Here is a 72,089-nt window from a genome sequence, read left to right on the forward strand (position 1 = left end):
AACCCTGACTGAAACAAACGGAAACCATAGGTTTCCGTTTGCATCACCATTGGTTTCAATGGTGACGGGTCCGGTGCAAATGGTTTCCACTTCTCCCTGTTGGTCAAGGTTTCCGTCGTTTTCATGGAAGCAATACTGTAGTCTACTGCGCTATTCATTCCGTCAAAATGACGGAACCCTTGCACAACGGAAACCATTGGCACCGGATCCGTCACCATTGAAATCAATGGTGATGAAAACGGAAACCTATGGTTTTCATTTGCTTCAGTCAGGGTTCTGTTCATGGGTTCCCCTGATGGAAAGGTCTGACTGAACGGAGCCCTGACGCAGATGTGAACGAAGACTTAGGGTGACTTCAGATGAGATCGCATTTGGGTGTTTTGTTTTGTCAAAATCGGTTCAGCCTTTCCAGAGATATAAGCCCCATTCGTTATATGCAGCCATGGGGGCGGTAACAATATTCCTTCTCCTGGGGCAGTGTTTCTATGTGAATATTGCTCCCACCCCATGGCTAGTATAGCCTGATGCCAAAATGATAGAATATCAGATATGTACCAAATATGAGATATGGCATTTGGTTACTTAAAGGAAGGGTGTCACGAAAAAAAAAAAATTTTATAACAATTTGCTTTTAGTGTTTTATTACAATTTTTTTTTTTTATTAATTTGTGTTTGTGTTTTACTAATTTTATTTTTTCTAACTTTTTCTTCACTATGGGGGCTGCCATTTTTTTTTCATCTCTGTAGGTGACGACCTACAGAAATGGAATACGGCACATACATCCCCATAGAGAATGCGAACGGGAGCCGTTCGCATTCGCTATGGTGTACGCCGTGTGTGTGGGAACGGCGCATGCGCCGCTCCCACACAGTCGAAATGGAAAGTCTTCGGCCGAGCGACATCCGGCGCCATTTTCTTGTGGACCGGACGCCGCGGCCGGACAGTAAGATGACTACTTCCGGTCGCGGCTTCAGGACATGTGTTCAGAAGCGGAGGGAGCGGCGGCGGCAGGAGCAGGTAAGTTATGTTTGTGTGTGATTAACACTGTATGTAAGCCTACTACACTGTGTATTCGCTCAAATAATGGCGACACAGTGTAGGAGGTTTGAACATTCAATCCCCTCCTTTCTCCTGGCACTAGCCAGGATAAAGGAGGGGGGATTGTTTGAGGACGCTAGAGCGAGTGTGTCTTCTCAAATTTTGCAGCATAAAGCAATGTGGTTGCTTTACCACATGCCAATGCTGCAATTTTGGGAATTGCTCCCTCTAGTGACCAGCACAGGGAAATGTTATAAATTTGAATTTCATTTATAATATTTTCTGACTCGTAAAAAAATTAGAACAATGACTAATCATGTATACACTGTTTAACTAAAAAAAAAAAAAAAAATTCTAGCGAAATGTTCCCTTTAAAACAAGCGACCGATCCTCTTTAAAAAGTCTGTCTACCATTTATGACAGAAATCTACAATAAAGCTCAACATGCCGCACTAAGAAAGCATGATCGACTTCATTATAGTAAATGTAATGCATCTGGCATAGGTTGTGTCCTTCATGTGACAAATTTGGAACCGCTGTCGTTTTAACTAATCTGTGCCTAATGGGGGGGGGGGGAGTAAATGAGAAGACAGACCAGACCCAGTCAAACGTATTCAAATCAACGAAAAGAGTCCATCTTCACAATTTTTTACCAGCCTTGATGCCCACAACATGTTCAGGCCAGTCTGAACGATACTGAATATGGTGAGGGGCATTCCCCTTTGTATATTGGCAGTGTCCGATCAGTGACCCAAAGTCATTTAACCCTTTAAAAATACCACTTATTGAAATCTAGAAAAATTGTCAATTTGCCCATTTTGATGCCAGTTTTCATTCCCAGAACCTGTTTGGGCCAGGCTGATCTCAACTGATTTTGATGTGGGGCAGTCCACTCTGTATGTTGGCAGTGTGAAATGTGTGGCCCAAAGTAATTTAACCCTTTAAAAATACCAGTTATTATTCAAATCTGGAAAAAGTGTCCGTCTACCCACCTTGATGCCAGCTTTCATGCCCAGTACCTGTTCGGGCCAGGCTGACCTCTACTGAATTTTATGCGGGGCTTTATTCCCTGTATGTTGGCAGTGTGAAATGAGTGACCCAAAGTCTCTTAAACCTATAAATCACACTTTGTAGTGCCCACTTTGATGCCCATTTTTGTGCCCGCTCTTTTTGTTTTATGCTGTTTTAAAGTGTTTTCACCTCTGGCAGCTCACTGCAACATATTGTATTATTAATATAAGTTTGCCCTTTAATATATTGTTAAAAAAAACAAATACAGAAACTGCTGAGTAAGAAATCAACTTCAGCATAGTCTTTCTCTAGCAGTCTAGCGGCATGTAAACACATTTTTATATCAAAAGCACAAAATATAAATCATTAAAAAAAACTTTATCACTGAGCTAAGCTTCTCTCCCTCTGTTCTGTGCTTCCCTAGAAAGCATACAAGACTTGACAGAGTTGCTTTTACAAATGCGTGTCTTTTTTTTTTTTTTTTTTTTTTTGTTACAGCAGATTTTTGCCATGTTCACACAGGGCAACATGTCCCTCTATTTTCCGTGCAGCCTGGTCTCCTGGGATGACTTTTCATCCCATGTGACCGCCGCAGCCTGTGATTGGCTGCAGCAGTCATATGGATTTTAAATATCATCCCAGCAGGCCGGCTTGGATGGTGAACAGTGGGATGCGTCGCCATGACTATGACGAACTGGGTAAGTGTAAGCCTTTTTTATTTTTTTTCCCCTCCGGAGTTGCAGCTTTTGCAGCGGAATCGCAGCTTCTCGCCGCAACATTTGCTACTTGTTGTGGAATTTACCTCCCCATTCAGAACCCGCAACAGAAAAGCAGCGATTCCGAAGCATGAATTGACATGCTGGGGATTAAAAAACAACTCATCACAGGTCAATTTATGAACTTTGTTTTCAGCTGATATATTTTTTTTTTTTCTCAATTTGTTTAAATCTCATCCTCTCTGCTGCTACTGTATTACTCTGAATTATTCTGCAGCACCGTAAAAGCATGGTGCTGCAGAATAGTGCAGCTGTAGGTGAGGTGCCCAGCTGACACAAATATTTGGGCGCTTGGTTTAGGAGGCAGAAACATTTATTTCGAAACTATTTCTGCCTCTTTGATCTGGAATTACACAGCGCTTACATGGGTCGCTAGAATTTTATTTTTATTTTTTTAGTTAAACAATTATTATTTTAAGTGATAACACATTGTTTTAATTTTTTTCACAAGTCCGGAAATATTATAAATTAGATTCTAATTTATAACATTTCCATGTGCTGGTCACTAGAGGGAGCAGTTCCCAAAATTGCAGCATGGTCAATGTGGTAAAGCAACCTCATTGCTTTATGCTGCAAATTTGGGGTAGACACACTCGCTCTAGTGTCCTCACACAATCTCCCCTCCCTTATTCTGGCTAGTGCCAGGAGAAGGTGGGGGTTGAATCTTCAAACCTCCTACACGGTGTGTCCCCATTTTCTGAGCGAATGCACAGTGTAGGAGGATTAGATACAGTGCTAAGCAGACCGTATAACACGAACATAAATTACCTGCTCCTGCCGCCTCCGCTCCTATGCCTTGCGCCTTAGTTTCCTTGAACATATGGCCGGAAGCCGCAAGTCGTCATCTTACTGTCCGGCAGTGGCTTCTGGTCCACATGAAAATGGCGCCGGATTTCGCTCTGCTAACGAGCTACATTTTGGTCTGTGTGGGAGCCGCGCATGAGCCGTTCCCACACAGACGGCGTACGCTGCAGTGAATGGGACGGCTCCCGTTCGCATTCTCTATGGGGATGTATGTGCCATATTCCATCTCTGTATGTGTCGTTAATCGACACTTACAGAGATTAAAAAAAAAAATGGCAGCCCCCATAGAGAAGTAAAAATAAGAAAAAAGTAGAACACACGAACACAAATAATTTATTTATTTATTTTATCATACTAAAAGCAATATGATAAAAAAAAAATGTCATGACACCTTCCCTTTAATGATCGACAATATATGAAGCTGTGCTACTGCCTCTATAGGTTCCAGGAATCCCATGATAGCCGGTGCAACTGTTATTTAGGGCCTCGTTTACACCTAATTTTTACAGAGTTGGTAGTATACGCCTAGAACTAAAAAAGGTATCTGGACCTATGCTGTACAGTGTCTGCGGCAGACCTATGCCAAACATCTCCTCATGCCCTTTTGGCGTACTTCTTGCAGGTTTCCATATAGGCAACTATACTACGGATCAGTAAAAAATGTAATCCCAAAGTAAAGCTTTATTAGCGAACGTATAACGGCTCAAAATATGTGGATGCGCCATAAATGTCTGAGATTGAAATACTACTTTAGACCTCCTTCACCCACACCCTTACATACGCTTGTTGAAAATGCTTTTTTGAAGTTCTATAGAGAAGCCTATGGGAACATGCCAGAAAAAAATGGCATGCTTGCTGCATTTAAAAAAAAAACTCTACTGAATCCAAAAACGCAACAAACCACAATGCTGCGTATGTAGACTTTTCAATATTTCACTATAGACTTTAAAGTTACGACTGGCCACATGGTTTTGGACCTTTAAAAAAAAAAAAAAAACTGCTGTGAAAACACACACAAAACGCAGCAAAGTGCTGTGTGTGAATCTATCCTCAAATGATTTTAGATTAAAAAAAAAAGTCTATTTTTATTTTTATTTTTTTCTATTTTCCTTCCCCAGAAACGGCCCTATTCTTGTCTTTGTGATATGTCTGGTATTCAAGCTCTGCCCCATTGAAGTCACCACTACTGTATATTCACAATTCTGTCAATTTTATTGCTGTTTATTATCAGGTGTTGCCACGTAACCCCTCCGACTGTTTCTTGATGCCTAATAAATCCTATTTGCAAGGTTCCTTGTAAACGTTGCTTAGAACTTGTCATAATTTACAGTATAGCATAAATAATTCCAGTAAAACATAACCAGTTTAGTAAGACATTCATTGTATATGCCAAAATGCTCTTGAAGGATATACTGGCCATAGGTGTGAGTTTGCATCTCTTAAAGGGGTTTTCCGGAAGCAAAAAATTGTTTCGTTTTAACTAAAAGTAATGTAAAACATATAACTTTATAATGTACTTACGTTTGATTAGATGAATGTAGCGTTGTATCCCCTCTTCCGTCACGTGACCGCTTGGTAATGTAAAATTTGCACTTTCTGTTCATACCCGTCCATTCGCTCCGCTACCTAACTTCCGGTTTCCGGCTTTCACAATGTATGGTTACGTCACAAATGACGTAACTGTACCACGTGTTTCTCCATCTGCTTAGAGCATGCGTGGTTGACACACTCCACCACGCATGCTCTGTTAAATGATATGATTGCGTCTTCAGCAGTCATGTATGTTCGATTGCGCATTCGCAAATTTTACCTATGTGGTGTCTGTGTGTAGTGTGACTGCCGTGTCTTCCGTCGCTCGCTCTCTCCTTCTCCACACCGTGCGAAGCGTATGTGAGGAGGAGGAGGGTGTTTTTTTGCTCCCTGTAGGAGCAGAATCCCTAATCCCCGGCCACAGCTGTGGCAACGCTGTGGCCGGGGATTGGGGATTTCGCTCTAGGAGAAGTCCCTGACTTCACTGTGTCCATATATGCACACAGTGACGTTAGGGACTTCTGAAGTGGAATCCCCAGCGATGTGGCCGGGGATTCCGCTCCAGGAGAACTCTCTGCCTTCACTGTCCATATATGGACACAGTGACGTCAGGGACTTCTGAAGCGGAATCACCGGGGATTCCGCTCCAGGAGAAGTCCCTCACTTCACTGTCCATTATTTTCTATGAGCTTGGACCGCAGAACACGGCCGTAATAAGACATGTTCTTTCTGCGGTCCGGGCTCCTGGGCCATGCACGGACCTTGGAAACCACGGTCGTGTGCAAGGGCCCATAGGAATGAATGGGGCCGCAATTCTCCCGTAGATTTTCGGGGGAATTGCGCCTACAAAAGCACGTTTGTGTGCTTGGGGTCTTACATACATTTTTATAGTAAATTATGTAAAAAAAGAAAAGTTTTACCGCTGTTTGGAGTAGTGTTTGGTGTTTACTGCCCTGTTCAGACAGTTTTTTGCAGGCAGAAAATTCTGCCTCAAAATTCTGCTTGAATTTTGAGGTAGATTTTGATCTGCCTGCACGCCGTTTGCCACGTTTTTCGTGGCGTATTTTGCCCGCGGCCATTGAGCGCCACGGGCAAAAACGCTGCAAAAAACGCTTTCTCTGCCTCCCATTGATGTCAGAGGAGTAAACGCCCGAAGATGGGGCATGTCGCTTTTTCCCCTCAATAGCCGCGGGCAAAAAACGTGGCAAACTGCGTGCAGGCAGGTCAAAATCTGCCTCCAAATTCAAGACAGAATTTTCTGCCAGCAAAAAAACTCAGTGTGAACAGGGCCTAATACAGGATCTCTTGGAACAGATCCAGCAGCTAGTGAGGTAAATGTGCTGACTGGATTGTGTGTACCAAGATGTCTGACTTAGGGTATGTTCACACGGCCAAATTTCAGACGTATACGAGGCGTATTTTGCCTCGTTTTACGTCTGAAAATAGGGCTACAATACGTCGGCAAACATCTGCCCATTCATTTGAATGGGTTTGCCGACGTACTGTGCAGACGACCTGTTATTCACGCGTCGTCGTTTGACAGCTGTCAAACGACTACGCGCAAAAATACAGCCTCGTCAAAAGAAGTGCAGGACACTTCTTTGGACGTTTTTGGAGCTGTTTTGTCATAGACTCCAATGAAAACAGCTCCAAAAACGGACGTAAAAAACGCCGCGAAAACGGCGTGAAAACGCCGCGAAAAATGCGAGTTGGTAAAAAAACGTCTGAAAAGCAGGGTCTGTTTTCCCTTGAAAACAGCTCTGGATTTTCAGATGTTTTTGTTGACTACGTGTGCACATACTCTTAGGTGGAGTGGGCAGACTTACATTTATCAGGCTGTGAAAGGGGCGGGGGAGGGAGATAAGTGCCTGTACTTAGATCAGTGATAGATGGAGGCACAAAGGATAATGATTATTAGTGTGTGTGACAGTGTGCAGGGAGGGAGCTGCCTGCCTGTAATCTGTAATTAGAGCAGGGAAGGACCTGTGAACATAGAGGGGCGTGGCAGTATGCAAATAGCTGAGATGCTTTGGAGGAATGGGGGATGTAAGCTGTCTCCTCAGATGCAGCAGGGGATCATGGGTATGGTGGGTCACAAGACCGGAAACTGACAGCAAGGGATGTAAACACACAGCAAGGGATGTAAACAAACAGAGCAGCCGTGACTATGGAGATCAAACAGAAACTGGTTAGAAGTTTAATAGGGGGTATTAGGGAAGGCAAATCAAGACTGGGGGATACTTTTTAGTCTTTTTTTTTTTTTTTTTTTTCCTGGACAAACCCCTTCAAGGCCTAATTCACACGAGCGTATTTCACGTCCATGTTACGCACGTGAAAGTAACGCACGTCACACGGACCTATGCAAGTCAATGGGGCCATTTAGACATTCAGTGTTTTTCACGCGTGTGTCCGCTGCGTGAAACTCACTGCATGTCCTATACTTGTGCGTTTTCTGCGCATCACGCACCCATTGATGTCAATGGGTGTGTGAAAATCACGAACAGCGCAAGAACGTACATCCGTGTGCTGTGCGTGATTCACGCTACAGTTGCTAAAGAAATTATGAGAAAAATAAAACCACCTCCTTCAGTTTATTTTGCTGACGTAAAAAACGTATGACATACGGATGACATTCGCGCGTAAAGCCACGCGCGCGCGCAAAACTGACACGTTCGTGTGAATAAGGCCTAATGCGTCTATGGTACTAAAACTATCTGTTCAAACGGGGAATTATGAGGAAGACTCACACCCCCCCCCCCTCTTGGCAGTAATTGGCGGGTCGCTGTATATGCAGATACACATCGGCAACAATCACTGTGAGAAGTGTGGGGGACAGAGCCATCATGAAATCAACAGACTCCTAACTGAATCTGTTGTAATATTTGATCACTCCTATTAGACACTATATATTTTTTTGCAGTTTTGGCTAAGAGCAGAATGACCTGCCCCTGTAATATATATGCTTTAACCACTTATTGGACCTTGATGTAATAGTATGTCAAAGGCCTCTGGTATTTCTGGAATGCTGAGATGAGAAAAATGTAAGAACTTTATATGGACCTAAGGGGATTAATAAACAACTGGACAAGATGGTCCTAGAAAATTGACCGCTCAAAATCAGATGCTGATACAAAATATGGAACTATCCATTTTGTATTTAGTCAGGGGACTCTCTTAAACCAGGAGACTAAGAAGAGAAAACTGATTGTTTTTAGGGTGAGTTCACACATAGCAGCAATGTGGCTGAAAAAACTTTCTGACACCCGATTTTTACCTCAAATCCGCGTGGATTTCAAATTTGATTAATTGCCCATGCAGTTTTGCAGAAAACAGTATGACATTGTGGTTTTCGGCTGCACTGTGACTGCTACGTATGAACTCATGCAGTTATGTGCTGGATTAATGGAATCCAGATTTAAGAAATGACACTATCTTCCTAGAATACACAGTTAAAAACCTTTACTAGAAAAAAAGTGAGTAACCACATTACGTGGAAAGGGGCACAGGCTGCAATTCTGACTAGCTACTAGTGTAAACAAGTCATTTATTCTGCTCCTACGTTCTGAGGAAAGGATACCGGAGGAAACCTTGAGATTTTCACGTTGCTGGGCCCCCAATTAGAGAGGTTTTGAAGGGTGAAGGTTTAGCTTAACTTTTCAGTATTTGCTTGCGTTTATTTTTAAAGGCCCTGTTTACATCACATTGTGTGATGTCCGTTTAACGTGTACGTTGGGAACGCTTCCGACATACATGCTAAATGTGTCCATAGGGCCCTATTAGCCTACGGAGGTCAAGAGTGTTTATTAACATGTGTGCATATGAGTGACAGATCCCGCTGTATGGCATCGGTCTCCGGCCACCATTAAACGTAAATGGACAGTTATCACTGACTCTACCCCTTCTTCCCCCCCCCCCCCCCTCGACAGGAGCCTGGATGGCCACCCTACAATCCTGTGCCAGAAAATCGTTAATGTGTTCGTATAAGACAGCACATACTGATCCTTTTTAGATCGCTATGTGCTGTCTTATACGGACACATTAACGATACTGAAGTGTTTAGACATTCCACGGGATGTCTATTCACAATCTCTGCACTTCGTTACTTTTTCTGTGGTAGTTACAGCAGAGCAAGCGTAATCTCGCTGTAACCTGTCACTTACAGCGTAATCTTGCGGGATTACGCTTGCTCTGCTGTAACTACCACAGAAACCGTAACGAAGTGCAGAGATCCCGTGGAATGTCTAAACACTTCAGTATCGTTAATGTGTTAGTATAAGACAGCACATGGTGATCTAAAAGGATCCCTATGCGCTGAGTAAATGAATGGAGAGGAGTGCATGACGCTGATTGGTCAGCGTCATACACTACTCTGTACAGCGCCCACTTGGTCAATAGTAAAACACGCCCAGCTGTCCATTGAGAAACTCATTGGCATAAATCTAAAATCGCTAATAAAGTGGTGAAAATCGTTTTGAAGGGGGTGGCTTTGGGCTAGGTTTTAGGCTGGAGAGCACTCCCAGGGCTTATGACTCAGCGTTCCAGGCAAACATGCCCCGTGTGCCAGCTGTGGCACACGTGTCATAGGTTGCTGACCCGTGGTCTATGGTAATGGTTGCCACTGTTTGGGCATCCATCCCACCCTCTACTTCGTTTACATTTTGGGCCTACATTTGAAGTATACCCTGTGGAAAAACTCCCAACGTAATGTGAACAGAATCAACTTTCTTTCCTTACATTTCTATCCAGTGTGGAACACCGGCTGTGTATATCTTTTCTACAAATGTTTTCATAATAATAATATTCTTAACCTGCTTGGTGACTTTATTATGTGAAAATTATTCTGATTTAAATCCTATTTTCTTGATATTGGATTTCTAATAATTATTTTTTTTTTTTTTAGATAGACTCTCCTGGTCATCAAAAAACACCCATTTCAGACAAACCTTGTGATGGATCGATATCGTTATTTTATATTCAATCAGCGGAGTATGGTGGTACTTGGAATCCTCCAAATCGCATGTGCCGGGGTGTCTGTAGTATGTGGCTTCATGGACGGAGCCTTTCGTATAGACTCCACATTGGGGAGAACGAGAGCCCCTCTGTGGGCTGGAATGGTAATGCACTTTATTTCCAAAAGGTTATCCAATCTTTGTCTACACCATACCCCTAGTAATCTGTAAAGGAGATGTCTGGTTTGCATAGCTCCTTTTTGTCTTAAAGGTCCCCTGATAATAAGCTGTTAATTGGGTGAGCGGGTCCCACTGCTAAGAATCCTTTACAACCAGCTGTTATCCTTGGGGGGAGGTGTTTTCTGCAATGAGGCAGGGAAAATAAAGCGGTACACAGCGGAAATCAACAGATTGGTTATTATGTTATTTGCTTCTAGAAATTTTTTATATTTTTCAGTACGGAAACCCAACCGTAAGTGTTCAATTTCCCTACGAGTAAATCTTTGAACACTGTTCTATTAAAAAAAAAATAAAAATGTATTCTGGAGTTTAATGCAACTTTTGAATTGGTTTTTATTTAAAAAAAAAAATAATTTTACTTTTTGAGATACAGCTTCGATGTGTCGTGGATGCATAGAAGCTTTATCTTGTGCTGAAACCCAAAGCAGCCAGGTCAGCGGGACTGACGACTTCGGTTATCAATCACATCTAAGTTAACTAAAGTTTTTACTTTGGGGCCGGTCACCGACTCCCGTGCGGCGAGATCACAGGAGCCGTTGTGTTCCTATGGCAGCCGGGAGCCTTGTGAACGCTCCAAAGCAGCAGGTCTCTGTGGCAGGTCTTAACAGCAATGCACTTATTTTGCCATAGACTGCAATACTTTGATATTGCAGTCTATGTCATAAGATATTTAATGATTGCAGGTTCAAACCCCCTACGGGGGCTAAAACATGAGATGTAACACTCCCAAGATAGACCTCCTACATGGGTTGTGGAGATGCCTTAAATTAACCCCATACTGGGAGGAGATAATGCTTATTACTGATACGTGGGGGTTGTCTCTCCCCTTAGACCCTTTTTATTTTATGTGGTACCGGATTCTTCACAATCTCCGCAAGCCTTACATGCATTATTGTTGGTAGCTAAACACTGCATTCTGGCCCATTGGCTTAAAGGGAATATGTTGCCAGCAAAACATGTTTGTTTTTTTTTTAGTTAAACAATTAGTGTGTAGGTGATTAAACATTGTTCTAATTTTTTTTTATTTTTTTCACGAGTCAGGAAATATTATAAATTGGATTCAATTTATAATATTTCCCAGCACTGGTCACTAGATGGAGCAATTCCCAAAATTGCAGCATTGCATGTGGTAAAGCAACCACATTGCTTTATGCTGCAAAATTGGGAGAAAATCCCTCGCTCTAGTGAGCTCTCAGAATCCCCCCCCCTCCTTTATCCTGGCTAGTGCCGGGAGAAACGAGGGGTTTGAACGGTCTAACCTCCTACACTGTGTGTCGCCATTTTTTGAGCTAACACACAGTGTAGAAGGTTTACATACACTAGTAAAACACACTGAAACACGAACATACATAGAAATCACTTACCTGCTCCAGTCGCCGCCGCTCCCTCCGGTCCGTCCGCTCTGTCTGCTGCCGCTGCTCCATGTGCACAAGTCCGGAAGCCGGGACAGGAAGTAGTAATCTTACTGCCCGGCCGCGACTTCCGGTCCACAGGAAAATGGCGCCGGACGGCGCGGATTTTCTAGTCGGACTGTGTGGGAGCGGCACATGCGCCGTTCCCACACACACGGCGTACACCATAGTGGATGGAACGGGCCCCGTTCGCAGTCCCTATGGGACTGGAGCTGCCGTATTCCATGTCTGTATGTGTCGTTAATCGACACATACAGAAATGGAAAAAAAAATGGCAGCCCCCATAGGGAAGAAAAAGTGTAAAAATAGAAAAAAGTAACACACAAACACACAAATATAAACGTTTTTAATAAAACCCTAACATAAAACTGATATAAAAAAAAAATGTTGGTGACACTGTTCCTTTAAAGAGGCTCTGTCACCACATTATAAGTATTTCCTACATAATCTGATCGGTGTTGTAATGTAGATAACAGTGGTTTTTATTTTGAAAAACTCATTTTTTTATCAATTTGTGAGCAATTTTAGATTTATTCTGATTAGTTTCTTATTAGACAACTGGGTGTGTTTTTATCTTTTTGACCAAGTGGGCGTTGTAAAGAGAAGTGTATGACGCTGACCAATCAGCGTCAAACACTTCTCTCCATGTCCATTTGTACACTGCACAGCGTGATCTCGTGAGATCAGGCTGTACTGTCACATACTCCCACATTAACTTTACTGAAGTGTCGAGAGTGAATAGACCTTGCCTCCAGCCAGGACGCAATGTCTATTCACACTCCCGACACTTCAGTAAAGTTTTTGTGGGACTTACACACACAGCACAGCATGCAGTCATTCACAGCAAGATCACACTGTGCTGTGATGAAGTCCCACACAAACATTACCGAAGTGTCGGGAGTGTGAATAGACATCGCGTTCTGGCTGGCGGCAATGTCTATTTACTCAAGACATTTCAGTAAAGTTAACGTGGGTGTATGTAAAATTGATCTCGCGAGATCACGCAGTGCTGAGTACAAATGGACATGAACGGAGAGAAGTTTTTGACGCTGATTGGTCAGCGTCATACACTTCTCTTTACAACGCCCACTTGGTCAAAAGGTAAAACACACCCAGTTGTCTATTAAGAAACTAATTAGCATAAATCTAAAATTGTTCATAATTTGTATATAGAAAACCACTGTTCTCTGCGTTACAGCACCGATCACATTATGTAGGAGATAGGGCACTTATAATGTGGTGACAGAGCCTCTTTAAGCCGCAGATCATATCAACTGCTGATTTTATATCACAAATGAAAAAGTTTATTCACATGGATAAACTGGATATTGAACGAATGGCTGAAGCAAAGGCTTCTAAGTTCTTCCAGAAATAGAAGTCTTTCATATGCAAACAATTCTGAACACATGAAATTTCAGAGTTGATGCCCCATTTTTATTCTACATCGTGGTACATGAGTAGCGACATTGCTAGTACGTAGGGTAATCTGAAAGTTTAGAGGCTGTTAGAATCTGAATCAGCACTGTTAATCAGGTGAATCTAATCTAATATACGCTACTTAAAAGTTTCACATCAGTCTGTCCTTGTAATGTCATTACAACGTGATAATTTTAGGGGAGTTCAGAGTTTTTTGACGCGGAAACCGCGCCGCAAAACGCGCCGAAAATGCCTCCCATTGATTTCAATGGGAGGCGGAGGGACATGCCCTATCTTTGGGCGTTTACGCCTCTGACCTCCCATTGACATCAATGGGAGGCAGAGACAGCGCATTTCTCTGCGTTTTATGCTCGTGGCGCTCAATGACTGCGGGTGAGAAACGCCACCAAAATCGGCGTGCAGGCAGAGTAAAATCTGCCTCAAAATTCCAAACAGAATTTTGAGGCAGATTTTCCTCCTGCAAAAAAATGTGTGAACCCAGCCTTACACGGAGTATTTTGACAAGTTTTTTGACGCGGAAACCGCGTCGCAAAACTCGTCAAAAACGGCCCGAAAATGCCTCCCATTGATTTCAATGGGAGGCGTCGCCGTCTTTTTCCCGCAAGCCGTAAAACTGCCTCGCGGGAAAAAGAAGCGACATGCCCTATCTTCGGGCGTTTCCGCCTCTGACCTCCCATTGACTTCAATGGGAGGCAGAGAAAGCGTATTTCGCAGTGTTTTATGCCCGCGGCGCTCAATGGCCGCAGGCGAAAACGCCGCGAAAATCGGCGTTCAGGGAGAGGAAAATCTGCCTCAAACTTCCAAACGGAATTTTGAGGCAGATATTCCTCCTGCAAAATACTCCGTGTGAACATAGCCTTATTTTAATGTCCTTGAGCATTGCGGGATGTGGGGTTTTGTTAGATTGTTTCACCGTTTATGTATCGACTGAAAGAAACCAGTCATTTTGATGATTCATTTTTATTGTAAAATTTACAGTCGATCATACATTCTTATCATTGCTTTGTTGTACAAATCTTTTAAAAATCAATAAAACGTTTAAAATAGTTTAATTTTTTTTTTTTTTTTTTTTTTAAAACCTTCACATCACCTCCCTTTTCATAGATCACATATAAAAAGAAGCAAACATGAACACATTAGGTATCCCCACATCTGATAATGCCGAACTATAAAAATATAAAAATGTTGTAGTGGGGAAAAAAGATCAAAATGGCTGATCGCCCTTTTATTGCCACTTCAACCCCCCCAAAAAAATTTAATAAAAGGTGATCGAAATGCTAGACATTCTCCAAAATGGTATCAATAAAAGTTATATCTCTCCCCGTACAAAAAGACGCCTTACACAGCTTTATAAAGTTACAGGGGTTACAATATGGCGATGCAAAATAATTTTTGTTTCTTTCAAAGGTTTAGAATTTTTTTTAAAGGTACTAAAACATAACAAAAACTATATAAATTTGATATCCCCATGATCGTAGTGACCCACAGAATAAAGGTTACGTGTCGTTTTCACCGTACAGTAAACACCGTAACAACAAAACCCATAAGAAAATAGCGGAACTGCGGTTTTTTCCAATTCCACCCAATTCTGAATTTTTTTTCCCCAGCTTCCCAGTATAACACACATAATATTAAATAGTGCCATTAGGAAGTACAATTTGTCCAGTAAAAATTAAACCCTCGTGGCTGTGTCAACGAAAAAATAAAGTTATAGGCGGGGAGGAAAAAAACAAAATCATAATAACAAAAATTAGTCTGGTCCTGAAAGGGTTAAACCCATTGTCTCTCTACCCCCGCAAAGCGCTTGTGTTGCGCCAATGGATTTCCTATTAAGGGCACGCAGGACCCGCTGTCACTGAATCGATCAGTGCCGCTGACCTGACTGGGCCCACTACACTTTGTGGGGCCCACTCGGCTGCCGGAATCCCCGGCCAGAGTGTTGCTGACAGGATTCTGCTTCTAGAGGGAGCCCCTGTCTAGGAGGCGGCGTAACTACCGCTGTAACGCCCATAGCAGCTGCTACGGGGCCCGCAAAATGAGGGGGCCTGTACTGCCGGCATGGGCCCTCCTATGCCCAGTGGCCCAGCTAGCAGCCGCTATGGCTGCTACAGCAGTAGCGACGCCACATGCAATAGTATTGCTCCCTACTCTGCCAGTGGGAATCTGGCTCTGGGGTTGCCCCTGACATCCCTGTCCATATATGGACAGTGATGACTGTCCATATATGGACCGTGACGTCAGGAGCAGAGCAGAGTTCTAGTAGCGCTCTGCCATGGACTTTGGCTCCGGTATTGCCCCTTACATTACTATCCATATATGCACAGTGATTTTGGACATCACTATCCACATATGAAGTGGAATCCCCGGCCAGAGCATCAACAATGCTCGATTAGTGATTCCACTCCTAGAGGGAGCCCCAAAGGCGCTACCTACATGGAGTGGGTGGGGGGCTGCTTGGCGCTACCTACAGGGAGTGGGGGGGGGGTGGTGCGTGGCGGAACCTACAGGGAGTGGGGGGGGGTCTGCATGGTGCTACCTACAGGGAGTGGGGGGGTCTGCATGGTGCTATCTACAGTGGGCACTAAGTTTATGGGGGGTACAAACTGGGAGCCTAACTTCTTTATGGGGGCACAAACTGAAGTTTTCTGCCGCAGTGCGTTCCCCCGCAATGGGGCCCACTAAGTCTGTGTTGCCCAGGGGGCGTGGCCTAGCAGCAGATGTAAGAGGACGTGTGTGGCTGGAGCTCCTGCTGTATTCATCCTGAAAGTACAGATTATCCCTGAATTACCCGGTAATATTCACCGAGCTGGAGGCTGGGAGGCTGGAGGAGTCGGTACCGCTTAATACAGCTACAATGACCCGTTCTAAGAAGCAAAAAACGCCGCCGGCGAGTCCGGGGCCGAGGAGGCAAGATGGCGTCGAGGAGACTGAATGCAGGAGCAGGCCCATGCGGTCTGAGGCGGCAGACAGGCTGGAGAGATTTGCAAGAACCCCTCGTGCGAGCGGATCTGCAGCAGGCAAGACGCCGGTGGCTGGCAGTGGGAAGGCAGACAACATGGCCTCCGGTTCCAGATACTCCGTGCTGGGAGAGGACACGGTGAGTGAGGAGGAGGAAGAGCTGGGGAGTCAGCGGCGGGACAGGCATGTGGAGGAAGATGGCGGCAGAACGCATAGCAGGAGAGACCAGGTGAAGGAGCCTTCCCTTGCGGATATATTCGCTGCGGTAAAGCAGAACTCCTCAATTTTATCTGTGCTGACCGGGCAGGTGGGAAGCCTGAAGGAAGATATTCTGCTGTTACGTAATGACTTACAGAAAGTGGCAGAAAGAACCACAGTTATTGAGGGGAGAGTGTCTGAAGTGGAAGATGTTCTGCCGGAGCTCAGGCGGGATGTGCAGTCTCAGTCCTTGGCGGTGGTGGCCCTGCAGGCTAAGGCGGATGATTTAGAGAATCGGCTACGCAGAAACAACGTGCGTTTGGTCGGAGTGCCGGAAAAAACGGAGGGCAATAACTCGGATGAGTTTTTTGAAAAATGGCTGCTGGAGCAGTTTGGCCGGGATGAATTGTCTCCTTTTTATATGCTGTTGAAAGAGCGCACAGAGTGCCTACCAGACCGGGACCACCGGGGAGGCCCCCGAGGTCGGTCTTAGTGAAGCTGTTGCACTACAAGGACAGAGATAAGATCCTGAGGAAGGCAAGGGAACGGCAGGATATCTCCATCAATGGCGCCAAAATATCCTTTTATCCGGATTTCTCCGCGGAGGTACAGAAGAAGCGGCTGCAATATTGGGATGTAAAGAAACGTCTGAGGAACTTGTCCATACCATATTCCATGATGTATCCGGCCAAATTGCGGGTGGTTGCTTTTGGGACTGCTTCATTCTTTGAGAACCCCAGAGAGGCTGCAAGATGGCTGGATAGCAATGAGGCACGGTTGCGGAGACCGGCGGGAGAAGAAGATGCGTGAAAGCCGCCTGGGCGGTGAAGTCTGGAGCCATGTTGGCGTTTATGGGACTGTAGCATATTATATGTTATTATGCAGTTCTCCGAAGTGTGTGAACACCCTTGTCTGAAACACCGCAGGGTGGTATCCTTTTAACAAGAATGGCCGCACCTGACGGCAATGTTATTGAGGGAATGTTATTGGGTACCTAATGTATCTGTAAAATCTGCTGATTGTGTGGGATTGTTTAATACATGCGAATAGCAGTGGGAGCCAGCGCTCACTGGAAGTGGTGAGAAAGTTAAACGGTTCAAAGGGAGATGCCAGTAGGGCATGTTAAAAGTTCGCACTATGGTGCGTTTCTGCTGGATAGGAGAGACAGTACATGTCGCTCTGACCCTTTTCGGAGGGGAGGTTTTGTTGGGGGGGAGGGGAGGAGGGAGGGAACGCACGGCCTAATATCTTGACTGGAGGAGTAACAGATTTCTTAAAGATATGACGCCTGATGGGATCGGTTAAATGTCTATCCTGGAACGTCCGGGGAATACGGGAAGCTAGGAAACGGCAGGCAATCTTTAACTGTGTTAAACAGCAAAATGCCCTGATAGTGGGGCTGCAAGAAACGCATCTGACTAGAGAGTCTGTATCCTTATTGCAGAGAGTGTGGATCGCACATGGGTTTCACTCCTTTCATACGACTTATTCCAGGGGGGTGAGTTTGCTGATACACAGGAGTCTTCCCTTTGTCTGTCATTCGTCCTTTTCTGATGAGGAGGGGAGGTATGTGGGAGTGCATTGTACTATATATCACTGGGAGTGTATTCTGGTAGTGCTGTATATCCCTCCGCCTTATTCTAGCACTGTACTGAAACGAGTTACGGAGAAACTCTCCAGGTGGCCTGAGGTACCGCTAATTGTGATGGGGGATTTTAATGCAGTGATGTCTGAAGGGTTGGACAGGTTTCATAGAGGAGGAGGAGGGCAAAGAGGAGATCTGACCGCCTTTGGAAGATTAATGGAGGAATTGGGTCTGCGGGATATTTGGAGAGATAAACATCCAGGGGTGAGGCAGTACTCGTGTGCATCATCCACATTTCAGTCACTTTCGCGAATAGACTTGGTAGCATGCTCAGCTTCAGCGGTGCCGTACATAGCGCAAATAGAGTACCTACAGAGGGCATTGTCAGACCACTCTCCGATGGCGGTGACGCTGGAAGTGGGTGTAAGGCATACCACGAACCCCGGGAATTGGAAGCTGAATGCGTTTTGGTTAAGATTGATGGATGGCGAGGAAATACGGAACCTGATAAAAGAATATTTTAATTTTAATACTGAGTCAGTGCCGCGGGGAGTGTTATGGGATGCCATGAAAGCATGGCTGAGAGGAGTATTCATTCAAAATATTAAACGAATTAAAACTAAATCCAGGCAGTTGGGAGAAAGTTTAGAGGAGCGGGTGACAGAAACAGAAGGGAGACATGTAGAAGAGGGATCCGAGGAGACACTTCGACATTGGGTGGAGGCACAGACGCTGTTAAAAAATCACCAACTAACAATGGCGGATAATAAACGACTATTCCTTAAACAGCAATATTATGAAGAAGGGGAAATGGCGGGGAGATTACTCGCTAGGATGGCAAAACCGCATGGGGGCAATAATTTCATTCATGGCCTTAGGGGGGAGGGGGGAGGGTGGAGACAGACACGGGGCAAATCCTGCAAATATTCCAGCGGTTTTACACTGACCTATATACATCCAAAGTGCATTACGACACACAGCAATTGGACGAGTACCTGGGAAACATTAATTTGCCTACCTTGGGCCGGGAGGACCGTGAAAGTTTGGAGACCCCTATTTCACTAGAGGAGTTGGAACAGGCGATAAGAGATATGGCAAGTGAGAAAGCTCCGGGTCCAGATGGGTTACCGGGGGAAATCTATAAGGAATATGGGACGGAACTAGCGCCAGAATATTTGAGTACTTTGCAGGATAGTTTTGACAGAGGTAAACTACCAGACTCCCTATATGAGGCTACGATAGTGGTTCTCCCAAAAGAGGGGAAAGACAGTCAATTACCGGAGTCCTACAGACCAATATCCTTGTTGACATCGGATGTCAAGATTTTGGCAAAGATATTGGCACTGCGGCTGAACAGGGTGGTACAGCATGTTGTGCATGAAGACCAATCGGGGTTCATGCCCTCCAAATCGACAGCGGTCAACCTCAGGCGGCTGTTTTTAAATCTTCAGGCGGCACCGGATGAGCAAGGAGGAAGGGCGGTGCTAACGTTAGATGCTGCAAAAGCGTTCGACTGCGTAGAATGGGGGTATTTATGGCGGGTAATAGAAAAGATGGGATTCGGCCCTAACTTCGTAAAGTGGGTACAGTTGCTGTATGTGGCCCCTACAGCCCGCATACGGGTGAATGGTGCAATGTCTGAGAAATTTTCACTGGCCCGGGGTACACGACAGGGGTGCCCACTGTCACCATTACTATTCACCTTGGCGGTGGAGCCACTGGCGTGCCTCATAAGACAGGAGGAGCGTATAAGAGGCTTGCAATATGGGGAAATGGAGGAAAAAATTTCATTATATGCAGACGACATTTTAATATATATGACGGACACGGAGAATACACTGCAGGTAGTAATGGATACGATCACAAGGTTTGGGGAGTTCTCGGGATTAAATATTAACTGGACCAAGTCTGCTTTGATGCCACTTGATACATTGAATATTGTAGATACTGGAGTGGGAATCCGGATTCCGATAGTCTCTGAATTTACGTATCTAGGGGTTAAGGTGACGGCTGGGGTCCAAGACTATATGTCTTTGAATGTCTCACCACTGCTGCTTAAGGTGAAACAAAAGGTGGATGCCTGGAACAGGCTCCCGCTCTCTGCTCTGGGGAGGACTAACCTAATCAAGATGATCCTTATGCCTCAAGTTTTATACTTTCTTCATAACTCCCCAGTATGGATACCTAAGCAATGGTTCAGACGATTGCACAATCTCTTTCGGGATCTGGTATGGAAAAAAGGGGTTCCAAGGATTAAATTGGAGAAATTGCAATTGCCCAAAGATGAAGGGGGGGTCGCGCTGCCAAATGCCTGGATATATTACCTGGCTGCCCAGAGCCAACAATTTAAGGGATGGGAGGACACAGAGACTTGGGGTGCCAGTGCACGTTTATTGTCATACATGGGGGGAGGACACAATCCACTAGAGAGTCTGGAAGCGCATACCTTTAAGAGATTGGCGAGTGCTAAACCAACGTTACTCCTGATACATAAAGTATGGTGGCAATGCAAACAAATCCTGGGAGTGGGAATGTGCACCAAATATACTCCCCTATGGCATAATCCGGTCCTGTGGGAATTATACCAATTAGAGGGCATGCAAAAATGGGAGTTGGCAGGGGTTAGACGAATACAACACTTATATGATGATAACGGGCTGAGATCATTTCAGCAGTTGAAGGACCTATTTCCACTAGAGTACAATATGTTTTATCAATATTTGCAGATCCGCCATGCCCTACAGGCGCAGGCGCAGGTAGTGGACCTGACGGTCTGTGCTCTTGGGGTCCTGGAGTATGTGGGAAGGGCTGACACGACCAAAGGCCTGATCTCAATGGCGTACAGGAGCTTACTGTCCAAACACCTGGGAAACCCAATGATGCTGGTAAAAGCGAAATGGGAACGGGATGTTGGTCCATTGACTGAGGAGGAGTGGGAGGAGATATTAGCATCCACATGTCACTTATCGCTCAGTCTGGCGCAGAGGAGATCACAACTCTTCCTGATACATAGAGTGTATCGCACCCCGTGGGTATTAAAACAGATGGGTATTAGAGCGGATGCTAAATGTCCTAGGTGCACGGAAGAGAAAGCGGATATACTGCATATGTTTTGGTCATGTGAGGCTCTGAGGACCCTATGGGGGGAAATATTGGATCTGATAAAACAGGTGTATGGTCGGGAATTGGCGGCAGACCCTAAAGTTATGTTGTTGGGAGCAGTGGGAGAATTGGAGTGTGACAGAATGGCAAACCTGGCAATTGCCAAGATATTATATCAAACAAGGAAATGCATTGCTAAACACTGGCTGGATGAGGAGCCACCAGGGATGAGGGAAATTGTAGGAATGGTGAACTATAATATCCTGATGGAGCATAAGATATTTTCTAAAAGGGGCACGGGGAAAAAAAAATTTGAGAAACAATGGAGCAGATGGATGGCCTGTCCTGAGGTGCTGACACCTGAACTGAGCAGAATAAGGGCGAGAGTCGTCTGAGGAACTGGAGGTGGTAGAGTCTGGAGCAAAAAGGGGTGGAGGAGAAACCTGATAAGAGAAATGTGCTCTGGCCAGGATTGGTACTAGAAACAAAGGGCAGAGATATAGTGGGGGGCCGTGCGGGGAGGGGGGAAAGGGGGGAAGTTGGGGATTTCCTGATATGCTGTCATTATTGTATACGATGTTGGAAAATTGAAATGTGAATGTTACGATGTTATTTCTTTTGTGTTCGTATCAATAAAATTGGTTTGATTTAAAAAAGTCTGTGTTGCCCAAGGGTCCACATAAACTTAGAGGCAGCCCTGGATACGAGTTCCAGCGTTAGATACATCTGCTCTGTATTATGTATACGTAATACAACGCAGGCTTGATAATGAAGATTGAGAAGGTGAAACGTCGCCTCTTGCACTAGGTGAATAAACACCTTTTATTTTATACTTATGCTGGTGTGCTGCCTCTTTTTTTTCTTCAGGATTAACTCCGGGGGAACTTTACTTTTTGAGATACAGCTGCTTTGTATTATGTGAACATGGTTTAAAGGCTATGTAAACCTTTTGAAATGCAAAAATGGAGGATGAGCTAGCGGGAACACAGGAGGAGGTGAAGAAGGTGATAGCTTCCAATCTACAGCTGGTTGATAAAGTAGATGACCTGGAGAATCGCTCGAGAAGGAGCAATTTACGCATTATTGGGCTCCCAGAGTCTATACCAGCAGGCCAGCTGCTAAAGTTGTGTGCGGTGGAATTGCCTCCGGCGCTGGGATTGCCAGCCCCGCTGAGAGCGGAGAGAGCTCATAGAGTGGGACCGATGCGAAGTGTTACCCAAGATGGCGCCCCAGCAAGACCGCGACCAGTTATTGTGAAGTACCTGGACTATGTGGATAAAACAAATGTGTTACAGGCCTACCGAAGGTCCTCGGCACAAGTGAGAGTGCGAGGCAACAGAATCTTAATGTTCGGAGATTACTCGGCTGAGGTTACACGCAAGCGGCGTGCTTTCAGCACGGTGTGCTCTCTACTGGTCCAGAAACGCATTCGGTTCTCTTTGATGTTTCCCGCCATTCTCAAGATCTTCGAGCCCGGTGGTGGGGTGGAATCGTTTTCTTAAGGGGAGGCGGCTAAATTTGTGGAAAGCGTGTCCAAAGACAACAATGGAGATAGCCAGACATACAGGGATGGACTGCCTCGCAGGGGACGTTCCAGAAACAGGAGTATCAGGAGGGGTCTCACCTCTTCTTCTCCGGACTGAAGGGAGATGTCCAGACGGTGATGTAAGGAGACTCATGTTATTTTATGTTTCACATTGTTTGAGGCACAATTGTTATACCTATCGGTGCATCGGAGGATGCGGTTTACTGATGTTAATGGTAGGGGATGGCGCAGCTGAAGTGAGGCTTGAGGAAATTTTTATATGGAGTCGTGTGGGAGTGTAAGGTTTTGTCGATACTTTCCTGATATACAGGGGGTTCAGGGTATACCAAGGGGTTTCTAGTGGTGGAATGTACATAGATTCTACGCTAAAATGTGCAAAAAAAGAGAAGTCTGAAACTAGTAATGATCTGTTGTTGGGGTTTCAATTCTGTTATATGTTTAGGGAGGGGGGAGGAGGGGGGGAAACTGTCTCGGTGGATGAGGTCTGCTTTGCCATTACTGTGAGATGCCTAAAGTAATAACATGGAATGTGAAGGGACTGCAGTCCCCACATAAACGCATGATGGTCCTTCGCCACCTGAAAAAGCTGAAAGCGGATATAGAGATTCTGCAGGAAACCCATCTGCTGGAACGTGATTTCCAGAGAATGCGCAAACTATGGGTGGGCACAGTAATGGGTTCTCCAGCAGTCAATGGCAAGGCGGGCATCTTACTCCTCATACACAAAAGAATTGAATGTTCTGTGATTACTTCTGAGCAGGATGAGGGGGGCAGATATTTGCATGTGATCTTAGAGGGCGCAATGGGGAGAATGAGTTTGTACTGTATATATGCACCGAATGACAACAATCGGGTCTTTTTTCAATTCTTGGAAGGAAAACTTTTAGCGGATAAAGAACCTCAGATTCTGTTGGGAGGGGACCTTAACTCAGTCTTATGCACAACGGAGGACAGGCGAAGGGGAGATGGTAGGGTACTGGTTGAAAGAACACACGATAAAGTCTTGGCCCCATTACTGTCTTCCACGGGCATGGTAGATGTATGGAAAACACAATTTCCATTAGGTAAAGAATTCACTCACTTTTCCCATGCGCATACCGCATGGTCGCGTATTGACCACTTTATGGCTTCTCCGGTGCTCCTCTCTAGGATCCTTAGTGCTCGAATAGAGGACTTGGTGATTTCAGACCATTCACCGGTTTCTCTGATTTTGGCAGATACATTTAAAAGGGGGTCGGATATCTTGTGGAAATTTCCTTAGTTTTTAGCAACTGATGAATCCTTTCAATCATGTTTGAAGGGCTGGTTATTGGAATATAGTCAGGAAAATCAAGCTCATAAAGAGGACAGCCACTTGTTTTGGGACACAGCCAAGGCAGTGCTGAGGATCATTTCTTTTGTGGCGTCGCTTAAACGAAAAACAAACAAGCTTTATAACGAGTCTAGTAGAAATCTTCGCATGAAATACACAGCGTACTTGGCAAACTCCACACTAGCACTTAGGGGTGAATGGCTTACTGCTAAGGCAGAGTTTGAAATGTGGCTAGATAAAAAGGAAAGGTTCCAGAGAGCGCAAACAACCGCGCATTTCTTTAGGTATGGTAATAAAACAGGATGCCTGCTGGCCAAAATGGCGAAAGGACAATTTCGCCCGACTCACATAGGGGGGGTTGAGAGATGGGAACGGGGAATTACAGAAAGATCCAAAGATCGTCAATGATATACTGGGAGATTATTACACTGCTCTATATGCACAGGATACTTCGGAGAGGACTGAGGGGAGGGAGTTTCTGGACTCTTTAACGATACCATCTCTCTCGGACTCTGATAGAGAATCGTTAATCAACCATTAAATCATTGACGAATAACAAAGCGCCAGGGCCAGATGGGTTTTCTAGCGACTTTTACAAGCTTATGAGGGAGGAAGTCACGCCCATTTTATTGCCGGTGTATAATCGTATGCTTTTACTAAGGAATTCCTGAAATCGGGCAATGTAGCTTATATCAAAGTATTGTACAAGGAAGGGAAAGATCCGACTAACCCGGGTTCCTATCGCCCAATCTCTTTGATAAATCAGGATGTTAAAATATTGTCGAAGATATTGGCCGACAGGTTGGCCATGTTTCTCCCGGATTTGATTGGGCCACACCAGGTGGGTTTTGTTAAGGGGAGGTCGGCGGTCAAAAACATACGCACGGTTTTGGCGGTACAAAACGCAATGAGGACTAGTAGCATGGAGGGATACGATTCGCCAGCACTTTTAACGTTAGATGCCGAAAAGGCCTTTGATAATGTTCACTGGGATTGGCTGAGGTTAGTTCTAGACAGATTTGGGATACAAAGATTGTTTAGGAATTACCTGGAAGCGTTATATTCAGAACCTCTAGCTAGGGTGTTCACTACAGGTTTTCTTTCAGCACCGATCCATTTACAGAAGGGAACAATGCAGGGCTGCCCCCTGTCTCCATTGTTGTTCGACTTGGCTTTGGAACCGCTGGCGAGACATCTTTTGTCCTCCCAGGGATTTTGAAGGGATAAGGGTCGGCAGTCAGGAGATTAAACTGACATGCTTTGCTGACGATCTTTTGCTATTTCTAAGATCGCCTGGGGATCATTTGGGGGGGGGGGGGTGCTGGAGAAGCTACGATACTTTGGGTCATTCTCAGGCTATAAAGTCAATGCGCAAAAGAGTCAATTACTTTTACTTGAAGGAATCAGGGGCAGACCACCATTGCAGGGTACGTTGGAAATAGCCAGATCTTACATCACATACCTGGGGATTAAAATAGGCAAATTTCCATCTTCTCTATAAACTCAATTATTCACCCTTGCTTGAAAAAATTCATAAGGAACTAAACCAATGGGCGTCACTGCCGTTATCATTGTTTGGGAGAGCTGCTATTTTAAAAATGATAAGCTTTGCTCGTCTCCTATATCCAATGCAAACCATACCCATATTGATCAAGCACCTAGATAACCAAAAATTACAGACCGCATTTCTATAATTCTTGTGGCAGAAGAAAAGACCTAGGATTGCATATAAAAAATTGGCACTGCCCAAAGTTGATGGAGGCATACAGTTACCACTTACTCGATATTACAATTTAGCGGCCATCTGTAGGCACATAGGTGATTGGATACATAACACTAATTTGTACTTCAATGTTCAGCTGGAACAGGATTTGGCTGGATCGGTTCCGTTGCCGGCCCTGTTACACCTGCCCTATGCTCAGCTGCCTAATAATGTCAAGTCTGCTGCTGAGAGATACAATAGGCGCCTGGAAGGCGGTGCGGAAGCTTTTCGGCCTTCCGTATGGTCTTTCTAAATTCTGGCCGTTGTGGGATAACCCCATGTTCCCACAGGGGAGCCAGAATAAATTATTTTCGCAGTGGAGATCTGAAGGGATCAATGTCCTGGGCCAACTCATGAATGTTGAAGAGGGAAGATGGCTTACGTGGCAGGAGTTCTCTAGCAAATATAATTTGAGGGGAAATCAGTATCTGCAATATGCTCAAGTAACAGAGTTATGTAAAACCAAAGTTTGCAATATTGATGTAGTGGAGATGCGGGGAGCATTTGATGGGATGGTGCCGCAGGGCGGTATGGGAAGAAGTCTTGCAAGTTTATATGGTAAGCTTCAGAATGTTCACCTTCATTCCTTTAGCACCTCCTGCTTTCGAACTTGGGAAGTGGAGCTGGAGGATCCAGAACTCTCCAGCAAAATTCGGGAAGGGTGGGAGAGGGTGAGGAAGGTCATGGTAAATGAACAGTGGCGTGAGATGCACTTCCGGCTTATGCACAGAGCGACGTATGCCTTTAATTTATCCTATAGGGACGCTCCAGCACACTATCTGCGTAGTTGTCCTAAATGCGACTTACACAAAGCTAATCTACTTCACGGGATGTGGTTGTGCCCACAAATTCGGACGTTTTGGGACCTTGCTCTACAATTTATTAAAGACACCTGGGGGGAAGAGGTGCACGCAAACCCACAGGCAGTGTTGTTTCACTATATCCCCTTGGATCCAGATGGGGGGGACCACCTCTAGTAGCCCGGAAAGGAATACATATGGCATTATTGGCTATCAAGAAGTGCATCGTGCGTCACTGGTTACAGGCAATCGGTCCCGGAAATTGCGGAGGTCGTGACTACTCTCAAAACTTTATTGGGATATGATAAAACTGACCTAGAAAGACACAAAGAAAGGTCTACAGAACAATTTTTTAAAACTTGGCGTACATTCATTGAACAACATTATTCCACAGCAGAGATAGGGGTGTTCATGCGCACATTTCGACACACATCATGGTATAGTTGAGTATCCAGGGCACGCTAGGCAGGCTACTGGCTAGTTAAGAAAATGCTCACCGAGATGGAGGAGAGTTGGGGGGAGGGAAGGGGATGTTTGGCTGTGTTTTGCCTTATTAATTGCCTTGTAACTTGATGATGACAAGTAAAATGGAAAAATAATTTTGGAGTTAGAACACATTGTTATATGATGTACTTATTATTGTATGTGTGACACACACTGCATACTTGTAACTGTTCTGACTTTGAATAAAAATATATTTGAAAAAAAAAAAACGCATGCTACATGCAAAGCACGTGAATGCCAATATGCGACGCACACAGACTAGAAATGTAGGAAATGCGCTGTGTTTATTTCCATGCGCAAATCTGATACGCTCGTCTGAATGTAGCCTAAGCGCTTAGTGGGCGGTAGAAACGCATAAGTGGCTGCTTCTAAACCCTTGTAATGTCTATTTAACAGTTCTATGTAATACAGAAACACTTACATTTACAACACGGTGTGCTGGATGATTTATTGTGCAGACTGTTGTCTGTGTAAGGGTATGTTCACATGCAAACTTCAACATCTGAAAATACGGTGCTGTTTTCAAGGGAAAACCGCTCCTGATTTTCAGAAGTTTTTGAAGCCGCTCACGATTTTCGCTGTGTTTTTTACGGCCGTTTTTGGAGCTGTTTTTTCTATAGTCTCTATGAAAAACAGCTCCAAAAATGTCCCAAGAAGTGACCTGCACTTCTTTTAAGCGGCCGGTTTTTTTACGCGCCCTTTTTTCAAAACGGCTGCGTAAAAAAAACGGCCCGTCAGAGCAAAACGCTGTTTTTCCCATTGCAATCAATGGGCAGATGTTTTGGAGGCATTCTGCTTCCGACCCGAAAAACGGCCGAAAATAGCCCGTGTGAACATACCCTAATGCAGGGGTCTCAAACTCGGCCGGGTAAGTGGGCCGCATATAGAAAAAATGTGAAGTTGACGGGCCGCATTACTTTCAAATTTGATACAATACAAAATTATTATGAATCAGTTATTTGAACTACAATAACACTATATTACTATAATAATAATACTATATTACTTCAATACTATATTACTATAATAATACCGCTAGGTTTAAAGGAACAGTGTCACCCAAAAAAAAAATTTCATGTCAGTTTTATGTTAGTGTTTTATTAAAAACGTTTTTATTTGTTTGTGTGTTACTTTTTTTCTATTTTTTCACTTTTTCTTCCTTATGGGGGCTGCCATTTTTTTTTTCCATTTCTGTATGTGTCGATTAACGACACATACAGACATGGAATACGGCAGCCACAGTCCCATAGGGACTGCGAACGGGGCCCGTCCCATCCACTTCTGTGTACGCCGTCTGTGTGGGAACGGCGCATGCGCCGCTCCCACACAGTCCAATTTGAAATGCGCGCCGTCCGGCGCCATTTTCCTGTGGACCGGAAGTCGCGGCCGGACAGTAAGATTACTACTTCCGGTCGCGGCTTCCAGACTTGTGCACTTGGACCAGCGGCAGCAGACGGAGCGGACGGGCCGGAGGGAGCCGCGGCGGCAGGAGCAGGTAAGAGATTTCTATGTATGTTCGTGTTTGTGTGTGTTTACTACTGTATGTAAACCTACTACACTGTGTGTTAGCTCAAAAAATGGCGACACACAGTGTAGGAGGTTAGACCGTTCAATCCCCTCGTTTATCCCGGCACTAGCCAGGATAAAGGAGGGGGGGGGTTCTCAGAGCTCCCTAGAGCGAGTGCTTTTTTTCCCAATTTTGCAGCAAAAAGCAATGTGGTTGCTTTACCACATGCAATGCTGCAATTTTGGGAATAGCTCCATCTAGTAACCAGCACTGGGAAATATTATAAATTAGAATCTAATTTTATAATATTTCCTGACTCGTGAAAAAAATAAAAAAAAATGTGAACAATGTTTAATCACCTACACACTAAATGTTTAACTAAAAAAAAAAATACATGTTTTGCTGGCAACACATTCCCTTTAAAATTTGAGATGTTTCTCCACGTGCTTATTTCAACAATCCAGCTTTCCAGTTTAAGTGTCGCTAAATGCAGTCCGGAGGCTCAGTTCGCAGCGTTTGGCAGACACACATGTCAAAATTGGGCAGCCCCTTTTTGGATGCTGGCGCAGAGTCCACGGCGGATGCTGGCGCAGAGTCCACGGCGGATGCTGGCGCAGAGTCCACGGCGGATGCTGGCGCAGAGTCCACGGCGGATGCTGGCGCAGAGTCCACGGCGGATGCTGGCGCAGAGTCCACGGCGGATGCTGGCGCAGAGTCCACGGCGGATGCTGGCGCAGAGTCCACGGCGGATGCTGGAACAGTGATGTCAGGGTCTTGCCCAGAGCTGGAGTCCCGGAGCAGAGCCGCTTCTAGCACTCGAACGACAGTAGATTTGTGACTGCAGCTCTGGATTTGTTTGGAGTATGGGACCTGATGTTACAGTACAGTTGTGACTGCAGCTCTGGATGTGACTGGAGTATAGCACATTATATAATAGTAGAGTTGTGACTGGAGCTCTGGATTTGTTTGGAGTATAAAACAAGATGTTTGCATCTACTGATCTTGCAGTAGAGTTGTGAGTGTAGCTGTGGATGTCTCTGGAGTATAGTACATGATGTTACAGTAGAGTTGTGAGTGCAGCTCTGGATGTGACTGGAGTAAAGTACATGATATAATAGTAGAGTTGTGAGTGCAGCCTGGGATTCCAGCTCTGCTCCTGACATCACTGTCCACATATGGACAGAGATGTCAGGGGCAACCCCAGAGCTGGAGTCCCGGGCAGAGCGCTAGTAGGCTCTTCCTGGGACTCCAGCTGTGCTCCTGACATCACTGGGACTCCTGCTCTGGGGAAACCCCTGACATCATTGTCGATATATGGACAGCGATGTCAGAAGCTTCCCCAGAGCAGAGCCTGTACTAGCGCTCTGACTGGGACTCCGCCTCTGGGGACGCCCCAGACATCGCTGTTCATATGTGGACAGCCATGTCTGGGAATTCCACAGAGTCCCGGAGCAGAGCCGATACTAGCTCTCTGCCCGGGACTCCTCTCTGGGGAATCCCCAGACATCGCTGTTCATATGTGGACAGCGATGTCCGGGAATTCCACAGAGTCCCGGAGCAGAGCCGATACTAGCGCTCTGCCCGGGACTCCGCTCTGGGGAAGACCCTGACACACTGTCCATATATGGGCAGCGATGTCAGGGAATTCCAGAGAGTCCCGGAGCAGAGCCTGTACTAGTGCTCTGCCCGGGACTCCGGCTCTGGGAACGCCCCAGACATCGCTGTTCATATGTGGACAGCGATGTCAGGGAATTCCAGGGTCTCGGAGCAGAGCCGATACTAGCGGCTCTGTGTCCTGCGGGCCGCAGATGACAGCCCCAGGGGCCGCATGCGGGCCGCGTGCTTGAGACCCCTGCCCTAATGCATAACAGGACAGGTATTCTCTAATAGGGTATAAAACATGCATTTTCTAAACTGGACATCATTAATCATTGGCCAAAAGGGTGCAGGGACGATCAAGAGTTTTGTGTGTTTGCTGCTTCCAGATGTGCCAACTGAAAAGTGAATGAGTATATTCTGTACATGTGGAAGGGTCAAAAGGGTTCACAAATTTTCTGTCAAACATTTTCCCAAAGAAAACTGTACTCTAATTTAATTTATACCTCCACTTTCTGTTCTAGATCATGGCTGTTCCTGGTGTGCTAGCTCTATTTTCATCCCAGAAGAAAAATCCTATTCTAGTAAGACCCTTTTGTTTCTATCTGTCTCACTTAGGCCTCATGCACACTTCCATCACCGTTTTCACGGATCAGTGTGTCCGTGATTGTATCAGTGTGGTTCCCGTGTGTACTCAGTGTACACTTCTGTGTTTCCGAGAGGAAACTAATTCCCATTCACACTATGCACCCGATATCAGTGCGGGCACAGTGTTTCATTGTGAGTAGCGGTACACAGCATGGACAGCGACAGGGTCCTGAAACATTAGAAATCTATATTGTGAGCGCCGCACATGGTACTCCCTGTCCAGGGTGCTGAGAGTTATGATCAGTGCTGGATAGAGAGAAGAGGCTGCTAGGCAACAGCTTCGTCACACACGGACGGCACATGGATGCCTTCCATGTGCCTTCAGTTTTGTTTTTTTTGACGGACCCATTGACTTGTATGGGCTCCACGGTCACGGAATCTCGGACCAAAGTAGGACATGCTGTACTTTTCTCGGAACGGAACAACGGGACCGTCAAAAAAAAACTGAAGTGTGCATGGCCCCATTGAAATGAATGGGTCAGGGTGCTAGCCGTCAAAACGGCTAGCACTCTGAAGGAAGAAATGGAAGTGAGCATGTTAGTGTTCCAGTTGATGGTGCTGCTCTGCATAGCTTGGTGTGTTCTGCTTATTCCTTACTGACTTCACTTTTTTTTTTTTCTCCCTTAGGTGAATACACTTATTGCTTCTGCTGTGTTTTCTTGCTTCACCACCTTTATCATTATTGTCTATGCGTGTCTAACTCTTTCTTACGGAGAGAATGATGATGAGGTGTTCTCCCATATACCTATTCACATTATTCACACAGTAAGTAACATTAACTTTGAATGTATTCACAATATAACACACTGATGGATTTTTCCATATTTTTGGAGCTGAGAAAAAGTAATTGCAAAAAAAAAGTGTGGGAGGCTGGTCTGGGCCAGAAATTGTGTGCGGAAGACTGGCAGAAAGTATACACCCTTTCATTGTTCCTCCCTCTCAGGGCACAACCAGAAAGAGCACTATAAGGTGTCCAGACTTGCTTCATAAGATGTTCCCTGCTACTCCTGTTGGCGTTTTCAACAAGCGTGTGGTGCCTGTTGTAACATCTGATGGATTTGTCTCGATATTCAGTTTTTCTGGACCATTTTATAACACACTCTAGCGTTTTCTGTTCTCTGCATATCGCACTCCTGTCCCATATACATGGATTCATTCAGTGGCTAAGGCCCTATTCACCCGACAGGGTTTCCTGGCCGTTCAAAAAATGGCCATCACACACCGCCGTAGGAACAATAAACCCCTATTGGGGCTATTCACATGACCGATTTTTTTTTTTTTTTTTGACGGCCCGGGCCGTCAATAAATGGGACATGCCCTATTTCCGGCCGTTTTCCCAGCCACCCGGCTCCCGTAGAAGTCTATGGGGCAGAGTAATACACAGCCATCACTCTCTGTTCCGAGTGACGGCCGTGTCTTCCGTCACTCGCTCTCTCTCCTCCTCCTCCGCACAGTGCATGCGAGGAGGAGGGTATTTTTTTTCCTCCCTGTAGGAGCAGAATCCCCAATCCCCGGCCTTCGGCAACGCTGTGGCCGGGGATTGTGGATTCCGCTCCAGGAGAAGTTCCTGACTTCACTGTCCATATATGGACACAGTGACGTCAGGGACTTCTGAAGCAGAATCCCCGGCGCTGTGGCCAGTGTTTCCACTCCAGGAGAAAGTCCTCGACTTTACTGTCCATATATGGACAGTGAAGTCAGGGACTTCTCCTAGAACGGTGGCGCTATCTATGGGGGGTGCTATCTATGAGGGGTGCTGTGTAGAACTACCTACAGGGGTCTCTGTGGCACTACCTACGGGGGGTCTTCATGGCACTACTTACAGGGGGCTGTGTGTCACTATGGCAGTATCTACAGAGGGAAGTGTGTGTCAAAATATTTACAAATGAAATTCATCCGTTTTTTAAAACTGACCAAAACGGTCGTTTTTATTGGCCGACGCTCGGACCCTGTCATGAATAGAGCCTGGGCTTGTTTCGACAAATTTTTATAGCAGTTGGCCATCAGACAGTGGCATGTCACAGGAAGTGTGTGGGTACATTTACAATTGGAACCTTCATTCAACGCCTCAATTACATTCTTAGCATGGAAGAGCTAAGCCAGGATCACACACCATTTTTATGTAGTTTTTGTTGCGGTTTTTGGCCCAGCTTTTGAAGCTGAACACAGAAGTGGACAGAAAAGAAAGAAGATGCATCGTTTCTTTCTTTATACCTTTCCTTCTGTTCGGATCCACTTCTGGCTTTGGCTCAAAAAACTGCCACAAAATTTGCATCAAAACTGTGTGTGTGATCCAGGCCTAACTGCAGTTCAAAATAAGACCAAAGTGGTTTTACTCCTTTTGGTCAGTCTGGCTAGCTTTTCGTGACTTTCGTGCTGTATATTAATTGTTACGCTCTTCTATTTATTTATTTATTTTTTCTTTTATACCCGCTGTGTTCCATCTCTTTTTGTATTTGTTGTTCTCCCATATAAAACAATGTTTTCATATTTGCTATTCTGATTGTCTGTGGTTTATTCCTCCCTGTTTCATAACCTTATTGTTCAAGTTACATGATAATTATGTACTCTGTTCTTTATAGTCTCGTATGCTTATGTTTGGTTTTGACAATAGCCGTCTATATTTTTAAAAAAAATAGTTTTTTGTCAAAAATAATGTGTACCATGTGTCCATTATTGACCTGATACAAAATAAGTGAGTACAATAATAGTCGTCATTTCAGGGTAGCAATTAAATGAACAATGCTTTTCATAATCACAAAAACAGGATTTAACCTAAAAAAAATAAAAACCTTCGTGCATTACTAAGAAATGTCCTGTTTTTTAGTTGTTGTTTTTTTTTTTGTTTTTTTTTTTTCAATACAGGGTAGTGCTTTAAATACAGGCATTTGTAAGTTGACCCGCTAGAAATGTACCCACTATACAGCCCCCCCCCATCAAATTCAGATTTGCGGTTCGCCGCTTTCTAGTCCAATGCCCTATTTCACGGCTAAGTGCTGATATTTTTAGGTGACAAAGCACTTGTCTATCTGGCACAAAAAAAAAAAATTCTGAACGTATATTGCTCAGCTATGCATGAGCATGGACATTGGGCAGACGGCCCTGCCCAATCGCTGAAGCTAAACAAACTCTGTTTATGCGATATAAGGGAAATGCCAAGGCCTTGGAGACTCCTGCAGCATGTTTTTTAAATTCAATTAACAATATAATGAATTTCAATGCTTTGGAATGTTTAGCAAGTTGTGCCAAGTCACATAATAGAACTGAATATTGTAATATAAAGTGTGCAATAAAATACTGCATAGCTGTCACAGATTAGACACGTTGATTTTTTTTAATTTAGTATTTTACTTGTTTTTCTTAGAACTTCATACTCGGTCGGCTTGTTCAAGGAGCAAATATAGCTATGCTTGTGGCATCATTCTTCAGTCTTTGTGTAGTCTTGTGCATTGCATTTATGGGGTGTCGAAGTTTACCACATTGTATGTGCTATGACAACATCACTGGAATGGTGAGTAAATCTAGTAGTTTTATGGGGACTTTACAGATGTTTCAGAGTTGTTCACATTACAAAAATTACCTCTGGGTGACAGTGGGACTAAGGTTTGTTTGCTTTGGCTTTTACATTTATACACTTAATTTTATTTATAAAGTTATGTATCTTGTTAATAATAACCTGTATCTACTAGTGTGTGTGTGTGTGTGTGTGTGTGTGTGTGTGTGTGTGTGTGTGTGTGTGTATATATATGTATGTGTGTCAATCTGTGTTTTGGGCAACTTTATCATTTAGTTTTTATTAAAAATTATTTTTACTTTGAGATACAGCTACTCTGTATACAGAGCAGCTGTATCTTACAATGAATCGTGTTCATAACTTGGATATGATAGATTAGATGTGGATCCTGCTTGTCAGAGACACGCAGGAGCCGCTGACACTGAACCAGTCAGCCCTGCGGATATGACGGATTCAGGTCTTAGTGCACGATACAGCTCCTCTGTATACAGAATACAAAGCAGCTGTATATCAAAAAGTAAAAAATAATTATAAAGGTGCACAAAACGCAGACTTGTGTTTTTGTTTTTTTAAATCAAAGGTCTGAAGTTTTGCCATGGGAATGCAGAAGCACTGTGCACACCAGGCCTGCAACTACAAAGTATAAGACTAAGTGATTTCAAGAGTATTTTCACCAGAAGTGTAGAAATGATTATACACAGGGTGATTCAAATGGATGGTGCAAAATTATAGCCTCGGTATTCATAACTGAGCGAAAATAACACAAATTTATTAACCTGAAATGACACATTATCTATCCAGGTTTTATCTATACACTACAAATGTTCAAAGTGATTTCCATTGGTGACACGGCCCATGTCTAGGCGGTAGTCCAGTTGTGTACAGACACATGCCATCATATCCTCGGATATGGACTCCACTGTCAGTGATGCGTTGTCTCAGGTCGTTCAGATCCTGTGGCTGGGGGGGCTTGATGAAGTCGCAGGGTGTTAGATCTGACGATCGTGGAGGCCAGCGCAACATTGGTGAATCATTGTTTCTGGCACGTCAGATCCAATGTTCCGGTAGAGTTTCATTCATCCATTTTGTGGCACCTGTAGTTCCATACTAGTCAGCCTGGTTGACTTTCTGGAACTACACTCGAATCCTGTTCACTAGCTCTTCGGAAGTCTTTCGGCGGCCCGGACTTTCCCCATGACATAAACACCCAGTTGTTTCAAATTGCTTCACCAAAAGCGAAATGCAGTTTCTATGCGGAGCACATTTACCAAATGTATTCTGAAATTTTTGCTGTACTGTCACCACAGACCACGTTCTTGCAAATTCCGACACGCAAAAAGCTTTTTTCTTCGATGTCTCCATCTTATATCATACCATGTAAGCACATTTCAAATTTGGATCTTGAACATGAAAGCTGTGCTGTGATTGGTTGCTATGGGCAATTAACTCCTTAACGCCAGAGGACGGATATATCCGTCCTGTGATCGCGCGGGTACTGACAGCGTACCCACGCGATCAGCGGCAGGAGCCCGGCTGTTATACACAGCCTGGCTCCTGCTGCAACTTCCGGAATCGAAGCGCGCTCAGATTACGGCAGTTTAACCCATTAAATGCCGTTGTCAATAGTGACAGCGGCATTTAATGTGTTTGACAGAGGGAGGGAGCTCCCTCTGTCACCCGATCGGCGCCCCCGCAAACAAATCGCGGGTCGCCGTCGGGTTTCCATGACAGCCGGGGGTCTAACAAAGACCCCCAGGTCTGTCTTCCGCAACTGCCTGTTAGGCGGTGCCGGAGGCATGACCTAACAGGTTGCCTGTCAGTTTTACACTGACAGGCAATAATGCTTCGGTATACTAAGTATACCAAAGCATTATATATGCGATCAACAGATCGCATAGTGAAGTGTCCTGATGGGACTTAAAAAAATAAATAAATAACAATCAGTTAAATAAAGTTTGTGGAAAAAAAAAAAAAAATAATTAGTCAAAGTCAAATAAAACTACTTTTTTGGCCCAAAAAGTGGTTTTATTTAGTAAAACTGTCAAAACAAATCACACATACACATATATGGTATCCCCGCGATCGTAACAACTTGACCAATAAAATGAACACATTAATTAAACCGCCGGATGAACGGCGTCCAAAGAAAACGCAAAAAACGGCGGCAAAATTCTCTCTTTTCTCCCATTCCCCCCATAAAAAATAAAATAAAAGTTCATCTATAAGTCCTATGTACCCCAAAATAGTACTAAAGAAAAGGACACATTGTCCCGCAAAAATCAAGCCCACGTATGGCCACATCGACGGAAAAATAAAAACGTTACGGCTCTTGGAATGCGATGATGCAAAAACAAGTAATTTTTTTCTAAAAGGATTTTTATTGTGCAAATGTAGGAAAACATATAAAACCTCTACATATTTGGTATCCCCGTAATCGTGCCGACCCATAGAATAAAGTTAACATGTTATTTACGTTGCATAGCAAACGGCGTAAACTTATAACGTGAAAATTAATGCTGGAATAGCTGCTTATTTTCAATTCTCTCCTAAAATAAAGTTAATAAAAGTTAATCAATATGTTTTATAAGCATCTAAAAATGGTACAATTACAAAATACAACTAGTCCCGCAAAAAAGAAGCCCTTATACGGCTATGTCGACGGAATAAAAAAAAAGTTACGACTCTTGGAATGCGACCGTGAAAAAACAAAAAATAATCCTTGGTCATTAACGTGCAAAATGGCCCGGTCATTAAGGGGTTAAGCCCGTTTTGCTTTGATTTTTCAGTCCACTAGCCATTTACCACTGATGTTACTTTAGCTACAGGCCTTTTGCATCATCCTTGAATCACCTAGTAAATCAGAAGTTAGAGCAGCAGCCAAAGTTTGGTAGTTTTGTTTCCTTTACTTAAAGGAACAGTGTCATCACAAATTATTTTTTTATATGTTAAAGATGTTAGTGCTTTATTAAAAACGTTTATATTCATTTGTGTGTTTGTGTTTTACTTTTTCTTATTTTTACACTTTTTCTTCCCTATGGGGGCTGCCATTTTTTGTTCCATTTCTGTGTGTGTCGATTAACGACACATACAGACATGGAATACCGCAGCCACAGTCCCATAGGGACTGCGAACGGCTCCCGTCCCATTGACTTCAGTGTACGGCGTCTGTGTGGGAACTGCGCATGCGCCGCTCCCACACAGTCCAATTCGAAATTGGCGCCGTCCGGCGCCATTTTCCTGTGGACCGGAAGTCGCGGCCGGACAGTAATATTACTACTTCCGGTCGCGGCTTCCGGATTTGTGCACTTGGACCAGCGGCAGCAAACGGAGCGGACGGGCCGGAGGGAGCCGCGGCGGCAGGACCAGGTAAGAGATTTCAATGTATGTTCGTGTTTGTGTGTGTTTACTACTGTATGTAAACCTACTACACTGTGTGTTAGCTCAAAAAATGGCGACACACAGTGTAGGAGGTTAGACCGTTCAAACCCCTCGTTTCTCCCGGCACTAGCCAGGATAAAGGAGGGGGGGATGCTGAGAGCTCACTAGAGCGAGAGCTTTTTACCCAATTTTGCAAAGCTGCAATTTTGGGGACAGCTCCATCTAGTGACCAAAAATGGGTAGTATTATAAATTAGAATTAATTTATAATATTTCCTGACTCGTGAAAAAAATAAAATAAATTTGAACAATGTTTAATCACCCACACACTAAATGTTTAATTTTTTTTAAAAAAACATGTTTTTCTGGCAACACATTCCCTTTAAAGAGGCTCTGTCACCAGATTATAAGTGCCCTATCTCCTACATAATCTGATCGGCGCTGCGATGTAGATAACAGCAGTGGTTTTTATTTTGAAAAACGATCATTTTTGAGCAAGTTATGAGCTAGTTTAGATTTATGCTAATGAGTTTCTCAATGGACAACTGGGTGTGTTTTTGCTTTTTACCAACTGGATGTTGTGGAGAGGAGTGTATGAGGCTGACCAATCAGTGACCAATCAGCGTCATACACGTCTCATTGTTCCAGCCCAGCATAATCCACAGCACAGTGTAATTGTGCAGTGAAAGAAGCTGGGCTGGAACAATGAGAAGTGTAGGACACTGATTAGTCACTGATTGGTCAGGCTGGGTTCACACGACCTATTTTCAGGCGTAAACGAGGCGTATTATGCCTCGATTTACGCCTGAAAATACGGCTCCAATATGTCGGCAAACATCTGCCCATTCATTTGAATGGGTTTGCCGACGTACTGTGCCGGCGACCTGTCATTTACGCGTTGTCGTTTGACAGCTGTCAAACGACGACGCGTAAAATGACTGCCTCATCAAAGAAGTGCAGGACACTTCTTTGAAACGTAATTTGAGCCGTTCTTCATTGAAGTCAATGAAGAACAGCTCAAGATTACGGGCGTCAAAGACGCCTCGCAAAATGCGAGGTGGAGCTTTTACGTCTGAAACGACGCAGCTGCTCTCCTGAAAACAGTCTGTCTGTCTTTTCAGACGTAAAAGCCAGTTCTCGTGTGCACATACCCTCAGCCTCATACACTCCTCTGTACAACACCCAGTTGGTAAAAAGTAAAAACACACCCACTTGTCCATTGATAAACTCATTAGCATAAATCTAAACTAGCTCATAACTTGCTCAAAAATGATCGTTTTTCAAAATAAAAACCACTGCTGTTATCTACATCGCAGCGCCAATCAGATTATGTAGGAGATAGGGCACTTATAATCTGGTGACAGAGCCTCTTTAAAGATATTTGCATTTTTTTTTCTGCAATTTTATTCGTGACAACAGGAATTGCAGCCATATTAGGGTGTTTTCACATTCGCGTTCGGTTCCGTTGATGAGTTCCGTCAGACCTTTGCCTTTTCGTTGATGGGTTCATCTGAAGGAAACTGAAACCATAGTTTTCCATTAGCATTACCGTTGACTTCAATGGTAATGCTTCCGTTGCAAATGGTTTCCATTTGTCTCCGTTCCATAAGGTTTTCGTTGCTTTGGCAGAATCAATAGTGCAGTCGACGGAAAGGTCTGACTGAACCCATCAATGGAACCGAACGCTGATGTGAACACACCCTTAGTTATCACCTTTAAATAATATTTCATAAGTTTTTCTCTGCTTGTAACATTTTTACTTAGGAATGGCTACACCCTGACCATGAGCATCCTCAGACAATTGAACTGGTGTGCACATTACGTGGTGAGAGAATTTTACTCTAATTTACCTATAAACCTCTTCCACTGTACCGTGCTTTGTATGTTTACTTTTCATGTAATTCTTCTGGCCTAGCTAATGCTCTGACCACCCCCCCCCCCCTCCCTCTCCGAACTCCACAACTCGATGACCTTTCCAATATTGCTTTGGTATGAGAAAATTTGTACTTGAACAGCATGGTCTGCATTGACTTTCCTGCTTCGATTGGAACATTTTTCCAAAAGCTAAAGCCAAAATTGGATCAATTCCAGCAGATTCTTGTTAACCCCTAATAACCACTCACTGTCTTTTGACAGCAGAAGTGCAGATCCTTGGTTTAGAGCGACATCTAAAAATTGTCTGTACTTTTTGAGATGTAGCTGCTTTGTATCCTGTATATAGAGCAGCTGTATCTAGCTCTGAAACCTGTATCCGTCAGGTCAGTGGCATTAACTGGTTCAGTGTCCGAGGCTATCCCAAAGGATCCACCTGTTAACGATCACATCTAAATTATGAATTTAGATGTGATCAGTAACGGCTCGATCATGCACGTCAGGGACACGCAGGACCCGCTAACCTGACAGATACAGGTTTCGGCGCTAGATACAGCGTCTCTGTATACAGGATACAAAGCAGCTGTTTCTCAAAAAGTCAAAATATATATATTTTATTTTTTTTATAAAAAGTTACACCAAACACACTGATACACTTTTTAAAATAAAAAAAAAATAAAAAAAAAAATTCAAAGGTGTACATAGCTTTTAACCCCTTCCCGCACACGGGCGTGACTGTATGTCCGAAATGCAAGTGATTTCCCGCATTCGGGTGTACAGTTACGCCCAAGCTTCAAACTGTCACCATGTCAACAGACATGGTGACAGCGTCCCGATCGCAACTGTCATAGACAGTTGCCGAGCAGGACTCGCGGACACAGGACCAATCCGAGTGGGTCCGTGCCGTCACGAGCTGTGATTGGCCAGTCAGTACTGACAGGCCAATCACAGCACAGGAGCAGTGATTTGCCGGCATCTCCGTCTCTGACAAGCTCATTCCTGTCAGAGAGCTTGTGAGAGTCGGAGACAAGAAGAAATACGGTGTTAAAGTGAAAGAAAGAACAAAAAAAACCAGCGATCTGCCCCTTTTCTGCCCTTTTGTGCCCATTAACCAGTGATCACCCACTTTGGTGCCCACTGGTTAAGAAAAAAAAAATATATATATATTTTTTATTTTTTTTATCTCATTTCAGTCCCCCACAGTGCCCTTCTGCCGTGCTGTCACCTGTCGCAGTACCCGGTCGCCATCACCCTGCTGTGTCCCTAGATTGCCCACTGCCCGAGTTCCCTGTTAGGTAGCAATGCTACGTCTCATTTAGTTTTTCCCCTGGTAGGTAGGGTACCCTTAGTCATTGAATACAGCAGGGTCTGTTCTCATTCCACGGTTGAGAGTAGCGGTTTATTTTTTGATTAAAAAAAAGTTAAAAAAAAAATTTGTTAGTTAGTAGTAGCAAGAGTTTATTAGTATGGCCAAAAGAGTATTTTCAGCTGAGGAAGCATATGAAATGCTGTGTTCTGACACGGACAGCGCGAGTGAAGGTGAAGAGCAGTTCGTGCTTCCATCTTCCTCTGAATGCAGTGACTCTGAGTCTGCACCCCCCAGTCGGCGCAGAAGAGCCGTAGGTCCTGCTCTGCCGGAGCTGACCTGGGAAGCTGCAGACAATTATACCCCCCAGGTGCCTGAGTTTACAGCCCCCTCAGGCATTCAAATTGAAATTACCGGTTTCAGCCCCATTGATTATTTTAAACTTTTTTTTTTTCTGACACCCTTTAGAGTTAATGGTCCAGCAGACCAACCTTTATGCGGAACAGTTTATCGCCCAGAACCCCGACTCTTATTATGGGAGAAGCCAAAATTGGACCCCCAAAAACCCAGTGGAATTGCGGAAGTTTTGGGGCATTTTTTTAAGTTTTGGTCTCATAAAAAAGCCCAGTATTAGAGACTATTGGTCCCCTGATATTTTATATAACACCCCCATTTACCGCACAGTAATGACAAGGAAGCGATTCGAAGCCATCCTAAAGTTCCTGCATTAAAATGATAATAGCCAGTGCCCACCCCGACAGGACCCACATTTTGATAGACTATATAAAATAAGACCATTAATTGCCCACTACTCCCAAGTTTATACCCCCCAACAAAATATTTCGGTGGATGAATCCCTAGTCAGCTTCAAGGGTAGACTGCACTTCAGGCAGTATCTACCCAATAAAAGAGCCTGGTACGGCATAAAGTTCTACAAGCTGTGCGAAAGTGCCACTGGTTACACGTACTCTTTTAGGATCTATGAGGGAAAATACTCCCAAATAAATCCCCCAGAATGCCCCCCCTTCCTAGGAATTAGTGGAAAAATTGTATGGGATCTTGTCAATCCTTTGCTTGGCAAAGGATATCATTTATATCTGGACAACTTCTACAACCGCGTCCCATTGCTAAAAGTTCTCTTGTCCAGATCCACCTTGGCGCCCGGAACAATCCGCAGAAATCAGAAGGGCCTCCCCATAATTTGCTGGGTCAGATCCTAAAATTAGGAGAGAGCAGAGCTGTCTGCAGCGACGATCTGCTCCTCCTAAAGTATAAGGATAAAAGGGACGTCCTTATGCTGACCAGCATTCACGAAAGCAGAGGCAGCCTTGTCCCTGTACGCGGATCCACCACCCAAGTTCCCAAACCATTCTGAGTACAGGAGTACAACAAGTATATGGGTGGCGTTGACCTGTCCGACCAGGTTATAAAACCATACAGCGCCATGCGCAAGACCAGGGTATGGTATAAGAAGCTGTCTGTGCATCTTACACAGATGGCTTTATACAATGCCTTTTGTCCTCTGCAGATATGCCAGCAGTGGAGATACGTTCTTGTTCTGAAATTGCAGGATCATAAAGTCCCTGATATTTGGTGACCAGGAAGGGGAGGGCAGTTCATCCGTCTCTTCCGTCAGCAGGATAATTCCCGGCCAGCATTTCCCCACTGAAATCCTCCCCCCACTGAAAAAAAAAACAGAAGCCCCCAAAAAAATGCTGTGTGTGCGCCAAGCGAGGCATTCGTAAGGACACCACATACCAATGTGAGACGTGTCCCACAAATCCCGGCCTGTGCATGAAACAATGTTTCAAAATCTATCATACCTCCTTAGATTTTTAATTCATTTATTCTTCATTCACATTTTCTGTCTCCCATATTGGCCATGCATAATTATTCTTTTTTTTTTTACTGACCTGCCCCATTTAAAATTTGATCATTTAAAATTTGTAAAAAAAAACACCTAAAACAAAACTAAAAATTCTCACTATACCAAGGACCCCCCGAGGGAGTGTCTGTCTCATCCAGGTTACAAATCTGGGTGAGAGGAATAAATCCAGATAAGATTGGTTGTCTCAGCAAATCTTCTTTTTTTGCTGAGGCCTTTGATTTATTTTTTGGACTGGATTTTATGGAATGGTGTGTAGGTTGGTAGTGGGACCTGCCATTCCCTCTCCCTCCATAGTGGGTTTTCCAGATTGCCCTCCTTATTTACTAAAATTAAAGTATTTTTTCTTATACCCCTAGATGAATACCTAGAGGGTTGTCGCTTCACAATTTAAAAATTCTCACTATACCCCTAGATGAATACCTTGAAAGGTGTTACATTACAATCTAAATCTTCTCACTATACCGCTAGATGAATTCTTTGAGGGGTTTAGTTTCCTAAATGGGGTCACTTTTCTGGGTTTCTAATGTTTTGATACCCCAGATCCTCTGTTTTCATGACACAGGGCAGTAAATGCCATCATACTAGGCCTCAGATGTTGCATGGTGCTCTTTACCTTCTGAGCCCCGCCACGTGCTCAAACAACAGTTTATCTCCACAAATGGGGTATTGCCGTATTCAGGAGAAATTGCGTAACAAACTGGGTGCTTTTTCTCCTTTAACCCCTTGTGAAAATTATGAATTTGGGGCTAAAGCAGCATTTTCTTTGAAAAAAAAATCTACATTTTATTATTTTACTGCCCAGTGTATGAAACACCTATGTGGTCAAACTGCTCACTATACCACTTGAAAAATTCCTTGAGGGGTTTAGTTTCCCAAATGGAGTCACTTTTGGGGGGTTTCCACTGCACTGGTACCTTTACAAATATGAAATGGTGCAGAGAAATCAATCCAGCACTCGAAAAGCTAAATGGCGTGCCTTCCCTTCCGAGTCCTGCCGCTTGCCCAAACAGCAGTTTATGACCACATGTTGGGTATTTCCGTACTCTGGAGAAGTTGCTTTACAAATGTTGGGGTGCTTTTCCTCATTTATTTGTTGAAAAAAATAAAAATTTTGAGGTAAAGCTACATCTTATTGGAAAATAATGTAATTTTTCATTTTCTCTCCCCAATTCTAATGAAATCTATGAAACACCTGTGGGGTGAAAATGCTCACTACACCCCTAGATGAATTCCTCAAGGGGTGTAGTTTCCTAAATGGAGTCACTTTTGGGGGGTTTCCACTGTACTGGTACCTTAGGAGCTTTACAAATGTGACATGGTGCAGAGAAATGAATCCAGCAAAATCAGCGCTCCAAAAGCTAAATGGCGTGCCTTCCCTTCCGAATCCTGCCGCTTGCCCAAACAGCAGTTTATGACCACATGTTTGGTATTTCCGTACTCTGGAAAAGTTGCTTTACAAATGTTGGGGTGCTTTTCCTCATTTATTTGTTGGAAAAAATAAAAATTGAGGTAAAGCTACATCTTATTGGAAAATAATGTAATTTTTCATTTTCACTCCCCAATTCTAATGAAATCTATGAAACTCCTGTGGGGTCAAAATGCTCCCTACACCCCTAGATGAATTCCTCAAAGGATGTCGTTTCTCAAATGGAGTCACTTTTGAGGGGGTTTCCTTTGTTTCGGCACCACAAGACCTCTTCTAACCTGACATGGTGCCTGAAATATAATTTAAGAAAAGGAAGGCCCAAAAATCCTCTAGGTACTCCTTTGCTTCTGAGGCTGGTGTTTCAGTCCAGTAGCGCACTAGGGCCACATGTGGGATATTCCTAAAAACTGCAGAATCAGGGCAATAAATATTAAGTTGTGTTTCTCTGGTAAAAACCTTCAGTATTTCAGGAAAAATGGATTAAAATGGAATTTCTGCAAAAAAAATGAAATTTGCAAATTCCCCTTCCACGTTGCTTTAATTCCTGCGAAACGCTTAAAGGGTTAAGAAACTTTCTAAATGCTGTTTTGAATACTTTAAGGGGTGCAGTTTTTAAAATGGGGTGATTTGTGGGGGTTCCTAATATATAAGGCCCTCAAAGCCACTTCAGAACTGAACTGGTCCCTAAAAAAATAGGCTTTTGAAATGTTCTTGAAAATGTGAGAAATTGCTGCTAAACTTATAAGCCTTGTAACATCCTAAAAAAATAAAAGGATGTTCAAAAAACGATGGCAATCTAAAGTAGACATATGGTAAATGTTAGCTAGTAACTATTTTGTGTGGTATTATGATCTATCTTACAAGCAGATACATTTGAATTTAGAAAATGCTAATTTTTTGCCAATTTTCTCTAAATTTTGGTGTTTTTCACACAAAAATATTGAATATATCGACGAAATTTTTTCACTAACTTAAAGTACAATATGTCATGAGAAAACAATCTCAGAATCGCTTGCATAGGTAAAAGCATTCCAGAGTTATTACCACATAAAGTGACACATGTCAGCTTTAAAAAATGAGGCTCTGTCATAAGGTCCAAAAGTGGGTGCGTCCTTAAGGGGTTAAACCTTTGATCGCCGTGGTCCGTGACCATCGCGATCGAAAAGGAGAGTCCCTTTTTGATCATGCATCACCGGAAACCTGGTGATGTGATTGGAGACTGGGGGAAAACCTGCAGTCAGCCCTGGGGACTTAGAAAGGACCCCAAGGAGGTCTGTTCTATAAGCCTTCTGTTAGCACGTGTCATAGGGACACAGTATAATGTATTAGTATACAGTATGCTAATACATTATAAGTAAAAAAAAAGTTTTAAATGTTATCCCTTCGTGGAATTAAAAATGTAACAAAAAATAAATTAAAAGTAATTTAGCATAAAATATTTTATTGCCCATACATTACATAGAAAGCAAAAAAAAATACATATGAAGTATCTACTTGATCGTAATAGCCTGAAGAATTAATTTAACAGGTTTTTTTTAGCGTGAAATGTGAATGGGATAAACAAAAAACTATTAATCACTTTTTCCTATTTTCACGCCGAAAAAAGAAATGATGTAACTTGCACAGTAATATTTTTGTTCTATCCCAAAAAGGTCAATTAGCATGATTGGTGCAACTCTAAATAGTCTTTATTAAAAATTCCTTTTACTTTTGGGGATACAGCTGCTCTGTACTCTATACAGAGCAGATGTATCGCTCGCTAAGAGCTGAATCCGTCAGTGCCGCGGACCTGACTGACTCGGTGTCGGCGGGTCCTGCGTGTCTCCACCACGCAAGATCCAACTGTAATCTATCACATCTGAGTTATGAATTTAGATGAGATAATTTACAGGTGGATCCTGCATGTCAGAGACACTAGGGACCTGCTGACACTGAACCAGTCAAGTCCGCGGGACTGACGGAAGGGTTATCAGTACATGATCTGTGAGGGTTCGACTCCCGGACCCCGCACAAATCAGCCGGTCCTGTGGCTCCGTGCATCGGACGTACATGCCGGAAGCAGTTGGCTCTGGCCACAGAATAGCGGCCAAGTTGCAGTACTGCAGCTCTGCTCCTATTCAAGTGAATAGGAGTAGACCTGCAGTTCTTCAGCACGGCCGCTATGCTATGTACGGAGCCAACTGCTTCCGGCTCCGTACATAGCATTATGTGCCATAACATACGGTGCACACAGGCCCCTGGAGCCGTTTATCAGTGTGGGGTCCGGGTGTCGAACCCGCACCGGTGATATACTGATGACCAGTGGCGTAACTACCGCCGTAGCAGCCGCCAGCCTCCCAACCGTCCCGAACCCGGCGGGACAGTCCCGGTTTTTGACTGCTGTCCCGGTGGTCTGAGCAATGTCCCGCCCTGCCCCCGACTCTCCCTGTTGCCAGCCACGCCCCCCTGCAAGGACGCTGCCTGCACAGCAGTCTGCTTGGATCAAGGGAGCAGCAGACATACTGAAGCGGAACGCTGGAGAGGTGAAGAGCGAAGCCACAGGACAGGGGTGACTAGTGAGTACACAGATTAAACTATTTAGTGCCTGGGAACACTAGCATTTATAAAATCATAAAATAAATTACATTATTTTATGGTTTTAGAAAATCTTGTGTCTCCAGGCACATACTTTTTGCAGCTCCCGCCCCTTCCCCCCTCTCTGGACTGCTGTAACTTCCGGCAGGAGAGGGAGAGTAGTGGTAATAAAAAATACCCATACTTCTCCATTAAACATCTATCTAATATTTATCTCTGTCTGTCTGTCTCTGTCTATCTATCACATATTTATATCTATCTAGTGTCTATCTATCTCTATATCTATCTAATCTGTCTGTCTATCTATCTACAATCTATCTATCTACAATCTATCTATCTCCTATCTATATTATAAATATTAGATAGATATATTTATCTTATTCTGTCTGTATCTATCACATTTATATCTATCTAGTGTCTATGTCTGTCTGTCTGTCTGTCTGTCTCTGTCTGTCTATCACATATTTATATCTATCTCTCTATCTCTATCTATTTATCACATATTTATATCTATCTAGTGTCTATCACATATTTATATCTATCTAGTGTCTATCTCACATATTTATATCTATCTAGTGTCTATCTATTACATATTTATATCTATCTAGTGTCTATCTATCTACAAAAATAGAATCCTGCAGCACAGGCTTAAATGAAAGGGGGTGCAAGCCTTAGGGAACTGATCACTGTCCCTATAGACAAAAAGCAGTAAATAGAACAGAAACGAAGCAGCTGAGTGCTCACACGAGCGCTTCAGCGTCTTAGTTTTAGCGATTGGTGGGGGTCTCGGTGCTCGGACCCCCACCAATACAAACTTCTGACATGTCACTATGACACGTCAGAAGTTTGTTAAACGTTTAGCTACACTTTAAGTATAAAAATGCCTAAATGGATGCTCCATATGGAGTTAAAAGGGGTTATCCAGTCCCTAAAAATTCATGACCTATCCTCAGAATAGGCCATCAAAAGATGATGGGTCGGGGTCCGACTTCCGGGACCCCCTGCCGTACGAGCGCTGCTTCCCCTTCGTTTTTTCTTGTTCACTGTGAATCTTCGACACAGATGTAGTGGCGATTCACAGTATTGCAGCCTTCTAACATTGAAGTGAATTGGGAGAACAGGCTAAAATACCTGTGAATCGCCGCTGCATCTGTGTCGGAGATTCACAGTGAGCAAGAAAAAACTAAGGGGAAGCCGTGCTCGTACAAGCGCTGCACCCCCTTCAAAACAGCTGATCGGCGGGGGTCGCAGGAGTCTGACCCCGAGCCATTAGCTATTGATGGCCTATCCTGTGAATAGGCCATCAATTTTTAGGGATTGCAAAACCCCTTTAAAGGGGTTTTCCCACAACCACATGTATCCCCTATCCACAGAATAGGGGATACATCTGTGTTCGCTGAGGGTCTGACCACTGGGACTCCCAGCGATGAGATCGGGGGACCGAAATTCCCCCGAAGTGCTCCATGAGAATGGAGCACTAGTGCACTTGCTCGACCATTGCTTTATTCTATGGAGCTGCCGGAGATAGTGGTTCCCTAAGTCCCTAGAAATAAATGGACCGCTGGCCACTTCGGGGGACTTTCAGTCCCCAGTTCTCATCTCTGGGGGCCCCAGTGGTCAGACCCCCAGCGATCACACATGTATCCACTATCCTGTGGATAGGGGATACATGTGTTTGTGGGGAAAACCCTTTTAATTTGTAATATATGACATTTCAGAAGTTCATTGATGTCTAGTTTCTATCGCAGGGAAGAAGACAGAAGACTGCTGGAGGTGAGTATAATATTTTTTATTTTTCAAATTGCTAACTTTAATTTTTATTTTTTTTTTGTTTTGCAGGTTCCGCTGGACCGTTTTAACTAGGTCGTAGATTCTATGTACTACTTCGATGATCTACGTATTTTTTTTATGTGGGGAAGTTCTTATTTCAATAAAAAAAATATTTTCTTATGTGTCTGTTTTCTTTAATACTTTAATAGCGCCTTAGTAATGGCAGCAGTCTGATTGACAACGTCCATTACTAAGGTGGGGCTTAATATTTGCTAGTAAAATGGCTGCAACTAACCCCCCATTATTACCCCTGTACCCACCGCCACCAGAGGTGCTGGGAAGAGCCGGGTGCGATCCAGTACCAGACCAACTGTAGTGATGGTCGGACACTGGGCAGCAGCAGGCTGGTATTATGAGGCTGGAAAGGGCCAAAACCTTGGCCTTTCCCACCCTTGTAATGCTAGGCTGCTGCTGTGTTGTATCTGGCTGATTATGGAAAATGGGGGGGACCCCACGTCGATTTAAAAAAAATCGTACCCGGTTCTTCCCGACACCCCTGGTTGTGGTGGGCACCAGGGTAATAATGGGGGGTTAGTTGCAGCCTTTTTACTGGCTCACACTAAGCCCCACCTTAGTAATGGACGCTGTCAATCAGACAACTGCCATTACCAAAGCACTAATAAAGGATTTAAAAAAAACACATAAGAAAATATTTTTTTTATTGAAATAAGAACTCCCCCACACAATCCTCTTTGACCATTTTATTTTTTAAAAACGTAAATCATCGCAGTAGTCCCAACGAATCTACGAGGTAGTCCAAACGGTCCAGCGGAACCTGCGAAACAACATAATAAGGTTCGTAATATGAACAATAAAAATACTTCTCCTCACCTCTAGCGACTTCTGTCTTCTTCCCTTCGCTGCGATATATACTAGACGTCAATGAAAAATAATTCCCCTTCATGTAACTCTGCTTCCTGTCAGCTGAAAAGTCATCCACCACAGGGAAAAATGTTTCCCCACCATGTCTCATTCCCCAGTGTTTCTTTGTGGTACTCCACCATGGGCAAACATTTTTCCCTCTGGCAGATGATTTTCCATTGACAGGTAGCAGAGTTATACAACGGGTAAAACAATTCCCCATCATGTAACTCTGCTACCTGTCAACTGAAAAGTCATCCACAACAGGGTCTCCCTCTTGACTTTCATTGTTCTCAGCCTTTTGGTTTGTCCTTCAGCTGCTGCCGTGATGAGCAAATGTTATACCCAAGATAGGAAAAATAACACAAAGACGATATAACTGGATCCATAATATCTGTGATATCCAGACAGTCTAGAGATCCGCAGTGAGCATGTGCGCGCGTTATTTGCAGAAGGATCTGGCCGTGATTTGATGGGCTTATGCGGGATATTGGGCGTGTTTAGGGGGCGTGGCTTAAAATCTCCCTTTTTTCCGAATTCAAAAGTTGGGAGGTATGGCGGCTGCTACGGGGCCCGCGGCATGAGGGGGCCCGTGTCGCCCGCCGGCACGGGCCCCCACCATGGCCGGAGGCTCCGCTAGCAGCCGCTATGGCTGCTACAGCGCGATGCCACTGAACACTACGGCAGAGCAGCCATTAAACAAAACATACACAGGGCGCTGTATGGCCTGATCTACAGGGGGCGCTGTATGGCCTTATCTACAGGGGGCGCTGTATGGCCTTATCTACAGGGGGGGCTGTATGGCCTTATCTACAGGGGGGGGCTGTATGGCGCTATCTACAGGGGGGGCTGTATGGCGCTATCTACAGGGGGGCTGTATGGCGCTATCTACAGGGGGGGCTGTATGGCGCTATCTACAGGGGGGGGCTGTATGGCGCTATCTACAGGGGGGGGCTGTATGGCGCTATCTACAGGGGGGGGGCTGTATGGCGCTATCTACAGGGGGGGGGCTGTATGGCGCTATCTACAGGGGGGCTGTAAAAAAAAAAAAGCACTATCTACAAGGGGGCGGGGGTTGTGTGACACCCAGGGGAGGGGGGCCCCAGTCAAAAGTTTGCTGTGGGGCCCAGTCTTTCCTAGTTACGACCCTGCTGATGACCTATCCAGTGGATCGGTCATCAGTTGTCAGGAGGTGGACAACCCCTTCAAGACAGAGAGGCAAAAACAAAAAAAGAAATTAGATGGTCATGAACTCCTTTTTTTAAAGGGAACCTGCCACCAGTATTTCACCTATTTTAAACCAGCAATACCTGGTGGAAGGGGGGTGGAAATCCATTTTATGTAACCTATACATTTCTAAGTAAGCTCTGTACCATTTTAGTATTCCATTTATTTTTTTTCAGTGTTCCTAATGAGCATAAGAGTCATATGTTCATTCCTCAAACCTTTCTGAGATTGCCCCGCCTCCTTACTTTTCACAGCTCCTCGCCTCCCCCCCCGGCACAGACTAAATCACACACTTGCGCATCGATCTGGTGAATGTGCACAACTGGACACCATAGCGGCGCATGCGCAGTAACTAGATTTTAGGACCGCACGAATCAGGGAAGGGTATCGAACCATACATGACGGACAAATGCGCCCGTCATCTCAGACGAGATTTTGGCAATCTGGGAGGGCCAGTTTTCGGCAGGCATAAGAAGAGGAACGAACGAGAGTGCGGGATTATCCCCATAAAAGGCACAAAATGTTTTCAGACTGTTATTTATGGTAGGAGAAAGAGTTTAGGAGCGGGGATAACGTCAATGAACTCTTGACAGCAGTGGTCAGCGAGGGGTGAGGAGAGTTCAATAGGTGAAATGCTGGTGACCGGTTCCCTTTAACCTCCTAATGATCAGGCCTTAAACAGTATAAGTGTAGCAATGAGTGCCACCTTAAGATTAAGCATATTTTATAATGCTTATTGTATTGTTTCCATTAATGCAGTCATTCTTGTCATGGAGGATCATTTGTGGTAATGTCCGCCAATTTGTTGGTGTCTATGACCATATTAAAATGCCATTCCCAACTTAGACATTTATGGCATATCCGCACGATATGCCATAAATGTTTGATATATGCGGGTCCCAGCTCTCTATCCTGAGGACAGGAGTCCATTGGTGCTGTCCCCACCTGACGAGGTGGCTGCAATCTTCATACATTCATTCATTTTCATACCCCCCTGATATTCCGTTTGCAAGCTGCTCTAGTTTGACTTTTCTCCTGTTGACATGTCCCCCCCCCAGTAATACATGCTGAATGTGAGGTCTGTGTCAGGATACTTCTGCCTTCACTACCTCTCATGTATCCGCACAGGTTTTGTTTTCTCTACACGAAGTCAACAAAAGTATACCACACCTGGATTACTTCCAAAAATTTACACCTGCAATAAATTGTGTAAATCTGCTAAACACAGTAAAAAAAAAATGTATGTATGATTATTAAGCTAGTCACCCTATCTATAAAATGTATCACTATTCTCTGATCTGTTGAAGAATGTTTTCAATGAAACATTTGAGCATTACACAGATTACCTCCCCATATACAAACTGAGCTTCTTAGACTGTTCTATTTTGACCAGATCAGCAAATGTAGGTACTTGAAATATTAACTTTTAATAATTACCACTAAAAAGGTGTGTATAATATAGACTAACAGGACAAACAAATAACGAAAATATGGGGTGTCAATCGTTATCACAACCTGCAAAAAAAAACAAAAAAAACTGTCCTATCCATTGTGTCGCAGAAGTTCAAAGACCGAGGGGTGTATGTCTAGTCAATGACGTGCAACGTGATAAAAAGATCAAATTACATCAATAGTGAAAAAATGGGTGGATCTTACCAGACTTGTATGTGGATTCAGCACGTAACTTTTACCACGGTTGATGGCAGATTCAGAGGCTTTATCACAACAGGTCTGTAATTAGACGGTAGCAAATATCCCTAAGGGTATGTTCACACGAGGGCGTCCGTAACGGCTGAAATTACGGGGATGTTTCAGCCTGAAAACATCCCCGTAATTTCAGCCGTACCGGCATGTGCAGGCGCTTGAACGCCGCGTCCATTACGGACGTAATTGGCGCTGCTATTCATTGAAGTCAATGAATAACGGCTCCAATTACGGCCAAAGAAGTGACAGGTCACTTCTTTGACGCGGGCGTCTATTTACGCGCCGTAATTTGACAGCGGCGCGTAAATTACGCCTCGTGTGAACAGACAAACGTCTGCCCATTGCTTTCAATGGGCAGATGTTTGTCAGCGCTATTGAGGCGCTATTTTCAGACGTAATTCGGGGCAAAAACGCCCGAATTACGTCCGTAAATAGGCCGTGTGAACATACCCTTACTCTCCTTACTACTAGGAGAACAACATGGCAGATATTCAGTCCTGTTAATGACCTTGAGAGGGAGATTGGCCTATAAGGCCCTATCCCTACACTACACAGACCCTATATATAGTCCTATCATCCCAACTTATTTCTTCCCTCTTGGGGGTCCTCAGGGGAAAAGCGCTGATTTTGAATGGTTTCATGCTGCCTGTCAATATTGGAGCGTGAGCTCACCTTATGGGACCGTAGCTTTCTGTGATCTTTTGGACTTGTGGTTCCACTGAATCCTAGCCCTTAGTGATTCACCATCATGGTAAAGTAATACCTCTTTTGGACCATGTGGTAGCAGTGTTTTCATGCACTTTAACTATTTGTTGACCCCCAAACTCTGCATTGTCAGATGTGGGCATATACACCTTCCTATTTTCTCTTTTCTAAACAATGTTGACCCTTGCCGCCTTCTGAAATTATATGAATGTGCTTGTCAATTTTTTTTTTTATTTTTTTAAATTCTCATTTATTTTTTTTAAGTAATGTTGACCCTTGCTGCCTTCATTTTTCAATTAAATTACTTCAACTAATTTTTTCAAAACTTTCATCAATTTAAAAAAAACAAGTTGGGATGATGGGACCATATATAGGTTCTGTGTAGGGATTGGGCCAATCTACCTCTCAGGGTCATTAACATGACTGAATATCTGACCTGTTGTTCTTCTAGTAGTAAGGTGAGTTAGGGATATTTGCTACGGTCTCTTCAATTACAGACCTGTTATGATAAAGCCTCTCAATCTTCTGGCCGTCTGGTGCTTCTGGCAAATGCCAGATGGGCCGGTGGGAAGTGGGCCGGTCGGGGAAAGCGGGTCTGTGAGTGAAGAGGGACAGAGACACACACCTTACCTGCAGTGCAGCTGGTCTTCATGATGGGGCCTGCTATCTCCCTGCAAACAGCTGCTCTGCTGTGTGACTCTGACCTGCGCCTGCGCAGTACAGAGCCAGAGAGCAAAAGCAATGGAACGGCTCCCGTTCATAGCTGCCGTATTCCATCTCTGTATGTGTCGTTAATCGACATATACAGAGATGGAAAAAAAAAATGTCAGCCCCCATAGAGAAGTAAAAGAAAGAAAAAAATAAAAAGTACAACACAAAAACACAAATAAATAAAATTTATTTTAATGACCTACTAAAAGCAATATTATATAAAAAAAACAAAAACTTTTTGCGACACCTTGCCTTTAAACACTGACTCAAAGTCTGTCACTGAAGCTGATCGGCTCACAGTTTAGTAGGAATCATTCGCTTCACTGAGACTCTGATGCTGTCGGCCGCTACTCTTTCTTCTGTGACAGGAAAAGATACTGAGAGAGCAGAGGCACAGTGGCTGTCCTACCCGCTGCTGCTCTAGTCTTTTTAGTTTTTCATTGCAGCCTACACCTGGGCCGCACAGCAGAGCACACAAGGTGATGACTCTAGTCAGCGTCCGGATGCTCTATGCCGAGCGGAGCTCAACTCTGGCTCCGCCTCCGTCCAATCCTCAAGGTTCTGTGACATACTGTCAATGGGTAGGACTGTGTTTTTGTTTGTTTTGTTTTTTGCAGGTTGTGATAACGATGGACAACCCATATTTTCATTATTTGTTTGTCCTTTTAGTCTATATATACACCTTTTTAATGGTAATTATTGAAAGTTAATTTTTAAGTAGCTACCTTTGCGGATCTGATTTATATGAATTTTTGAGGTAACTGCCCATGCACAAAATCATCTGGTGCATGGCATATTGACGTGCTTGACAATTAGTTATATTGTGTCAACTGACCTGTATGCATCTTGCCATCGCTTTTTTGGTCTGTCTGAGCCACCGTAAGTGATGTCACTACTTACTGATTAGTTGTGTTCAGATTTTTTTTATCTATGTGGGAATGCCACTGGCCAGGATTCTTTCTGCTTAAAAACAGACATCTCTATTTTCTATACTCTACCTGCACACAAGTAGTTGGCCCAATATAACGAAGTGCAAGAAACTCTGTTTGTAATTGTGGAGGTAATCTGTGTAATGCTCAAATGTTTCATTGGGAACATTTCTGACCATATAATAGAGCATAGTGAAACATTTTATTAGGGAGATGATCACAATAATTATATTCTCTACACTATCCTGTGGGATTCCTCTCTGCTCTTCTCCCTATCTATACTCAGCCTGTGTGATCTACCCTCCCTGAGCACTTGTAAGCTTTCCCCCCTCTCTACATGTCTAATCTGCCATGTACTGTGTACAACCCCCTCACACTCTCTGCTGCTATTTCTAACACTGAGAGAAGAGCAGGGGAGAGCAGATGTCCGCCCCGACAGGAGCAGTGGACTCGCTCAGCAACACAGCCAGTTATCTACAGGAGCTGCACAGATTTTACAGTAGCAACATTTTTAATAAAGTTGCTTAAAGAGGCTCGGTCACCAGATTATAAGTGCCCGATCTCCTACATAGTCTGATTGGTGCTGTAATGTAGATAACAGCAGTGTTTTTTATTTTGAAAAACGATCATTTTTTAGCAAGTTATGAGCAATTTTAGATTTATGCTAATGAGTTTCTTAAAGACCAACTGGGCATGTCTTTACTTTTGACCAAGTGGGTGTTGTAAAGAAGTGTATGAGGCTGACCAATCAGTGACCAATCAGCGTCATACACTTCTCATTGTTCCAGCCCAGCTTCTTTCACTGCACAATCTCACTGTGCTGTGGATCATGCTGGGCTGGAACAATGAGAAGTGTATGACGCTGATTGGTCACTGATTGGTCAGCCTCATACACTACTTTACAACACCCACTTGGTCAAAAGTAAAAACACACCCAGTTGGTCTTTACGAAACTCATTAGCATAAATCTAAAATTGCTCATAACTTGTTCAAAAATGATCGTTTTTCAAAATTAAAAACCACTGCTGTTATCTACATTACAGCGGCAATCACATTATGTAGGAGACAGGGCACTTATAATCTGGTGATTCGCACGACAGTGGAGAAAACGGCTGTTAAAAATGGATCAAACTGTAGCTTTTTTTGTCCCAGCCTCTCCTACCAACCGATCCGTTATGTTCTATTTTTTGAGCCCAAGTATTCAAGGTCCATTAAAATAAACAGATGTGTGAATACACCCATAGAACATCATTGTTCCCGAAGCTGGCTGTGTGACGGCTGTCACGCGGCCTTTTCTTCCTGTCTTGTGGATAGAGCCTAACTCTTTGCATTTAAAAAAAACAAAGTCCGGGTATGTTCACACGCAGTGGTTTCAGACGTAATTTGGGCGTTTTACGCCTCGAATTACGTCTGAAAAAAACGCCCCTAATACGCCTACAAACATCTGTCTGTTGCTTTCAATGGGAAATACGAAGTTCTTTTCCCACGAGTTGTTATTTTACGTGTCGCTGTCAAAATACGCCGCGTAAAAAGACTCCCGCGAAAAATGTTTTTGGAGGCGTTTTTCATTGACTCCATTGAAAAACAGCTCGAAAAACGGCCGTAAAAAACGCGAGTTTTTAAAAGAAAAAAAAACGACTGAAAATCAATATTTTCAGACATTTCTGGTCACTGCGTGTGAACATACCCTCATAATAATAAAAAAAAATCTGTGCAAAGGTGTTAACAGCCTCTATTTCTTTTTGCCGTAGTAGAAAATATCATTTATGTAAAGTATAATGATCAGAGTATTTCTTTACTTTCCTATTGGACTTAGGAGGCGACGATAGGATTTTCAATTCTCCGATACAATTCACAGAATCTAGTCTGGAAACAGAAGAAGAGTTTTCTCGGCCTCCTCCATACATCAGACTTTCATGACATTGAAATCAGTTGAGACCTAAAGTTTTACCAGAAATACAAGGACTGGTATAAATAAGGCTTTTTAGGCTGTCATTTGTCATCCTAAAATGTATAGACTACTTGAACATGTTACGTGATATTTTTAATGTCTCTTGTTATATATATTTTTGTCCCTATTTGCACTGAAGTTAAATTTCTGTTTGTAGTAGGAAACTTTTAACCTTCACATCCCTTTGAATCACTGTATATTTTATGATTCTACACTGGTGTAACCCCCCCCCCCCCCCCCCCCCCCCCCCACACTCCTCATCATTTTCAGTTATCACACATAATCTGCTTATATTGATGATGACTTTAAGGGTATGTGCACACGATAACGTCAATTACGGCTGAAATTACAGAGCTGTTTTCAGGAGAAAACCGCTCCTGCATTTCAGACGTAATTTCTCGTACTCGGGTTTTGCCAGGCGTCAATTACGGATGTAATTTGGAGCTGTTCTTCATTGGATTCAATGAAAAACTGCTCCAATTACATCCCAAGAAGTGTCCTGCACTTCTTTGACAACGCTGTTATTTTACGCGCCGTCTTTTGACAGCAATGCGTAAAATGACAGGTCGTCGGCACAGTACATCGGCAAACCCATTGAAATCAATGGGCAGATGTTTGCCGACGTATTGGAGCCGTGTTTTCAGGCGTAATTCGAGGCGTAAAACGCCTCCATTACGCCTGAAAATAGGTTGTGTGAACCCAGCTTAAGGCTCCGATACGCGTATATCTGTTCCACCCTGTGCAGACTATAGTCTTGTGGAAGGACCAGAGTATTTGCCTGGAAAATATTGCTAGAATAAGAACCTTTGCTGAGGAGATTGTTCTATTCTGGTACTCCTAGCTGTAGCAAACAAAACTTGCTTACCCGTACGTTCAATGCCAGTGCGCAATTTGCGCGGCCATTCTAATTTAAACTTTAAAACACAATCAACATTCCTAAAACACTTCCTAATGAAAACCACGTGTGGTACTGCATGAAAAGCTTAAGGGTATATTCACACATAGCAAATAAGATGCAGTTAAAAAAACGCTTCTGAAAAAAAGCATGCGGTTTTGGCTGTGGTTTTGTGATTGGCCGTGTGGTTTTCATAGGTGAAACTTGATATAATGTGTTTAGCCTGTTAATAAAAGAACATGCAGCTAATCATTGCTTCACAGAACCGCGGTTAAACCATGTGTTTTTCCAGATGTGTTTTTTAGATGCACCACAGCTGCTACATGTGAATACGCCCTAAGGCCTCATGCACGCGACTGTAGTTTGTGTCCGTGTGCGGTCTGCAATTTTGCAGGTAGCACAGGGACCCATTCATTTCTATTGAGCCATGCACATGACCTTAATGTTCACGGATCCGTGTGGGAGCTGCGAATCCCGACTGCAAAAACTCAGGACAATCATTTTACGGTCCGGATTTGCAGCTTGACAAACTGGTGTAATCAATTATTTTTTTGTGAATCCGGACGATACACGGGTGCTAGTACATATGCAGGTTTTGTTCAGGTACTACTTCTCCTCCCTCCTTTTTATATCCACTCCTGATTTTGGCTTTAGAAACTCCTGACCAAAACCTGAACGTGGACTAGCGCCCTCACATGCGGTTTCAACATTCATTTTCTACCCATTGAGTTCAATGGACAAAAAACACAATATGAACACCAGGGATAGGATATATTGCAGTTTTATAAAAGAAAATGACCCCTATACACAAAATGTGAATAGACCCTCAAACCCTTCTAAATTTGTATGTCCTACTCTCGTGTTAGGACCATCTTTTTAATCCATTGAAGTTCACAAAACGGAAGCATGCTTTCTCTTCAATAAAAGCCCTGCTATAATGTCAAGATCGGTGCAGGCTCTAAGTGGGAGAATGGTATCACAGAATAGGGACTCTTCATAAAACATAACCTTAATATATTATAGGACTAAAATACTCAAGGTAATTCTATTATTGTTCTACAAATACCCTGGACACCACCTTCTGTAGACATTCATGCTAACACATATACAAACCTATGCAGTGTGTACAGAAGGGATTCCAAAGATATTGGTTTGGGGACAGTTTTTTTGGATAAGCTCACCGCACATTGAAAACTACTAGTAATTTTACAGCTCACATTACAATTCTATTTGCTAAATGTGTACAACCCATTTTAACATGTTTTATTTTCTTATAACAATAAATCTTGGTTTTATTTTTAAATGGTTTATCTAATATGTATATACTGTAGTTTCAAAAGAAATGTAATAAATAAAATCTTGGAATATATTTGTATAACAATTCATTGGTGAATCTGTTTTGTGTTTGATAAAATGACACTACTTCTTTTGGAGTAAGGCCTAAGGTAATTCATATATCACATAACAAGGACCAGTAAGTCAAACAATGCTTAGAGCAAATCGGGGCCGGACTGGCCATCTGGCAGTTCTGGCAAATGCCAGATGGGCCGGTGATCATGGGCTGCCTGCTAGCTGCTCAGACGATCGGTGTCTCAGAGGGCAGGGTACAGCATTTCTAAGGGGGCGGCACAGCAGCTAAGAACTGCTGTCCGACTGTAATAGCAGCTGTAGTCTGCTGCTATCTAACAAAACTCCCTGTGCTACTTTACAATCATCCCCTACAGCCCCCCAGGGGCGTAGCTAAAGGCTCATGGGCCCGATGCAAAAGTTCCCCACATTGTTCTTTCCAATTATTATTATTATTTTTTATTTTATTTTTTATAAATGATGTGGGGTCCCCCCCCATTTTTCATAACCAACCAGATACAATAAATCATCATCATCATCACCATCACCACGGTTTCTGGCCTGTCCCTGCCTGATAATACCAGCCTGCGGCCGCCCCGGTGCCCGACAATGACTACAGATGGTCAGGTACTGGATCGTACCCGGCTCTTCCCAGCATCCCTGGTGGCGGTGGGTGCCGGGGTTATAATGGGGGTTTGTGTTAGCCTCTGCACCGGCTAACACTAAGTCCCGCTTTAGCAATGGATGCTGTCAATCAGCCGGCGGCCATTACTAAGGCGGTAGTAATATAGTTTAAAAAAAACACAGCCATAGAAAAAATATTTTATTGAAATAAAAAAAAAACACACACAAACAACGTTAACCATTTTATTAATAAAAAAAAGCCGTCATCGAAGTAGTCCTCGAATCCGATTAGTAACACATGTTAGGCTTGGGTACAGGGCCCATGTGTGATACTGGCTGTGGGACCCTGTATCTAAGCCTACCACAAGGTAGGCTTAGATAAGGGGTCCAGCAGACCGTAATCTTATACAGTATAAGATTACGGTGTGCTGGGGCCCTGTATCTAAACCTACCGTGGGGTAGGCTTATATACAGGGCCCATCAGACAGGATCACACATGGGCCATGTATCTAAGCCTACCATGTGATTGGCTTAGATACAGGGCCCAGTAGACAGCATCACACAATCTGTGATCCTGTCTCATGGGCCCTTCTTAGGCTTAAAGGGGTTGTCCAGTCCCTAAACATTGATGGCCTATCCTCAGGATAGGCCATTAATAGCTGATGTGTCGGGGTCCGTCTCCCGGGAGCCAGCCAATCAGCTGTTTTGACGGGGCCGCAGCACTCGTACGAGAGCTGCTTCCCCTTCATTTCCCTTACTCACTCACACTGTGAATCGCCGACACGGATTCACAGTGTGAGCAAGTGACCGGAATGAAGGGGAAGCAGCTCTCGTACGAGTGCTGCGGCCCCTTCAAAACAGCTGATTGGCCGGCTCCCGGGAGTCGGACCCCGCCAATCGACTTCAGCAGACAGCGATATTAATCTTACCCTCCTCTTCAGCTGCGGCAGAAGTTCTGTCCTGACTCTATCCAGGATCACGATGTTGTGCGCGGCGCATAGCGTTGTGACGTCAGGACCTCCACTGCGCTCCGGAACCAGGAAGGGAAATACTGTCAGCTGCGACCCCTATAGCTACGCCACTGCAGCCTCCCTTCCCAACTCTTCACACAACTCCTCCTGCTGTCGGTACGTGAGGGAGACTGTCTGCGCACACTGTCTCGGGCTGTGAGCAGGAGGAATGAAGGAGTGAAGGCTCCCACCCCATCAAGCTGCAAAAAAAAACGCAACTCTGAAAAATGTTTCATCTTCTACTTACCCAGAATTCTGTTTCTTCGTCCGGGCCGGACACATGGGATGACGTTTCAGCCCGTGTGACCACTGGAGCGGTCACATGGGATGAAACGTCATTGCAGGATGTAGGAGGGAAGCGTCGCCAAGATAAGTATCCATTATTTTTCTGCTCAGTTTTCCGCAGCGGCCATTAAACTGCACCACAATTTGGTGCGGTTTTTCAGCTGGAATTCCCTGCGGCGCACAGGGCAGATACGCTGTGTGCTTTTACACAGCGTATCCGCCCTGTGTGATCATACCCGTACAGTATATACATATAGTATGGCTTGAGCATCCATACCTTCACAGCGGCAAATGGGGTGCAATTGAAAACTGTTATTTTACAAAGGAAAAACAAAACGTGCTTATCCGTACTTTCAATGCCCGTGTGCAATTTGAGCGGCCATTCTAATTTAAAGTTTGAAACACAATCAACATTCCTAAAACACTTCCTAATGAAAACCACGTGTGGTACTGCATGAAAAGCTTAACCCCTTAACGCTCCATGACCTACTATTAGGTCATGCTAACTGTAGCGTTCGCGCTCAGTGACCTAATAGTAGGTCATGGAGTAAACCAGGCGCCGTTCACGCGGGGCGCGTTCATGAGCTGTGATAGCTGCTGTTTCCGACAGCAGACTATCACTGCTCAATGTGCCGGGACCGATCGCGGAGCTCCCCCGCCGATTAACCCCTCAGAAGCCACGTTCAATAGCGATCGCGGCTTCTTAGGGGTTAATCCGCCATCGCCGGCCTGCTACACGATAGCGGCCGGCGATGGTGACTATGGCAACCGGACACCAAATAATGGCGTCCGGCTATGCCATAGACGGAAGCCTAGTGGGTCCTGACAACGTCAGGACCCACTATGCTTGCTGTCAGTGAGTAGCTGACAGTTCTAATACACTGCACTACGCATGTAGTGCAGTGTATTAGAATAGCGATCAGGGCCTCCTGCCCTCAAGTCCCCTAGTGGGGAAAAGTAATAAAGTTAAAAAAAAGTTAAAAACAGATGTGTAAAAATAAGAAAATAAAAGTTTTAAAAGTAATAAAAGTAAAAATCCCCCTTTTTACCTTATCACTCATTTATTATTAATAAAAATATATAAACAAACAAATAAACTATACATAATTGGTATCGCCGCGTCCGTAACGGCCTGAACTACAAAACTATTTTGTTATTTATCCCGCACGGTGAACGCCGTAAAAGAAAATAATAATAAACCGTACCACAATCACAATTGTTTGGTCACTTCACCTCCCAAAAAATGGAATAAAAAGAGATCAAAAAGTGCCATGTACAGAAAAATGGTACTGATCGAAACTACAGTTCGTTACGCAAAAAATAAGTCCTCGCACGGCTTTATTGATTGAAAAATAAAAACGTTATGGCTCTTAGAATAAGGTAACACAAAAAGTAAATGATTGTTTACAAAACGTATTTTATTGTGCAAACGCCATAAGACATAAAAAACTATAAACATCTGGTATCGCCGTAATCGTATCGCCCCGCAGAATAAAGAGAATGTCATTTATAGCGCATGGTGAACGCTGTAAAAAAAAAGAATAAAAAAACAATAGTAGGATTGCTGTTTATTAGTCACCACGCCACCTAAAAATAGAATAAAAACTGATCAAAAAGCCGCATGCACCCCAAGAAAACTACAATGGATTCCTCAAGGGGTCTAGTTTCCAAATTGGGGTCACTTTTGGGGGTTTCCAATGTTTTGGCACCACAAGACCTCTTCAAACCGGACATGGTGCCTAATAAAAATCCACTAGGGCTCAAAATCCACTAGGTGCTCCTTTGCTTCGAAGGCCGGTGCTTCAGTCCATTACCGCCCGAGGGCCATATGTGGGATATTTCTCTAAACTGCAGAATCTGGGTAATACGTATTAAGTTGCGTTTCTCTGATAAATCCTTTTGTGTATAAAGAGGATTTTCTGACAAAAAAAAAAAAAGTATATTTCACCTCTACTTTGCTCTAAATTTCTGTGAAACACCTAAAGGGTTCATAAACTTTCTAAATGCTGTTGTGAATACTTTGAGGGGTCTAGTTTCTAAAATTGGGTATTTCATAGGGGTTTCTAATATATGGGCCCCTCAAAGCAACTTCAGAACTGAACTGGAACTGGAACCTAAAAAAATTAATAAATGAGGCAATACTTCGCTTCTCACATTATACTGATAATGAGTCGTGCCCACCCCGAGATTACCCCAGTTTTGACCGTTTGTATAAACGGAGACCCCTATTAGATCGTTTCAGTGCCCAGTTTTCCCAAGCATACACCCCCGAGAAGTGTTTTTCTATTGATGAGTCCTTGGTACATTTTAAAGGGAGGGTTCAATTCCGCCAGTACCTGCCGGGTAAGAGGGCAAGGTATGGCGTGAAGATGTATAAGCTGTGTGAGAGGGCATCAGGGTATACCTACAGATTTAGGATATATGAAGGAAAGGCCACCCCCAAACCAGACTGCATCCTGGACTACAATAGGTACATGGGAGGGATGGACTTGTCAAATCAAGTCCTGAAGCCCTACAGCACCATGCGGTGTGGTATAAGAAGCTGGCCGGGCACATCATACAGATGGCTTTGTACAATGCGTACGTGCTACGTCGATGTGCAGGCCAGACGGGAACTTTCTTGGAATTTCAAGATCAAATCTTTAGGGACCAGGAAGGGGGGGCACCCAGTACTTCTGGAAGCGAGGCCACACGCATCGTACCAGGGCAACACTTTCCAGGAGAAGTTCCCCAAACCGGTGGAAAGGGAAAGAGTCAAAAGAGGTGCAGAGTCTGCTATAAGAGGGGGATAAGTAAGAACACAATATACCAATGTGACACGTGTCCCGAAAAACCAGAGCTCTGTATAAAAGATTGTTTTAAAATGTATCATACATCCCTTGATTTTTAATTTATCCTGATGCACTCCACACAGCTTACCCCCCTCATCTTTCCCTTCTGAGCCCTCCCGTATGCCCAGGCAGCTGATAACAGCCACATGTAGGGTATTGCCGTACCCAGGAGAACCCACATTACAGTTTATGGGGTGTATATCCCCGGTGGCGCATGCTGGGCACACTATATCGGACACTGACATGCCATATATATATATAAAATTGCAAATCTCACTCTGCACCATCTGCTGCGCATTATCTTTTACACAGTACCTGTGGGGTCAAAATGCTCACTACACCTCTAGATGAATGTCTTAAGGGGTGTAGTTTTTAAAATGGGGTCACTTCTCGGGGGTTTCAACTACTGGTACCTCAGGGGCTTCTGCATACATGACTTAGCACCAGAAAAGCTCCAGTAGGCCAAATGGTGGTCCTTTTCTTCTGAGCCCTCCCATGGGCCCAAACGGCAGTTTATCACCACAAATGGGGTATTGCCGCACTAAGGACAAATTGGGCAACAAAATGGGGTATGTTGTTCCCTGTGAAAATAAGACATTTTGATCAAAAATGACATCTTATTAGAAAAAATATCATTTTTTTCATTTCACAGCCCAATTCAAATAGGTGCTGTGAAAAAACTGTGCGGTCAAAATGATAACAAAATCCATAAATGAATTCCTTGAGGGGTGTAGTTTCCAAAATGGGGTCACTTCTGGTGGGTTTCCATTGCTTTGATACCTCTGGGGCTCTGCAAATGCGACATGCACCCGAAAACCAATCCAGCAAAATTTGGACTCCAACAAACACATAGCGCTCCTTTCCTTCTGAGCCCTCCCATGGGCCCAAACGGCAGTTTATCACCACAAATGGGGTATTGCCGCACTAAGGACAAATTGGGCAACAAAATGGGGTATGTTGTTCCCTGTGAAAATAAGAAATTTTGATCAAAAATTAGATCTTATTGGAAAAAATATCATTTTTTTCATTTCACAGCCCAATTCAAATAGGTGCTGTGAAAAAACTGTGCGGTCAAAATGATAACAAAAACCATAAATGAATTCCTTGAGGGGTTTAATTTCCAAAATGGGGTCACTTCTGGTGGGTTTCCATTGTTTTGATACCTCAACACCTCTTCAAACCTGGCAAGTCCCCTCAAATCCACTTCAGAACTGAACTGGCACCTTCAAAAAAAGGCTTTTGAAATTTTCTTAAGAATATGAGAAATTGCTGTTTATGTTCTAAGCCTTGTAACGTCCAAGAAAAATAAAAGAATGTTCAAAAAACGATGCCAATCAAAAGTAGACATATGGGAAATGTGAACTAGTAACTATTTTGGGTGGTATAACCGTCTGCTTTTCAAGCAGATGCATTTAAATTCTGAAAAATGCTATTTTTTGTAAATTTTCTCGAAATTTTGCAATTTTTCACAAATAAAGACTGAATATATCGACCAAATTTTACCACGAACATGAAGCCCAAAGTGTCATGAGAAAACAATCTCAGAATCGCTTGGATAGGTTTAAGCATTCCGACGTTATTACCACATAAAGTGAAATATGTCAGATTTGAAAAATGGGCTCTGAGCCTTAAGGCCCAAACTCAGCTGCGTCCTTAAGGGGTTAAAAAGGGAATGTGTCGCTAGAAAAACATTTTTTTTTTTTTTAGTTAAACAGTTAGTGTATAGGTGATTAAACATTGTTCTAATTTTTTTAAATTTTTTTCACGAGTCAGGAAATATTATAAATTAGATTCTAATTTATAATATTTCCCAGCGCTGGTCACTAGATGGAGCAATTCCCAAAATTGCAGCATTGCATGTGGTAAAGCAACCACATTGCTTTATGCTGCAAAAATTGAGAAAACTCACTCGCTCTAGTGAGCTCTCAGAATCCCCCCTCCTTTATCCTGGCTAGTGCCGGGAGAAACGAGAGGATTGAGCGGTCAAACCTCCTACACTGTGTGTCGCCATTTTTTGAGCTAACACACAGTGTAGTAGGTTAACATACAGTAGTAAACACACAGTAAAACACGTACATACACAGACCTAACTTACCTGCTCCTGCCGCCGCTGCTCCCTCCGCTCCATCCGCTACCTCCGCTCCAAGTACACAAGTCCGGAAGCCGCGACCGGAAGTAGTAATCTTACTGTCCGGCCGCGACTTCCGGTCCACAAGAAAATGGCGCCGGACGTCGCACAGTTCAATTTGGACTGTGTGGGAGCGGCGCATGCGCCGTTCCCACACAGACAGCATACAGCATAGTGGATGGAACGGGCCCCGTTCGCATTCACTATGGGACTGTATGTGCCGTATTCCATGTCTGTATGTGTCGTTAATCGACACATACAGAGATGTAAAAAAAATGGCAGCCCCCATGGACAAGAAAAAGTGAAAAAAAAAAAAAAGGTAAAACACAAACACACAAATAAATAAAAAAAATTGTAATAAAACACTAAAAGCAAATTGATCTAAAAAATTTTTTTCGTGACACTGGTCCTTTAAGGGTATATTCACACGTAGCAAATAAGATGCAGTTAAAAAAAACGCTTCTGAAAAAAGCATGCAGTTTTGGCTGTGGTTTTTTGATTGGCCATGTGGTTTTCATAGGTGAAACGTGATATAATGTGTTTAGCCTGTTAATAAAAGAACATGCAGCCAATCATTGCTTCACAGAACCGCGGTTAAACCATGTGTGAGTTTTAGATGCACCACAGCTGCTACATGTGAATACGCCCTAAGGCCTCATGCATGCTACCGTAGTTTTTGTCCGTGTGCTGTCTGCAATTTTGCAGGTAGCACAGGGACCCATTCATGTCTATTGAGCCATGCACATGACCTTAATATTCACGGATCTGTGTGGGAGCTGCGAATCCCGGCTGCAGCTTGACAAACTGGTGTTTATCAATTATTTTTTTGTGAATACTGAAGATACACGGGTGCCCAAAGGAAGTATTTTTTTTGGGTCAAATGGACTGCAACGGATCCGTGGTTATGCGGCCTGAAAAACCACTATGGTTTTTGAAGCCAAAACCAGGTGTGGATCATAAAAGCAGTGGATCATAAAAGCTTTAACACCGCGTATCCGCCCTGTGTGATCATACCCGTACAGTATATACATATAGTAGCTGCTGTCTTACAACGATACAGCTGCAAACCACGTCAACATGCTGCATTCCCACAAGTCAGCGCAGTTTTCAAATGATAACCCCTTAATGAACGCCGATATGCCTTTTCACGGTGGTCATTAAGGGCTTTATTCTAGGCCGCAGCCTTTTCATGGTGGCCTAATCAACGTCCTGCACGGGTCTCCCGTGCAGGCTGGAGCCAGGGCTCGGCTGTCTTATGACAGCCGGGCTCCTGCTCCAATGGTAGTGATCGAAGTTTACTTAGATCGCGGCTGTTTAACCCCTCAAATTCCGCGGTCATTAGCGACCACTGCATTTGAGCTGTTTACAGAGGGAGGGAGCTCCCTCTGTCACCCATCGGTGGCCCACAAATGCAATTGCGGGCATCCGATGGGGTGCCATGGCAGCCGGGGGCCTAACAGAGGCCCTCAGGTCTGCCCTGGCTATATGGCTTTATTTAGTAAAAGTGTAGAAATAAAATAAAAACTATACATATATGGTATCCCCGCAATAGTAATGACCCACAAAATAAAGTTAGCATATTATTTAAACCGCAAGGTGAACGCCGTAAAAAAAACGCAAAAAAAAACAAAATTGCTATTTTTTCCCCATTCCCCCCCCCCAAAAAAAATTATAATAAAAGGTTAATCAATAAGTGCCTTGTACCCCAAAATGGTAGACATGAAGTCCTGCAAAAAACAAGCCCTCATATGGCGACATTGATGGAAAAATAAAAAAGTTATGGAACTTGGAAATTAGCGATGCAAAATTAAATTATTTTAGTTCAAAAGTGTTTTTATTCTGCAAAAGTAGTAAAACATAAAAAAACTATAGATATTTGGTATCGCCGTAATTGTACCGACCCATGGAATAAAGGTAGCATGTTATTTACGCCGCACAGTAAGGCCGGATTCACACGAGCGTGTGCGTTACTTAACAGCTCCGTGTGTCAGCCGCGTATGATGCGTGGCTGCCTGATTTTTCACGCAGCCGCCATCATTATGACACTCCGTTTGTAAACAGAAAAGCACGTGGTTTCATTCATACTTTTTACTGCTGTTGCGCGAATCACGCGAGTCACACGGAAGTGCTTCCGTCTGCTGCGCGTTATTTTCACGCACCCATTGGCTTCAATGGGTGCGTGATGCGCGAACAACGCACAAATATAGGACATGTCGTGAGTTTTACGTAGCGGACACACGTTGTGTGAAAATCACTGACTGTCTGAACGGCCCCATAGAATAACATAGGTCCGTGCGAGGCGCGTAAAAACCACGCGCGTTGCACGGACGTATATCACGTTCGTCTAAATAAGCCCTAAATTATGTAAATGTAAAATGCATAGAACAATGGCTAAACTGCTGTTTGTTTGTTTTTATTCCCTCCCCAAAAACCGTTTATAAAACTTAATAGAAAAATTCTATATACCCCAAAACGGTGCCATTGAAAAATACAACTCCTCCCGCAAAAAATAAGTCCTCATACAGCTATGTCCACGTGAAAATAAAAAAGTTATAGCTCTTTGAATGTGACAATGGAAAAACTAAAAAAATTGCTTGGTCATTAGGGCCCAGAATGCAAGCAGGGGGAAGGGGTTAATGTCCATGCAGACATTATCAATCATTTAAAAACTGCACCGACTTTTGGTAAAACTGCATGTGCTACGTGAGTTTTGTGCAACTTTATAATTTGTTTTTATTAAAAAAATCTTTTTACTTTTTGAGATACAGCTGCTCTATATCCTGTATACAGAGCAGCTGTATCTTAGGCTGAATGCTGAACACGTCTGGTCCGTGGGATAGTGTTAGATGTGATAGAGTACAGGTGGATACAGTCGACTACTCTATTGATACCACCCAAAAACCGGAAACCTTACAAAACGGAGACAAACGGAAACCATAAGCAACAGAAGCGTTACCATTAAGTCAGGCACCATAAAGATGCCACATTTCTTTAAAGGGAATGTGTCACGAATTAAACCTTTTTTTTTTAAGTGTCGTTACTTATTTCTATTATATTTTTTACGTTTTTTTGCTGTATTTTTTCTCTTCCACATGGTGGAACGTATTAAAAATTAAATTATAATTTGTCATGTTTTCCTATGTTGGCCACCAGGGGGGGCACTTCCCAGAATTGCAGCAAGGTGAATAAGGCAAAGCAACCTGACTCACAACTGCCATAAATGTGGGAGGGAATCTCACCCCCCCCCCCCCCCTCGCCAGGAAAAGGTGTCTTCAAATTGCTAAGCAGTGTCCGGCTGCCATTTTGGGTGTGATTCTGCACCTGGCAGAAGTTATAGGACACACCAAAAGGCTAAGGGTATGTTCACACGCTTACTAAACAAAGGGAAACCAGCTCCTGATTTTCAGCCATTTTGTAATCAAAGTGTGTTTGTGTGTGTGTGTGTGTGTCCGCTTTATTTAAAACAAAACATTGGCCAGAAGGCTTCAACTTAAATGTCTCATTTGTTAATTGACCTGATATGCCAACCACCGCTACCTGCGGCGGGCACGTAGCGGTCTTAACCTGCCTTCATAGCCATTTCTCCGCCACGGAGGAGAAATGAGACCGTCTCCTCATTTCAACGACCGTCCCCGCCCAGCAGCAACAGACCGGACTCGGCCCCATCCTGGAGGTCCAACAAGAAGATGTTCAGCTCGATGTCGTTTAAATGCACACCATCAGGGGTCAACAAGTCCGCATTATCGCCCTCCAAAATCCGATGCCTGAGGGCGACACAGCCCAGCGACCGGACAAAGCAAGAGATCAGGACATTAAGCAGTCTACGAGACCTCTCCATAACTGCTACATTCCTGGCAATGCTCCAAGTTGAACGTGCCACAACTTCCAACCATACTACCACACAACGCTGGAATACTCCACGAAACCGCTCTGTCGGATTTCATCAGCGCCAACAATTCTGCCAGCCATATCTGACCTAAATCGTTTCCGCCTGCGTGGATAACAATGACTACAGGGGCAGTAACCCCACAACCAATGGCAATTATTTCCGTAAATAATTGAACCCACCATAGTCCCCTGATTCCCTTCCAATGAACATCACAATTGGAAAGGGACAAATTGGTTCCGAGGAAGCTCCACGCCGGGCAGCCCAATGTATAAACGAGTGCCCGACTTTCCAGATCTGAGGCCTGGAAACGCCTAACAAAAACAAAAAAAAGGGGGGGGGGGTTAGACTGTAATCAGCAGACTAAATCTGGTCGAACGTGAGTCTGCCTCAGTTGCGGCGCCAATGCGGAACGAGTGCGTCCCAAATTCCCCAACTGGTAGGCCCAACCGTCTCAAGCAGGACTTAAAAACAGCCGTAAACTTAAAACGAGTTAGGGGGAGACCATTGGCATGAAGCAAAAATTGCATCCCAGCTGGACAGCGCGACTCAAAATCCCGAACTGCCTGCACAGGACAATGGTTACCTCCCAAATGCCCAATAGACAGCCAGGATCCTCTCCCCACTTGATCAGTCTTTGACCTACGTACACATATCTTCACCCATTCACCCGATAAAACCACATCAGACGCAAACAGGCCTCTGACCTTGGACGCACTAGGAGAAACCAATTCACCAATATGTAATGCACCAAAGAAAGCTAATATAAAGGCTGCATGAAATAAACATGACTTAAATTCGTCCACGCAAACGTCCGACAACTCACCCAAAATCTTACCAAGAAGCTCAAACGACACCAGTCGACGCATGTCATATCTGACACATACTCTTTTCCACCCCTTAAGCACCTGTCTTACAACAATTGCTTTTGTCACATCTTGAACGCCCCACAATTTCAACATGAAAGAAACCCCTGCTAAATTCTTGTTGACGACAGCGGCACTGCTGCCCGCTTCGCGTAAGTGCATCAAGAAGTCTAGGGTTATTTTCAAATGCTTATCTGTGTCACTCGGAAATTCCCTACCCGCTATACCTAACCACTTAGACCAAGCACTCACGTGGCCTTTCCAGGTAGACTGTACCAACGAACCTTTCAGAAGACTCATAAGTTGTCCTCGACCGAGGCACACAAATAAGGGGGGGGGGGAGATATCACCTCGCGACAAGCCTCCGGATGTAGATCCCAGAAAACTGACATCTGCGAATGAGATATCTTATTATCCACCCCAGGTACATGCTGAGCGCAGAACCACACATTCAAACATAAACATCGTAACACTAAATGTCACACAGGTAAGGAGGAAGATGACAGACTATTAATTGCCTGAACAACGGCCATGTTGTCAGACCAAAAACAAATCTTCTTGTTCGCCATAAGATCACCCCACAACTCCAATGCTACAACTATGGGGAAGAATTACAAAAGAGTAATAATTCTAGTCAAACCCAACGAAAACCATGCGTCCGGCCAAGACGCCTGGCACCAGCGCCAGCCCAGAATTGCTCCAAAACTGATACTCCCAGCTGCATCAGTGAACAACTGAAAATCAACACTTGAAATTTCCTAATCCTGACAGACCGTCCTGCCGTTAAAAGAATACAAAAAGGACTGCCAAACTATGAGATCCTCGCGCATACTTTTAGTAACTCTGATGAAATGACCAGGCCGTTGGATACCTCTCGTGGCTAACGAAAGGCGACGTAAAAACACTCTTCCCCTGGGGATAATGCGACACGCAAAAAACAATGACCCTATCAACGACTGCAATTGCTTCAAAGTCACTTTTTTAGATCTAGCAACTTGCTCAACTTGAGATAACAGCTTTACCAGCTTATCTTCCGGCAATTTGAAGACCATTTCCCTTGTATCAAACTCGATACCCAGGAAAGACAACCTGGTGACTGGACCTTCAGTCTTTTCTGCCGACACGGGAACGCCAAAAGCCGTCATCAATTTCTTAAATGTTTTTACCAAAAATGCACATACCCCCGAATCCTTCGGGCGACAAATAGGAAATCGTCTAAATAATGAATAACAGATGACACTCTTGTTCTAAAGTGCACTGTCCACTCCAAAAAAAGAAGCAAAAATCTCAAAATAATAGCAGGATATCGAACAACCCATTGGGAGACACATATCAACATAAAAACTACCATCCAAACCACATCCTAACAAATGAAAATACTCCGGGTGAACCGGCAATAAACGGAAAGCCGATTTCAATATCGGATTTTGCTAGCAACGCCCCCGGTCCTAAACTACAAACTAACTGCACAGTCACATCAAATGACGTATAACAAACTGTCACATCGTCCTTTGATATCCCATCATTAACCGAGCTCCCTTTAGGGAAAGCTAGATGGTGAATCATCCTAAACTTCCCCACTTCCTTTTTGGGAACTAGGCCAAGCGGGGATACCCTCAAATTTGA

General features: G+C 43.9%; 1 protein-coding gene across 1 annotated transcript; it reads left to right on the forward strand.

Moving 5' to 3' along the window:
• The first annotated feature begins 7,240 nt into the window (after positions 1–7,240).
• LOC142737509 (uncharacterized) lies at positions 7,241–56,828 on the forward strand. Its single transcript, XM_075849705.1, has 7 exons — positions 7,241–7,348; positions 10,061–10,274; positions 30,593–30,652; positions 31,344–31,481; positions 34,081–34,227; positions 39,372–39,432; positions 56,457–56,828. The coding sequence occupies exons 2-7, from the start codon at positions 10,110–10,112 to the stop codon at positions 56,558–56,560; spliced, it is 675 nt and encodes a 224-aa protein (XP_075705820.1). The 5' UTR covers positions 7,241–7,348; positions 10,061–10,109; the 3' UTR covers positions 56,561–56,828.
• Positions 56,829–72,089: the final 15,261 nt, after the last annotated feature.

Source organism: Rhinoderma darwinii, chromosome 1, assembly GCF_050947455.1.
Source record: "Rhinoderma darwinii isolate aRhiDar2 chromosome 1, aRhiDar2.hap1, whole genome shotgun sequence".
In the NCBI taxonomy this organism is placed as follows: domain Eukaryota; kingdom Metazoa; phylum Chordata; class Amphibia; order Anura; family Rhinodermatidae; genus Rhinoderma; species Rhinoderma darwinii.

What these genes read in the sequence shown, in the direction of transcription:
- LOC142737509 (XM_075849705.1), top strand. Translation starts at nt 10,110, where the DNA reads ATGGATCGATATCGTTATTTTATATTCAATCAGCGGAGTATGGTGGTA. An exon ending in CTATTCACATTATTCACACA is followed by an intron (nt 31,482 to 34,080) that starts GTAAGTAACATT and finishes TGTTTTTCTTAG; the next exon opens with AACTTCATACTCGGTCGGCT. An exon ending in ATGACAACATCACTGGAATG is followed by an intron (nt 34,228 to 39,371) that starts GTGAGTAAATCT and finishes ATTTTTACTTAG; the next exon opens with GAATGGCTACACCCTGACCA.